Genomic DNA, 72,089 nt, shown 5'->3' on the forward strand with positions numbered 1-72,089 from the left:
TAACAGTCCAGGATGGTCGGTTGATGAACTACCAATGGAAGCTGGTAGGAGATGGTTTCCTGGTAGTTCTGGATCACTCTGTGTTTAATGAGATGTCCATCAGGGGGGTTGTTGGAGAAGGTGACAACCCTCTAATTGAGGGGAGAGAGCAGCCCTCTCTCTCTCTCTCTCTCTCTCTGTATATGTGCATGTGTAAGAGAGAGAGAGAGATTGTAGTTGACAGTTTTGAAGAGATACAAGCAAAGGAAGGAGAGAGTTTCTAGCTGGATGCATCTATCTATTATCTCTGTCTGTCTGTCTCTGTCTGTCTGTCTCTGCCTGCCTGCCTGTCTGTCTATCTTATCTGTGATACTTATTTGTAAGTATCTGTGATTATTATATTCAGCAGTATATAATAAAATCCCCAAGCACTTCACATACAAATATTAAAAGCACATGTAAGTACAGCATTAAAAAACAATTCCAATTACAATAATAATTGTAAGCCTGCTGCTCCATCTTACTCCAGCAGTAGGATGGAGCAGCACGCTTAATTGAATTACAAGCCAAGGAAAGCCTGGGTGAACAAGTGCATTTTCAAGAGGTGTTTGAAAAATGCCACATTTTCTGCCTCTGGAATGGCATGGGAGAGGTTTTTGCAAAGGGTGGGCGCCACTATGGAGAAGGCCTGCTGTCGAGGTATTATGTAGCATCATTCTCTTAATTTCGGAATGGCCAGCAAGGCCTCCTCTGATGACCTTAAAGGTCACCTGGGTATATATAAGGGAAGGCGGTCTGCTTGGTATCCTGGTCCGGAGTTGTTTAGGGCTTTGTAGGACAATAACATATCCTTGTACATGGCTCAGTAGCTAATAGACAGCCAGGGCAGTTCCTTGATGCAAATGTTATATGAGCACAGCTGGGTGAGCACCATAGCTGCTGCACTGAGTTGAAAGGCTATAGCTCAGTGGTAGAAGCAAAAGGTCCCAGGGTCCATCCATGACATCCCCAGGTAGAGCTAGGAAAGAATCCTGCCTGAAACCCTGGAGACCCACTGCTAGCCAGTGATGCTAGCCATTATACAAGGCTAAATGGACCAACGGTGTGACTCAATAGAAGGCAGCTTCCTAGGTTAGGTGAGTGGTGCAGTTTTCCGGGCCTGCTGAAATAGTGCTCTGGGAAATCTTGTTGTTGTTGGACTGGGTGTTTGCTTCTATTCATCTTCTGTTTGTGTAGTTGTAAATAACAGCAGTACTAAGCCTTGACCTGGATTACCGATTTTCTGTATTCCAGCTCTGAGTGAACTGGAATAGTGAATGTCTGTGAATGTCTGACGTAAAAATAAAATAAAATGTGAATGTCTGATGTAAAAATAAAATAAAATGTTGAGATGAAAGGAGTATCTGCAGATGTTCAGTGTTTGCTGAATGGTCCAACTTTACCACCTCGAATGTACATTTTCTAATTCTGTTTTGAATAGAAATTTTACCTCCACATTTGAAATCTGAGTGCTTTAGACTTAACTGGCAATGCCTCCCTTGACTGTTGTGGCAGGCATCCCATCTGAGATTTCATAAGCTGTCAATGCCATCGCATGGCAACAATCAAACATGGCCAATTGCGAACTGTCAGATACCAAATATTTGTGAGGAAGTACTGTACGATGTCAAATGCAGAAGAAATGAAATGTTTGGTAAGTAGTATTTGGAGGTATCTCCAAATATCTCCAGGTATTTGGAGATGGCCTGGAGAATGTTCGGCAATAACATTTACAGAGGAAATTTTTTGTGGGGAAAGACTGTATTAGGAACTCTGATGGATCAGACCACAGGTTCATCAGGTAAGTCAATCATCCTACTTTCAACAGTGAACAGTGAGTTTCTTGCAAAAAGCTCACAAATGGTGTATGGGGGTAAAATCCCTTGCTATGGGGTTGCTCCTCAGGAACTGGCATTCAGTGGCATGTGCAGATTCCATAGAGCCTTCATGGCTAATAGCCATTGATAGACCTATGCTATTCCTCTGTGAAATTGTCTAATTCCTTTTGAAAGCCATCTAAGCTGGCATGGCAGAGAATTTCATAAACACATTATGGGTTGCATGAAGAAGTACTTTGCTTTGTCTGTTCTGAATTGATTACACATCCGTTTCATTGGAAATTCAATTTCAGCTCTCAAATGCCAAGTTCTTGTTCTGGAGGAACCTCAATAGCTAAACCCTCTCCTTGACAACTTTTCACATAGGGATGGGGAACAAATGGACAGGATCCCTTCAGCTTGTTGTTGTTTATTCGTTCAGTCACTTCCGACCCTTCATGACTTCATGGACCAGCCCACGCCAGAGCTTCCTGTCGGCTGTCGCCACCCCCAGTTTCCCCAAGGTCAAGCCCGTCACCTCCAGAATATCATCCATCCACCTTGCTCTTGGTCGGCCCCTCTTCCTTTTGCCTTCCGCTTTCCCTAGCATCACCATCTTCTCCAGGGTATCCTGTCTCCTCATTATGTGGCCAAAGTACTTCAGTTTTGCCTTTAATATCATTCCCTTAAGTGAGCAGTCTGGCTTTATTTCCTGGAGTATGGACTGGTTTGATCTTCCTGCAGTCCAAGGCACTCTCCGAATTTTCCTCCAGCACCACAGTTCAACAGCATCTATCTTCCTTCGCTCAGCCTTCCTTATGGTCCAGCGAGATGGTTATGGTTTCCATGTGAGAGAAAAAGAATGAGCTCTGTTCTGCACCATGCTGTTTGGGGATGACGGGAGTTGTATTCCAACACAGCTGGATGGTGCCAGGCTGGGGAAGGCTGGGCTAAAGAGTTATTTAAAAAAGAAAGGAAGCTGAAATATTGTCCTGCTCTAGAGCAAATCTTGGCTGTTTGCAAGTGAGTACAGGGAGCAAGGCAATGGAGTAGTCGAGTTGGCAAACAACGGGTCAAGCACACAGGGTTCAGTCCAAGGTGTTTTAAGCTAAGACGGGAGTGGTCAACAATCCAGGCAGAGGTTAGGACGCCAGCAATCAGTCAGGCAGCAAGGAGCAGGCAGCAACAGGAGTAGTCAAGATAACAGGCAAGAGGTCAAACACAGTAAAGCAGTCCAGTACATTACACAGTCCAGAAGCAGGGTCACTGAGCAGCCCAAGAGGTCAGGAACATCAGACATGGGGCAATAAATCACCAGCTGATAACAGGGCTGTAAACCTGTCCAAGGCTGGGAAGCAAAAAAGCAGCATGTAGCAAGGGATGGTTTACCCAGGCAGTGAGTCCAAAGCGTTGAGGCGAAGAGGAGTCCGTTATCTGATCCGGGGTCCAAAACATACGAGGAAACACGAGCATGGCAGTGCACAAGGGCTGAGGCTGAGAACCGGTGTGTAACGCAACGTTGTTTCTTCAGCTATCTAGCCCCAGCTTGCCAACCCCTTTTAATGGCCACGACTTGAGGCAGCTGTATCGAATCAGTCCTCCTGCCTCTGTGAGCCTCTCTGTCTTAAATGGGCAGAGGCTCGCCTACGCTGCTCCCGGACATGCAGCTGCCTTTGCTCTGCGGGGGTTGGTGGCATTTTGCCCTCCAAATCCTCTGGGGAGACTGCAACTGGGCTTGGAACCTCCATAGTGGGTGAGGGGGCTCGGGCTCCTTCTGTGCTGGTCCCTTCCCCTGGGTCTGGAGCCTGCTCTTCCCCTTCATCCTCAGAGGAGTCTGAGCGGGGCATGACAAATATTAATGAATGGGGCTGGGATTGCCTTGAGGCGAGGCAGGTCTCCATGTCCCCCTGTGGGTCTCTTCCTGGCCCCATTCCACTCACCTTTCCTCATAACTAGCTGCTTTCCTAGCCTCCAGTCGTACGGGCATTTTTTGGTAAGTCTGTAACACCAGCAATGAAGAATCTGATGGAGTCATTTGATGGATTACGTTCTCCCAACCTTGTAGGCCTGACATGAGGCCCAGGCTTTACCCTGCCACAATTATATGAAGCAAGGCAATAAGTAAGACACTGAATCAAATAGGATTTTGGTTTGCATGCCAGAGTTTGTGCCAAGTCATCTTCCTGCATTCTGGGGATTGGGGATAGAGAGATCACTCTGGCTTTCCCCTTTTAATTAACTTGCTGTATGCACACAGTCATTTACTTTTCGTTCTGCTTTTGGCTTAATCTACTTTCGAATGGGAGGCAAACTAACAACAGGTGGTTAGTCGAATGGTTCAGGGGAAGTTGGCAAACATGACTTACCTGCAGAACAGCTATTAGCAAGTACAGCAACTCCTTAGCAAAAGAATGCTTCATGAAACTGGAAGGAGTACCTGGGGATCCCTCTTTTAGCACAATGTCCCATTTCTGGAAATCTGCTAGCTAGCAGGCTGGGGCCAGATTCCAGACAGGGTGACCAGTTATGCATTACCAAAGGAGATGAAATGTGTCACCCCAGAAGAGGACAAAAGAAGATACAGATTTGCAGAAAGTTTGCATGGGCTCATAAAGAACCCTAAGAAGAGGCCTTGAGGGCGCCCATCAACAGTTCACATCTAGACAGCAGACTGAGCAGACACCTGGCCACCTACCCCCTCCCCTCCCTAAATGATGGCCCTTATTTTACTCCTGTCAATCGCTGACTGACCCTTCTTGTTATCAGTTTGGATTTTATAATTATTTAAAACACACACACGACACTACACAAAAGTCCTTCCTTTGGTACAGCGGTAGCAGACACCTACCCAGTGTGGATAGAAATGGAGAAAGACTACATCGTGTTATATAGGAAGCCTCTAAGGGAGGCTCAGAGGGTGGCAACAGGGGACAGAGCCTTTTCGGTGGTGGCTCCCCATTTATGGAATAATCTCCCTGATGAGGCCAGCCTGGAGCCAACATTGTCATCTTTTTGGCACCAGGTTAAAACTGCCCTCTTCTTTCAGGCATTTGGCAGTGTATAATGAGTCTCTTGATTGTCTTTGGCTGATTGTTTTAAATTGTTTTAGTTGGTTGTTGTTGTTGTGTTGTTTTATGTCATTATGTGAATGGTTTTTATATTTTATATAATGTATTTTAATGGCTTTTAATTTTCATAAACCACCCAGAGAGCTTCGGCCATGGGGCAGTATAGAAATACAATCAATGAAATGAAATGAAAATCAAATATAGCTTATGAGTTTCACTCTCTTTCTTGGCAAAGATGCTGCAGTGGGTGCTCTTGTATTGTTCTTTAAAAGCGGTTGTTGGTTTTTATAGTTTTATAGAGCTTTTAAATCTCTGAGAATTTTGTACAAATGGGTTTGTTTTGTTCCCCCTTAACTTGCTTTTACGTGAAATTTTAACCATTTGCAAATGTGCTTCTTTTTGTTTTAAACACCACGTGTTATTTCTTTATTATTTCTATGTGGCACCTTCTTCTTTTTTTTCCTTAAAATGCTATATGTTTTTAAAGAAATAATATAATTACACAAAATGTAGGCACAGATGTAGTGGAAACTGGAAAGCGCAATGCACATATTGAAATTATTTACCCCCCTGCCCCAACTTGAACATTGTCATCTATTAAAACAGAAAGAAAATCAAATGGAAATTAAATCCTTTCAAAGAGATCTGTGCTGATTTGAGAAATAGTGTACTGAAGATGTGGCATTTTATTTACTATTACCTTGATCCAGAACACCCTTTCAAGCAGGGGAGATATAATGCACAGCTTTCCAAATTACAAGGGCATCTCCATTCATTATATTCCTGAGGATTGCTATGTAGATATGGCTGAGAATTTTGTTTCAGTTCCATTTTGACAAGAATCTACCAAAATTCACAAACTTGTCCATATTCAGGACAGAAAAAAATTGAGATTAAAAAAACAAAACAAAAGCCTATTGCGAGCGGAGATGGGTCAAAGAAGACGCAGACAACAAGCTTGGGTTGAAAATTGGGCCACATTTTATTGAAATATTTCAAAGGGGTAACTAGGACGGGCATCTAACTGTGTCAGTGGCTAGCTGACACTTCTTGGGTGAAAACACACCCAGCCTGAGGGGTGGCGGTGATCTCGCCATCCCTCCGGACTGCCCCTTCTGGGGGAGGTAGACCTTCCGGTGTCACCCCCAACCCGGTGCCGCACAACACCTGGGTGAGTGAGTAGGGTTGGTCTCCCAGGCAACCCTTATCCCCCCGCCGAGCTGCACAACCCATTTGGGGGGCCTCAGGCTTCATCTGTCACCATAAGGTGCCTCTGCATGCACACCATCCCTACTCCCTTTCCTGTTTTGCCCGTCCTAGCCGCCACAGGAGTCACAAGCCTATTGCTTATGAAACTCCCCCCACCTGCGCAGAAGAACTTCCCGCAGGCCCCTTTGCAGATCAGCCAAAAATAAGTCGTTCCCTATGTCTGACAGGTGGACGCCATCCTGCCTGTAAAGCTCCCTCGTAGTCCAATGGATTCCTTGGTGGTTGATGCAACCATCACCATGGTCTGACAACCCACGTGCCAGTTCTCTGTTCACCTTGTGCCGGGCCTGTTCCATGGCCGCATTGCTCTGTGCCCTCCACATGATTCTCGGGAGCACTGAGGACCATAATATGGTCACCCCCGGCCAGCGATGTCTGATCGTCCTCAGATCTGCCAATGCCTGCTCGATCAAGCCCTTTCCAGGCTTGTGCCCAGGTTGTTCCCCCCTAGGTGTAACACCAGGACCTGTGGAGGGAAACTGACCAAACCTCGTTGAAAGAGTGTGGGGAGAAGACCGTCCCATTGCATACCCTGTTGGCCGAGCCATTGTATCGCCACCTGCTGGGGAAACTGCAGCCGGGATCCGAAGGCCGACGTAGAAGCTCTGCGGGCAGCCCAAAAAACCATACTGTGCCCACAAATGAGCACCCATACCGGCGTCGGTTGAATCCCATCTAAATAAAACATTGGGGAAGGCGAAGAGAATCATCATGAAGCATCCGGCAACTTGTGAATGTAAGAGCGGAAGGCCCTGGAGCACCATCTCCCTACCGCCTTCACTTGCTTGGATGAAAAACCTATGGCAGCTGCCGTAGAGGCTGCCCCAATACGGAATGAGTGAGTCCCGAAACGATAATGCCCCAGACCCAGTGTGGTCAAGGCTAACTTAGTGACTGCCCCAAATTGGAACTTTGTCAGTGGTGAACCATCAACATGACAAAATAGGGGACCCTCCCTCGCCCCGCGGTGCTCAATGAAAGTCTGCAAGGCCCTGACAGGGCATAACTCGTCGGCCTGGGCCCGGTTAAGGGCCACCAATGCTCCCTTACCTGACTGGTCGGTTTTTGATCGTCGAATATGGAGGTGAATCAGGCTAGGATGGATCTGGATATCGGAGTACCTCAAGGCCCTCCCGGTGGTGTCGGATTTGGACGCCCAGACCAGTTCTGAAATCCTGACGGCCCCAAAAAAGGCTGTTAAAGCTGCAGCGTGAAAGAGGGAGGCTTCATATGGAGAACAGCAAATGGAGGGCCACAATGCCCGAAGCCCTACAAGAATAACTGGCAACAAAGGATGCCTGGAATCTGGCGGGGCGGGAGACATCCATGCCCAGCCTTGCACAGCCCTCCTAATTCAGAAATCTGAGGTGGAGTCCTCCACCCCTCGACAGTCCCTTGTTATGTAGATGTATGCAGAATTGTAACAAGTGGTCAACAGGTCAGGGCCACACATCCTGCAACTGAAGTCCGCACCTGAAGGCGCAAAACTCCCTACCTGCTCTCTTGTAGGCAGCTCTAGTGCTGGGGGCTATAGAGTTCAGGATAGCGTGTTCGACTTGAGAGCGCCAATCTCCCACAGTTCGTCTGGCATGGGGTCTGGCAGCGGACGTGCCCACAGAGCCAACGCACGGAACCTGTCGATCTGGTTTCGTGACAAAGCATTGGCTACAGGGTTCCCCAGACCCAGCACATGGCGGGCGCGGAACCATATGTTGTGGCGTAGGCATTGGAGGGTAAATGCTCTAACTAACTCCATGACCCTTTGGTTTCTGGAGGATAATGTATTAATGACGTGCACTACAGCCAAGTTGTAGCACCAAAAAAGGGCAACAGAGTTGGCCATCAAGTCTGCCCAAATATGTACAGCCATGTAAATGGGGAAGAATTCCAGGAAGGTGAGGTCCCGACAGATACAGCCGGCAGCTCAGGTCTCCAGCCACTGGCCCAGGCACCACCGGTCTCGCCAAATTAACCCAAAACCAAAGGTGCCAGCCGCGTCCGGATGGATCTGCATGTCGGCTCGTAGAAGTAACTCTCGCCTCCAAAAGGAGATGCCATTAAAGTCCCTCAGGAATTTAAGCCATACCCACAGGTCCATGCGCATAGCGGAGGTGACTCTGGTGCGATGATGCGGGAGTTGAAGACCCCGCATTGCCCAGCAGAGCCGTCGCAGGAATGCGCGGCCGGGGGTCCCCACCCTACAAGCGAAGTTCAAATGGCCAACAACTTCCTGGAGGGCTCTAAGGGAGACTTTACGAAGGTGCAAGATGGACTGGAGCTTATTTTTAAGTACCAGCAATTTATCGTGAGGGCGACGAGAACATTGTGCGAGGGTATCGAGCTCGATCCCTAAGACCGTCAAAGTAACAGCTGGGCCCTCTGTCTTCTTGTGTGCCAAAGGGACACCTAAATCTGAGGAAAGGGATATGAATGCCCTAACCAGGTCAGAGCATTGACTGCCGTCCCCGGGTCCAGCAAACAGGAAGTCATCCAAATAATGGACCACATCGCCGCAGCCCATCTTATCCCGTATGGCCCATTCCAGAAAGGTACTAAATGTTTCAAACATGGCACAAGAGATGGAGCATCCCATAGGGAGGGCACGGTCGATGTAAAATTTGTCCTGGAAGGAAAATCCCAGCAAATCAAAATCCAGAGGATTGATAGGCAAAATGCGAAAAGCAGATTTGATGTCACACTTGCCCATCAATGCCCAGCGACCCAAGGCTCTTATCATGGCTACCGCAGTGTCAAAGGATGTATAACGCACGGAACATAGGTAATCTGGGATTTCATCGTTAACCGACTGGCCCTTGGGGAAAGAGAGGTCATGAATTAACCTGAACTCACCGGGCGATTTCTTGGGGATAATTCCCAAAGGGGAAATCCTCAGGTTGGGTAGCAGGGGCGAGGAAAAGGGGGCCGATGATCCGACCTGACTGAACTTCTTTGTTAATTTTATCTTGCATCAAGCGCCGCATGCTAAGAACATGGTTACCGGTCAAATATGGCTTGCGCAGACCCTTAAAGGGGATCCTGAAACCCAGTGTAAAGCCGCGTTCCAAGTAGATTGCTGCCCGCCGATTTGGGTAACGCCCTAGAAGTTGAAGGAGCGGAAGAATCTTAACTGGGCTGGGGCCCTTTGGGAGGGGGAGGATGCCCACCGCCCTGTTTTCTGCCACCACGGCCATCCCTTGGGTGACTTCTCCAACCTCTGGCTCTCGGGCAAGAGGAGCAGGAGTGTTGACCACCACAAAGAGAGCACTCATGCTGGAAGCGGCATGGGTTATGGGAGCAGGAACCTTTGGAGCTGAACTCCTAGCACAGCCAGCGGTGTTGAACCCCTGGGCCCACAATAGGCCTGGCGGCTATTGCGGGCGACAGCTTGGCCAGGATGTGGCCGCTGTCGGACCTGTCGCCGAAGCCTGGCCTGGAAGGGGTCATGAATTGGAGCCAAAGGTCCTGGTCCTTCAGATCCCAGCGCTTTGGAAGGCCTCATTGTAGGCCAGCCATGCGCTCCCTTCATATTTGGAGTAAGCCCTGTATATTATGTCGAGGTACTTGGTGAGAGCCCAAGCCCTCTCAGGGAATCTCTGTTGGAGGATGCCAGCATAAATTAAAAAACCTGGCAACCAATTCGCCCAGGTGCGAGGCACCTTGCGAGCTTTGCTCCTTTCAGGATCCCGGTCACGGGTCCTATCTTTGTCACTGGGTTTGGGCTCACGAAAGAGCAGGGCAAAGACATCGATAAATTCACCCTGCAAAATCTTTTCTCTGGTGGCAATGGTTAAGTGAAAACCAATAGGGCAGGACGTAGCACCTGTGGGCATAGATCCTCGACTCAGGTTGGCGCATGGGTCAACCGAGGACAACTGTGGGGCTAGCAGGGGAGGAGGTAGGGAAGCTAGGGGGTCACGAACCGAACTGGTGGGCCCCTGCCAAACACTGGCGGAGGCGACGTTAAGTGGATGAGGCTGGACTAGTGGCAGGGAAGGAATGGTGGCATCTCCTGCCGGTAGTAGTAAGGCGAATGTGGTGCCAGGCCCCAATGAACTGGGTGGGCTGGCCACCGGAGCAGTTGAACTAGGAGTTGAGGCCGAGGCAACGGGCTGAGGAGTACTAACTGCAGGGGCTGAAGTAACTGAAGGAAGTGGAAGAGGGGGGGACTGGGCCGCCCTGAAGGGTAAACCACGGCGCCCAACCCCAGGGGTTGATTTGCCCCATGCCTGGCCAGGCGAATTGAGGTGCCAAAGCAGTCTCACCTGTATCAATCGTGGGCATGCTCTGATCCCCAGCTGGAAAAACCGATGTTGTTGCTTGTGCGCCCAGGGAAGATGAGGCTGCAGAAGGGAGGAGCTCCACAGAAGGCGGTGAGCCTTCTGGAAGAGCCGAGGAAGAGGAGGTGGATGCCTCAATAGTGTCCAGGCGAGCTGAAATAGAAAGGAGTAACAAGCGTTGGGTCTGCTGTCGCGTTCGCTTGGGCTGGACCACTGAGGGTTTTTTGGGCCTGGCCGGGGGAGGGGGAGGGATCCCCGAGGAACGCTCAGCAGCTTCCAGACGAGAAAGAATTGATGCCAGTACCGGGTCTGCGTCCTCATCAGACTCAGAATCGGGCCTTGGCAGCAGTTTTGACCTCCTTGCAGTCCAGGGGACTCATAAGAGTCTTCTCCAGCACCACAGTTCGAAAGCATCAATTCTTCGGCGCTCAGCCTTCCTTATAGTCCAGCTCTCACAGCCATACAAAGCTATGGGAAAACCATAGCTTTGATTAGACGGACCTTTGTCGGCAAGGTGATGTCTCTGCTTCTTACTATGCTGTCTAGGTTTGCCATAGCTTTCCTCCCAAGGAGCAAGCGTCTTTTAATTTCATGGCTACAGTCACCGTCTGCGGTGATCTTGGAGCCCAAGAAAGTAAAATCTGTCACTGCTTCCATTTCTTCCCCTTTGATATGCCAGGAAGTGATGGGGCCAGATGCCATGATCTTAGTTTTTTTAATGTTGAGTTTCAAACCAGCTTTTGCACTCTCCTCTTTCACCCTCAACAAAAGGCTCTATAGATCCTCTTCGCTTTCTGCCATTAGGGTGGTATCGTCTGCATATCGGAGGTTGTTGATAATTCTCCCGGCAATCTTAATTCTGACCTGTGATTCATCCAACCCGGCATCTCATGATGTACTCTGCATATAAGTTAAATAAGCAGGGTGACAATATGCAGCCTTGTCGTACGCCTTTCCCAGTTTTGAACCACTCGGTTGTTCCATGTCTGGTTCTTACTGTTGCTTCTTGACCCTTGTACAGGTTTCTCAGGAGACAGGTAAGGTGGTCTGGTACTCCCATCACTTTAAGAATTTGCCAGAGTTTGTTGTGATCCACACAATCAAAGGCTTTAGCGTAGTCAATGAAGCAGAAGTAGACGTTTTTCTGGAATTCTTTTGCTTTCTCCATGATGCAGCGAATGTTGGCGATTTGATCTCTAGTTCCTCTGCCTCTTCGAAACCCAGCTTGTACTTCTGGTAGTTCTGGGTTCACATACTGCTGAAGCCTAGCTTGTAAGATTTTGAGCATCACCTTGCTGGCATGTGAAATGAGCGCAATTGTGTGGTAGTTTGAACACTCTTTGGCGTTGCCCTTCTTTGGAATTGGAATGTAAACTGACCTTTTCCAGTCTTGCGGCCATTGTTGAGTGTTCCAAATTTGTTGGCGTATCGAATGCAGCACTTTAACAGCATCATCTTTTAGGATTTTAAATAGCTCAGCTGGAAGACTGTCATCTCCACTAGCTTTGTTGTTACTAATGCTTCCTAAGGCCCACTTGACTTCACTTTCGAGGATGTCCGGCTCAACTTCAGTCACCGCACTATCATGGCTATCAGGGACATTCAGATCTTTCCTGTAGAGTTCTTCTGTGTATTCCTGCCACCTCTTCTTAATCTCATCTGCTTCTGTTAGGTCCCTGCCTTCTTTGTCCTTTATCATGCCTGTCTTTGCACAAAACGTTCCCTTGAGATCTCCAATTTTCTTGAAGAGATCTCTAGTCTTTCCCATTCTGTTGTTTTCCTCGATTTCTTTGCATTGTTCATTTAAGAAGGCCTTCTTGTCTGTCCTTGCTATTCTCTGGAACTCTGCATTCAGGTGGATATATCTTCCCCTTTCTCCCTTGCTTTTCGCTTCCCTTCTTTCCTCAACTACTTGTAAAGCCTCATCAGACAGCCACTTTGCTTTCTTGCATTTCTTTTTCTTTGGGATGGATTGAGTTGCTGCCTCCTGAACAATGTTACGGACCTCCGTCCATAGTTCCTCAGGCACTCTATCAGGTCTAATCCCTTAAATCTATTCCTCACCTCCACTGTATATTCATAAGGGATATGATTTTGGTCATACCTGAATGGTTTAGTGGTTTTCCCTACGTTCTTCAATTCAAGCTGAAATTTTGCAACAAGAAGCTCATGATCTGAGCCACAATCAGCTCCAGGTCTTGTTTTTACTGACTGCATAGAGCTTCTCCATCTTTGACTGCAAAGGACATAATCAATCTGATTTTGATATTGACCATCTGGAGATGTCCATGTGTAGAGTCGTCTCTTGTGCTGTTGGAAAAGAGTGTTTGCTATGATCAGCATGTTCTCTTGGCAAAACTCTATTAGCTTTTGTCCTGCTTCATTTTGTACACCAAGGCCATGCCTGCCTGTTATCCTAGTGATTTCTTGACTTCCTACTTTAGCATTCCAATCCCCTATGATGAAGAGGACATCTTTTTTTGGTGTTAGTTCTAGAAGGTGTTGTAGGTCTTCATAGAACCGATCCACCTCAGCTTCTTCGGCCTCAGTGGTTGGGGCATAGACTTGAATTACTGTGATGTTGAATGGTTTGCCTTGGATTCGTACCGAGATCATTCTATCGTTTTTAAGATTGTACCCCAGTACTGCTTTTCCCACCCTTTTGTTGACTATGAGTGCTACTCCATTTCTTCTAAGGGATTCTTGCCCACAGTAGTAGATATGATGGTCACCTGAATTAAATTCGCCCATGCCTGTCCATTTTAGTTCGCTGATTCCCAAGATGTCGATGTTCAATCTTGCCATCTCATGTTTGATCACCTCCAGCTTACCTTGATTCATTGGTCTGACATTCCAGGTTCCTAAACAATATTGTTCTTTACAGCATCGGATTTTCTTTTCACCACCAGACACATCCACAGCTGAGTGTCCTTTCGGCTTTGGCCCAGCCGCTTCACTCTTTCTGGCACTACTTGGAAATTCCCTCTGCTCTTCCCCAGTAGTATATTGGACACCTTCCGACCTGAGGGGCTCATCTTCCGGCGTCATCTCTTTTAGCCTTGTGGTACGTTCCATGGGGTTTTCTTGGCAAGAATACTGGAGTGGGTTGCCATTTCCTTCTCCAGTGGACCACATTTTGTCAGAACTCTCTGCCATGACCTGTCCGTCTTGGGTGGCCCTGCACGGCATAGCTTATGGCTTCACTGAGTTATGCAAGCCCCTTCGCCACAACAAGGCAGTGATCCATGAAGGGGAATTAAGCTTAGCTGCTATCAAAGAATTAAGAAAGCCACTGGGCACCCCGGGCAACAGGCAGCCACCCCACCGTCTTCAAGATGTGTGGATACAAGTTCCAGACCAAGACAGAGAGGCCTGGAGATGAAGATGGGAGCGCCGCTACTACCATTTAGGTAGGAGATCAGAGTTCAAGGGGTGCAGCAAGGGACTGATGGAGCTGCGCTTGAGCGTGGGCGCCCCCAGCCGAGGGCGCCCTGGCTCAGGAGGCGCCAAACAGGCAGCCGCAGCTGTTTCACAATTTAATAAATTAAAGATTTATTTATTTATTTATTTATTTTGTGTGTGGGGGGGACGTCCCGAGCCCCTGGGAGGCAACCAATTGGCACTGGGGGTATAAACGCCCAGACTCTGGCTCAGCAGCCAGGCGCCCCTCCCGACCAGGCAGTCTCGGCTGTCGAGAGGGAGGCAGGCACGCCGCCGCTGCGAGTGCTGGCGCCAGCAAACACCGGCGCCACGCTCACTCGCACCGCCGACACTCTCCGCCGGTATTAATGCCTCCGAGGCCGCGGCGGCACAAGTGCACGGCCGCGTCCATTGGAGGTGAGCGGAAGGTGCGGTAAGGAAGAGGCCGGCGGTCAGATAGACAGGCCGGCTGGCAGGCGGGCCGAGAGCTGGCCAACTGGCTGGCCGGTGGGCCGGCAGGCAAACAGCGAGCGAGCGAGCGGGTGGGCTGGCGGGCGGGCGGGTAAGCGAGGGGAGAGGTGAGCGAGTGGACGGGTGAGCGAACGGGTGGGTGAGGTGAGTGGGGGGGTGAACGAGCGGGCAGGCGGGTGGGCGCATGCCACCCTGCCCGGACCCCGAGGAAGAAGACTAAAGGCGCCACACCCGGGCGCACACACCCAGAGCCGCAGCCGGCGCTCACACAGACAGTAAAAGGCCGGCTGCGGGGGAGGAGGAGTTTCACACACGAGCGCCAAGGCGGCACCACCGGCCAACCCGGGGCTGCGGCAGGCGCTCTGAGTGAGTGAGGAGAAAAGAGCCGGCGAGGGAGGCGGGCACGATATCACCAAGAACTCCGGAGCCCCAGAGGCAGCGAGCGCCGTCAGAGGCTGGCCCAGCGACACTCCCTCTAACGTCAGCAACGTTGGCTCTCCCGATGGCCGGCGCAACTCGATAGGCGTGTGTGAAGAGAAGCTTTTGGGTGTGCAGAAGCACGCTGGGTCCAGGTGGCTGGAACAACGATGAAGCCGATGAAGCCGGTCTCCAGCAGGCAGAAGTCCAGAATCCAGGCCTTTAGCTCTCTCTAGCTGCAATGCGCCAAAGAGCTGAGATTGGGAGGGGGAGCTGAGTTTAAGGCAGCTCAGCATGCCCCTCCCTGCATGGAGGTGCCACTGGGGTGCACCAATCAGAGGCCCCTACGTCTTGTCACCCCACCCGCCCGCAATGGCCCCCCCTTTTAGCCAGACAAGCTGGCGCCGGGTAGGGCATATGTGGGAGAAACCGAAACTGACAGATTTGTCCATCAAGGCAGAGGGCACTGAGAGCTTAGCTCTTAAAAGTATGCATTGAATCCCTGTATATTCAACCATATTATTCTTTAATTATAGTTGCCACCTTTTTTTCTGATAGGCTCCTTGTTTTTAACAGCAGGTACAGTGTGGTCCTCTCCATGTCAGGATAGTTGTACCTACCAAATTTGGCTGGTGTATTTGGGTGAGAAATTCATTTTTGGTTTGTTTGTGATAAGAATTTAGTATAATTCACAAAGTTCAGAGAAAGAACTTGAGATTTTAAAAATGCAAATAGAGGAGAAAGAGAAACATCCGTATCCATGTAATCAATCTTTTACTTTATTGAATAATTCCCTCTTGGCTGGTTGCTAGAATTTAAGGTTATGAAGCCAGAAGCAAATAAAATCCACCGTGACGTCGTCTCCTCCTCCTCCTCCTCCTCCTCCTCCTCCTCCTCCTTCTTCTTCTTCTTCTTCATGTGCATGCATGATTTGTGAACGGTTTGTGCTGTGACTGCACATACATGTGCTGTGCACTGTTCTATGCAGCTCTGTCTTTTAACAAGAGGGAAAAACAACTAAGAGGGAAGGACCTCCCTAATTATTGTTTTCCATGTTCACAATTAAGATCATATGGTTACCTGATGGGCCTCCGATTGACCAGTTACTTGTTTGACACTTGGAAAAATTGAACTGCTGTGTGTGTTTCATGAGAATTTTACCTAGGGAATTATTTAATTTTTGTTCATGTATTTTATTTATTATATTTATATCCTGCCTTTTTTCCTGCAAGGAACCCAAGGTGGTCGACATGATTCTCTTCCTCTCCATTTTATCCTCACAACAACCCTGTGAGGTAGGTTAGGCTGAGAGTCAGTGACTGGCCCAAAGTCACCCAGGGAGCTTCATGGATGAGTGGGAGACTTGAACCCAGGTCTCCCAAGTCCAAGTCCAACACATTAACCACTACACCGCACTGGATCTCATGGAATTAGCCATGGAATTGGGACCTATGTGCACTGGAGTATATGTTTGTACATTCTATTTCAGGGCTTGGGGACCTGTAACCTTCCAGATGTTGTTGGGCTGAAGCCAAGAAAGGTTACAATATTTTTCATTAAAAAAAAAGTGACCACGAAGGAGACATGATAAAGGTTTATGAAATGATGTATGGTGTGGACTAAGTGGCTACAGAGATGCTTTCTCCCTCTCTCATAATACTAGAAACTGGGCCCATCCCAAAACCTGAATTATGGGAAACTCAAACAAGAAAAAAGGGGGCACATAGTTCTTCATGAAGTTTAACTATGGATTTAATGGCCCCAGGTTGTGGTGGTGGCCACCAATTTAGATGGGTTTAAAGGGGTATTAGGGAAATTCATGGAGGAAGTCTCATCAATGGCTACTGGCCATAATAGCTAAATGAAACATCCATGTTCAGAGGCAGCACTGAATACCAATTGTCAGAGGGTGGCAATAAATGAAGGAGGGATGGATGAATCTTTCAATTTTGGTTTCTCTGAGTTTCTCATGTTTGAATCTTAAGTTCCGTTTGTCTCAAACTCTTGAGAATTGGTTCATCCCAAACTTTGGGACTTTTTTTAAAGGTTTGCATGAAAATTCATAAGCATTTTTGTGCTCATTTCACCAAATGCATGCATTTTTGTACATTTTGGAATGATATTTTCCCTAATATACACATTTTTGTAGACTTTTTTTTGATGGGAGAACTCTATTGCAAAATTCAGAGACGTGTGAATTGTGAAGAATAATGGAGTTTCAGTCTGCATAGTGGTTCAAAAGTGTGAAGTTGGGTAAGTGTGAACTGAATTAAAATGTGAACTGGACACATTTCTCCCTTCCCTAAGGAGAAAGCTGTTGCCCTCTTGTCCTGCTTCTGGGTTTCCTGCAGTTATCTGATTAGCTGCTGTGGGAAGCAAGATGCTAAACTAGATGGCGCTTTAGCCTGATCCAGTGGGGGTTCATTTTATGTTCTTGTAGATGTGCTCTGGTATCCTGTGTCATGAGCTACTTTCCAAGAGACTTTCCCCAGCAATACCCTCATATAGCAAAGAAATTCCCCGGTGTATTTCACACCAGGGGAGTCTTCCCTACATCACAGCACGACCTTCCACCTGCTTCCCTTACACTGCAGAGGCTTTGCTCCTCTTCTTATAAGTAGTTCCTTCAAAGCCTCAATAAAAAATGTAACTATTAAGTTCTCTTTTCCATTACTTTCCCCTCCTAGACTTTATGAGTCACAAAGAGCCAAAGCTGAGCATTACAGATGTGCAGCTACTAAAATAAATACTAGACATGTCAACCTTGACATTCAATTATCCAGCACTCCACTGTTTCTCTGGTTGCTCCATCCTTTCCCTCTTCTACTCCTATATCATCATTGTCTTCTCCTCTTAAGAGAAAGGAAGCTACAGTCTTCATGTAACATTTTTTTTTTGGAGTCAGCTGTCTGCACCAGCTAGAAAGATACCAGCAAAAAATTAAAATGAAGGGATGAGTTGTTCTCTTTTCTGCTGACCAAACTGAAACCATAAGAAGTGTCAGAGGGAAAGAGAGAAAATGGAAAAGGAGGGGGGGGGAGGGAGAGAGGGAGAGAAAAAAGGGAGAGGGAGAGAGCAGCATCACTCTGTGCTCCTTCTGACATTACGTTTTCACCCTTGTGTCTCCAGCAGTGCTGATGCATTTTCCTGCTGGGAAAAGGTAGAATAGTTTCCACTGGAACCGGGAAGGAGATCTGAACATACCACAGGTCCTTCTTGCCTGGTTTTGTCTACTCTGGCAGAAGCTCTCCAATGTTCTCAGGTATAGGTCCTCTTCCTAAAGGAAATCAACCCTGACTGCTCATTGGAAGGACAGATAATGAAGCTGAAGCTCCAATATTTTGGCCACCTGATGCGAAGAGAAAACTCCCTGGAAAAGACCCTGATGCTGGGAAAGACTGAAGGCAAAAGGAGAAGGGGACGGCAGAGGATGAGATGGCTAGATAGCATCACGGATGCAATGAATATGGACTTGAGCACGCTCCGGGAGAGAGTGCAGGACAGGAAGGCCTGGCGTGCTATGGTCCATGGGGTCACGAAGAGTCGGACACGACTGAACGACTGAACAACAACAATAGGTCCTCTCCTCAGCCCTAGTCCCCAAGATCCTTTAGCCAGAAAATAGGGATGGCAGAAAAAAATCTGCATTTTCAAACCAATATGCAAACTAAGGCTCAATTATCTTTTGAAATCCACATTCCTCTCCAAGTTTTCTGATTTCAGTCCTCCATTTTTTTAAAAATGCACATATTAGGGAACAGGGCACACAAAATTACGTATATTAGGAAAAATAATGTCAAACATACATTATATTGGAAAAAAATGCCTGCAGAATATGTACATTAGGAAAAATTGCACACAAAAATGCAAGCATTGGGAGAAACGTACACAAAAATATGTACATTTTTTCATGAAAACATTAAAAAAAAAATATCTCAAAGTTCAGGATGAACCTAATTTAAGACTGGAACAATTGGAAAGTGAGAGAACCCAAAATTGACAAATATGTGCATCCCTACCAGAGATAGAGCTGAGTCGATTTCCCTCAATGTATTCCTTTACTGTTTTGTGGAGGATGCAAATGGGGGCCAGACTGCCAGGACAGTCAGTGCTGTTGCCAGTTGCAGCAGCAGCATAAAAAACCCAAAATTTGTGAACAGCTCCAGTATCTGCAGGCTCAGGGAACCCCAAGGACTGAAGAATTACAAAAGCTCTCTAGAAAAAAACACCCTAAGGGGAGGACCCCCAAAACATCCCAAGGTGGGTGGAACATGCTCAATAACTACAGAATATGGACTAATCATTGTGGGTGAGAAATGGAAAACCAGGTTGGGGATGGAATGGAGTATCCTGAACGGGAGCACTCCATCCTACAACTTATTTGTGTAGGTCCCACTTCTTAGGGTACGGGCAGTTTGCTACAGATTTCAGTCCCTTTCCATTTGGTTGAGAATTCCCTCTCATATGTTATCAGCGCACACATGCATGTTGATAATCTTGATGTGATGGCATGATTGATTGTGTCTAGATGCTTTCTGTGCAGTGTTTTACTGATGGGCACATTTACTCCTGTCCCGTGCAGTGGTGAGGTACCATGCCAAAAGAATCTCAATATGCAATCAATCATGCAATCACATCAAGATTGCTCCTTTGCAGTGTTTTATCTGTGCACATGGATGATTTGCTTGGATGTGAGGGGTGAGTGAAAGAAAAGTGCATGCACAGTGCACTATTAAACATTTGTGTGTGTGTGTGTGTGTGTGTGTGTTTGTGGGGATGAACACTGGAAAATTCCTAATGCTTTGATTCCCTGTGGAAAACCAGACAGAGTAATTTTGAATTCCAGAATCTGGGGAGAAATTCAGGGAAACCCTTAGCTAGAGATGCCAGATATTCTACCTGGGGCTGTCAATAAGCAAAAGCACATGCTCTACTACAAAGCTACGCCCCCCCCCCCTTATCATCAAAGTGGGGAACTTAGGGACCCATTATTCAGAGTCACTACAGACATGCAGAGCTCTTACTTGGTCCACCAGGTCTATTTTTTGTAAAGGCATTTTGTTGCATGTAGAGGATCCCAGGACTAATTCTGACACCACTAGTCAAAAGGATCAGGCAGTGGATGAGAGGAAAGTCCCCAACAATGTGATGTGGCTGCAAAAAAGGCAAATGCTATTTTGGGCTGCATTAATAGAAACATAGCTTCCAAATCCTGGGAAGTACTAGTTCTCCTCTACTCAGCACTGGTTAGGCCCCAGCTTGAGTACTGTGTCCAGTTCTGGGCACTGCACTTTAAGAAGGATGCAGACAAACTGGAGAGGGTTCAGAGGAGGGCAACGAAGATGATCAGGGGACTGGAAACAAAGCCCTATGAAGAGAGACAGAAAGAACTGGGCCTGTTTAGCCTTGAGAAGTGAAGACTGAGGATAGCGCTGTTCAAGTACTTGCAAGGCTGTCCCAGAGAGGAAGGCCAGCATCTCTTCTCGATCATCCCAGAGTGCAGGACACGGAAGAATGGGCTCAAATGACAGGAAGACAGATCCCAGCTGAACATCAGGAAAACCTTCCTGATGGTCAGGGCAATACAACTGTGGAACCAATTCCCTAGGGAGGAGGTGGGCTCTCCCACACTGGAGGCCTTCAAGACGAGGCTGAGCAGCCATCTGTCAGGGATGCTTTGACTTGGATTCCTGCATTAAGCAGGGGGTTGGACCTGATGGTCTTACAGGCCCCTTCCAACCCCACTATTCTATGATTTTATGATTCGATGATTCTATGACTTCTACCTGAATAGAAGTCATATTGTTTATTATGATTTATAAGCTGCTATAAGTCATAGTAAACAATATGGAATAATGCTGGTTCCAGACTTTTCAGGGCCCTTGAGCAAAATATCCTCCATGGGGCCCTCCCTCAGTGAGCCTCCCTTCTCACCGCCATTGTCACCAGTCTGCTCTTGCTCCTCATCCTCTGTCTCATCATGGATCCCACTTGCTTGCTTGACAGGCAGAGAGCCAAGGAGCAAGCCGGCAGTGGCATCTGCTGCTGCTCCTTCTCACCACCACCGTCGTCTGGGCCAGAGCCCAGAGCAAGAGGCGGATGAACAATTAGGTTGCAAGGGTGAAGAAGGGGAGCATGCCCACAGGGCTGTTGTCAGTGGGACCTCGCTGGTGTGTGGGCCCTCAGCAGGTGCCCAACTAGACATACCCCTGATGGTGGCTCTGATGCTGGACTGAGTGGACAAAGAGCCAAATGTACTGTGATGCCACTTGTGCATGCTATCAATGCAGTCCTGCAAAGCAGAACAATGTATTTTTCTAGGATCTCTTTGGAGTTGTGAGAGCTGTAGATATATGGTATCATGAGGCCCCCAAGACATGGACCCTAGGACCCTAGATTGCCCATCTCGAACATGTCTAACATGCAGAGTGCTGTGTTTCCAATGTATACATCCATTTTGCAACCCATTCTACTTCCCCCCTTTCTATTCAGCTATCTTCTTTTTTACCACATGAAAGAGGAAAGGAAGAAACCGTTGGTGACCTGTGAGAATTGTCCGACAGGCACAGAATGTCAAAATCTTTCAGGTGAGGGAGAACTGACCTTTCCTCACCTTCCTTTTGCTGGAGGCCTGCATTTGGATGCCTCGCCTTGCTCAGCTTGACCTGCTGACACTCTACAAAAGTTGTAATCTTGTTTCTTGCTTGTTTGTTGGCAGAGTTGAAACAAGGGGAGAATCCACTCATATACACACTCATTTGCACTCATTCACACACTTATTTGCACTCATGCACACACTCACTTGCACTCATGCATTCATACACACTCACATGCCACAGCCTCTTCCCTGCCCCAGAGTGGAAAAGATCCAGTCTTCATGAGGTTTGTTTCAGCCTCCTTCCCACCCAAGCACACTGTCACAATTGCTGCTATACTGCCAGTAATAACAGTGTTAAGGCAGTGTTATGGGTGCTTTAGGTAGGGATGCATGGATTTTGCAAAATCCTTCCCATCTGCATTTTGTGGGCTGTCAGGCGCCTTTTGTCCTGTCGTCTCCTCCTTGATGGAATGGGATTTTTTCCAATTTCCAGAATTTGTGCAAATTTGCATTTGTGTAAATTTGCACTTGTGAAAATGTGCAGATCCCACCCAATGCAATAAATGTGCAACCCCCCCCCCCCGCCTGCACATTTCCATCCTTAAGCCTATAGGAGAAATGCACATTTTTGGCTAGAGTTTTTAAATTTTATTTTACATATTTTTCTACAACTAAATTTGTGTAAAATTCTGGGAGTTAAAAAAAAAAAAAAGTCCACAAGTCTGTGGAATCTGCGTGGCTTGGGAAAAACCCAGTTCACTGCAGAATCTGCAGATTGGATTCATTTCCATTGCAGCCTTCTCCAGCATCCCCAACTTCAGGGTCACAAGATGCCCTGTTGCTTTCCAGAGAGTACTTAGTGCCGCAGCAGAAGCTGCAGCATTTTTTGGCATCAGGTTTTCTAGCAGCAGGAACAGCAGAATCTGGGGGTATTGAGGGGCTGCACAGCAGGGCTTGGGGGGTGGGTGGGTCGTGCCATGTTCACCACTGTGCTAGAAGGTGGGTGCCACCACAGAGAAGGCCATGGCTGTGCTGCTGCCAGATGGAGCTGTGTAGGATGTGGCACAGAAACAAGGACTCTCCTGAAGATCATATGGATCATATGGATCTAATGGATCCATATAGAGAAATATGATCTTTCAGGAAAACTGGTCTTAAGTTGTTTAGGACTTTATATGTCTAATACCTTGAACCTGCCTCGATAGCAGATTGATAGCCAGTGCAGATCTTTCAAGGCAGGTGTCATATGTGAGTGACAAGGTACTCCACTTCATAACCTCTCTGCTCCACCATTCCAGTTCCACACTAGCGGCAGTTTCCAAACCAGTCTCAGGGGCAGCCCCTCATGGATTGCATTACGGTAGTCCAGTCTTGAGGTTAACAAAGCTTCGATGCAGTGGCTAAGCTATCCCTGTCCAGGATTGGGCACAGCTGGCCTAACAGCTGAAGCTGGTAAAACCATGAAGATCACACCACAGAGATCAAACAAAGCCCTATGAAGCCCTGGAAACAAAGCCCTGGGTGGGCTCTCCCACACTGGAGGCGTTCAAGACGAGGCTGGACAGCCATCTTTGGGATGCTTTGACTTAGATTCCTGCATTGAGCAGGGGGTTGGACTTGATGGTCTTGTAGGCCCCTTCCAACCCTACTATTCTATGATTCTATGATCACCTGGGCCTCCAATGAGAATGATGAATCTAAGAACACCTCAAACTGTGTACCTGTTCCTGTGTCAGAGCTTCAAATGGGGGCATGCTCGCATGTTTTGCGAGCAAAACAAAATCCTCATCCATCCCTACATATGCATAGCTTATGTAAATCTGTTTCTTCTTTTGCCCTCTTTTTGGGGCAATGCATGAGTGGGGCACCCTAACTGCTGGATATGGAGCAGAGCTGTTCCAAAGCTTTCAAAATCAAATTTGGGGTTAATTGGAGGTGCAAGAGAAAATGCTTCCAATCCCTGCCCCGTCCTCTGCTGCTTTTTCGATGGCCAACAAAAGTGTACAACTTTTCATAGTATAGTGTGAGTTTTACGATGGTTAATATGCCTAACAGGAAAGGCAGAGATAGCAGCATCTTCCATTATCTGTTTGTTTTTTAACAGAAAATTTCTCAACCGCTTGAAGCAGACAGGAGCAACTGCAGCCTGCAGAAAGCCAGGCAGCAATGTTTCCTCACAGTGCCATGTGGGAATGATGTTACATCACGACATAGCATTGTTCAGATCAGTGGAGGCTGGTAGCTCCCATGTCAGTGGGGCAATGAATCCACTCCAGGTTTCAGTCCAAACCAGCCAGAACTCTAAAGGATCTATCAAACGTGCAAAACACCTTGATGAGCTCCTTTAGAGTTCTGACTGGTTCGGACTGAAACTTGGAGCAGATCCACTACCCCATTGACATGCGGGCCACTAGCTTCCACTGGTTCAGATGCATTGTGTGGGTGAGGGGAGGAAGCAGCCCCCACTAGCAATTAGCAGAGGAGCAATTTGCTCAGGAAAGAACATGCACACAAAATTCACTTTCCCACAGCCACCAGTTCTCAAGATAAGCCCCTCCAGGGACTGGAAATTAGAAAGATCTGCTGCCTCTGAGAACTTTGCTGAAAATGTCACCCCACTTTTGCAGCGGCCTATGAATGGGGCTGCAACAGCTGAGTGGAGTTTTCCCACCCTGCTTTAAGTGAATCCTGGCAGGTTTGGGGTTGATGTTGTCAAGAGTGCTATTGGCCGAGGCTGGTGATATGTAGATGTAGCATAGAAAAAAGCAATATTTGCCCTGCAGCTTGTGCAAAATGTGGTGGCCAGATTGATAATGGGGATCAGAAGGTCTGAACATATAAGACCGACTCTGGCTTGCTTGCACTGGCTGCCTGTATGTTTCTGAGCCCAATTCAAGGTGCTGGTTTTAACCTATAAAGCCTTACACGGCTTGGGACCACAATACCTGATGGAGTGCCTCTCCCAACACGAACCTACCCATATACTACGTTCAACATCTAAGGCCCTCCTCCAGCTGCCTACACTGAGGGAAGCTCAGAAGATGGCGACAAAGGAGGGGCCCTTTTCAGTGGTGGCCCCCAAATTATGGAATGACCTCCCTAATGAGGCCCTCCTGGCACCAACATTGTTATCTTTTCGGCACTAGGTTAAGACCTTTCTCTTCTCCCAGGCATTTGGCTGTATATGATAAGTGTTTAATCGATCCTGGAATGTCTTATGGTTATGGTTGTTTATTTTTGAGATTGTTTGAAGTTGTTTTAGATATATGTTTCTTGTGTGTATATTGTCTGTTTATGTGTTTTTTATGTAAATAGTTTTTAATCTTGTATATTGTATTTTTAATGTTTTTAATCTTTGTAAACCACCCAGAGAGCTCCGGCTATTGGGCGGTACAGACATGTAAATAATAATAATAATAATAATAATAATAATAATAATAATAATAAGCAAAAGGTAAACACAGATCAGAGTTTAGAGCCTAGAGGCCCACCCGAGGGAGACTAATAAAACACAACATATAATGATGGTGATAATATATTAAAAATGTTCTATTGATTTTTAAGCGATGCTTTATAACTTCAGCATCACCGATGTTTTTATTCTTTTTATGGTGACCTGCTTCGTGGACTTCTTTGTCAATTCATGGATGGATGGATGGATACAGCTATTCCAAGCCAAAGTTGGTTTGGAACACATGCTATTACAGGTTAACTTTGTGCTAAATTTCCTTTGCTTTTGTCATGGAAAACAAAATTCTCTCTCTCTCTCTCTCTCTCTCTCTCTGTGTGTGTGTGTGTGTGTATGTGTGTGTGTATTTGCTAGCTAAATTGCAGGAATCCCCTAGCAATTTCCCCTTCCATTAGTGGGAATTAGGAAAGCTCTGCTGCTTAGCTAGTTATAAAAACCAAAGGTTGCTTCTGATCACTGTACTGTGCACCATGTGCTAAATTGGAGACATAATTGCGATCTGCCTTGCACGGGCAAAAGTGGGTGAGAAACGTTGGCAGCTCCTGACTAATTTATTTGCAAGGATGGAAGTAACTGGGGAGTGTTGCGAGGGTTAGCCCAAGGGCCTGTTGAACAGCTGCCAAGACGAGTGTTTGGTAATTGGGGCTGACTCTCTTAACTTTCCTCTCTGTGATAGTGTCTCGTTTTAATTGACTTAGCATTACTGAGGATGACCTGGAAGACCACCAATTCTGCCCCCTTGAGAAACGAGGCCAGGTCGCTGTTCCCCTCTTACTACTCACTCCCTCTCTGACATTGTCTTACAGAAGCAGTTGATGAGTTCAGGATTTTAAAAGCTAGGGCAATCCTATCCATGTCAACTATCCATTAGAATGGGACAGACTCCTAGGTAAATGAATATAGGAGCTCAAATTTATGAAGTCTGTGGGTTTGGCAAAAACCAATGAACACCCAACAGGATTCTTGGCTGCAGCTGCAAACTAGGGATGGACCAATCGTTTTGTTTTGCTTTTTCTCACATTCACATTTTTAAAATCTCAACTTCTTTCCATCCAGTTTATTAAGAAATCTGTTGATCTTGGGTCGTCACTTTTCAAAAATGGAACCAAATGAAATTTCCATCCATCTGCTCTGGCCAAATTCCACAGGTACATGTACACCCAGCATGGAAAGGACCACATTGTACCTCCTGGCCATGTAGTTGTTAAAGAAGAGGAGTCAGGAAAAAAAGTGGGCACCCCTAATTCAGCACCACAAACACAGTTGAATACACAGGAATTCAAACCCAGACTTTTAAGAGCTAAGCACACAAAAGCCCTCTGCCTGGATGGATGGATGTGTCCGTTTTGGTTTCTCCCACACTCACATTTTGTTTTTTTGTTTTTTTAAATCAAGTTATTTTCATCCCTTTTATGAAGACATTTGCATTCTGTTTTGCTAAGTTCTAATATGAAACAAACTGGATGAAATTCTCACCCATCTCTACTGCAAACATATCCTCACACAGGGGAGAATTTGTTCCATTCCATTTCTTTATCATTCCTCTTACTTGTTGTTCTTTGCATCAAACTCCTCTTTAACTCAGGTTTAATTTGGAAAATTTATACAATTAATTCCAGAACTGGACCATGTGCAGTTTGTTTCAGCCCCCCATCCCTCACCCCTGCATTACTGAAGACCACTTACGTATTGATTAAACACTGCAAGGAAGCAAGACTGTTGCATCATGAGCAAAGGGCTGGATGTGCCTGATCTTGTCTGATCTCAGAATCTAAGCAGGGTCAGCCCTGGTTAGTACTTGGATGGGATGGGAAACTGGGAATCAAACTTCCTGCACTGAGCAGCGGATTGGACCCGATGGTCTTGCAGGCCCCTTCCCACCCTATGATGCTATGATCAAGATACTTTTTTGTGCAGTGTTTTACTGATGTGCATATCCATTCCTGCGCAATGGTAACCCCCCCCCCAAAAAGAGTCATACAGTTGATCACATCAAGATTCTTGGTTACAGTGGCTTTGGTGGCAGTGACTGGAATGTAGCTTTGTCTGCCACTGCCATGCTTCCTCCCCAGAATGTCAAGGAATGATGTTAGCACCATAGTATACTCATTCCTGGGGCATTCTGAGGTGGAACTGATGCAGTCACAGCCAGAACCAGCATCTTTAAAATGGTTTCATACAAGAAAAAGAATAAGAAAAGAGGAAGCCTGCACCACAACAGTATGCAACTACCTCTCTCCTTCCTGAAACATAACTTGCACCCTGACATAAGTTGGGGAAATGAATTAATTCCTCAAAATGGCCTGTCAGCCAGTCCTATCTGGTAGAATTCACAAATGTCTCTTAAGTTAAACCTCTTTGTTTCCTCCTTCAAACACAGAAATAAACCGATTGGCGCTGACCTTTGGGATGTGATTCAAAGACTGCTCAACTCTCAATGATCTCTCTCCTGTAAATGGCAGGAATGGGACCTGTTCCAACAGTCTAGCGGTGGATTTAGTGAGTCATTGATCAAGTTTAAATTGGGAGTGCCGATGTTTGGCCAAGTAACTGCCTGATCCTTGCCCACTTGCTGGTAATGCACTCATGCCGTCACACGTGCCTTAACACTGTTATATATGTGTGAGGCTGGCATCCTCACCTCCTTAAATCTTAAAGGGAAGTGATCCATTCCCTGGAAACAGAGTGATTAGAACACTTTGCATTGGTCCTGATGAGAGTGAGTTGCTATTTGTCTGTATTTTTCTACTGTCCCACATTAGGGAGGTCAGTGAAAGACCTGAGGTGGTATGCCTATGTACACCAGTTGCTGGGGAACATGGGTAGGAGAGTGCTGTTGCGCTCATGTCCTGCTTGTGGTTTCCTGGTGGACAGCTGGTTGGCCACTGTGTGAACAGAATGCTGGCCTATATGGACCCTTGGTCTGATCCAGCAGGGCTCTTCTTATGTTCTTAGTAGTTACAGGTGGGATTGCAGCAAGAGGGGGTGCACAGAAGGAAGAATATACCCAAGCTAAAGCATGAATAGACTAGGGATGTTAGAGAATTCTGCCACAGATCCCAGGGAGGCTGAATTCCAGTGAATTTGCCCCCCCCCCGGAATCTGTGGTGGAACGGAGCAACCTGCCCCACCACCCTGTGAAAGCCCCGCAAAATGGAGCCTACCTGACTGCGGCTCCGGTGGCAGTGGTGGCTCCGGCGGTGGCTCCGGCGGAGGATGATGTGGCGGTGGCAGCGACAGCGGCGGCTCCGGCCACTGCTGGGCTTCTGCGGCTGCAAATGGCAGCCATCATAGTGGCCGCCATTTGTGTCCCTACGCCGAACACTCACTTGGAGCTATCCAAGGTCCTGCTTTCATTTGCCCTCTGCTTAAGACAGCTTCTGTCGTGACATTGCCCGCCATACCTTGACTGATCTCCCTTGACCAGACTATCTGATTAACTTAACTTCGTCTACTGTGTCTTGACTCTGCTCACTAGACTAGACTTTACCTGCCCTTGATCTGACTCCATCGGGTACTGCCGCCTTCCCCTGTGAGCCTTAAGTGACCCAGAATGAGACGCTCCTCTGTGCATTCAGTGAGCACATGGAGGAGTTCTTAGGGCCATACTGGCTAGCCTGGCTCACTGTCAGAAGCATGGTCCTCTCCCCTGACAAATGTCAGTCCAGTGGGTGTTCATTTATGTCTCATCTTGTTTCCTTTTTCAAGGAACCCAAGTGTCAGGGTGGACACTGAGCCCATAGAATCCCAGAGTAGTTCTGATTCTGAGGAAGAGCAGTCGCTCCTGGGAGAGGAGCGCGCGCCTCTTTCCCAGGGCCCACAGCTGACGGAGATTCCTCCCACCAGCATTCCTAGCTTAGATAGCAGTCCAGGGAGTGACAGAGCGCGGGAAGCAGACTTGATGGATGCGCGATGCTGACGCAGAGAGCGGCGCCAAATGGAGGGCACAGAGAGGAGGCGTAGTGCCTGATTGGCGCGCAAACAACAGCTGCGCCCAGAGGATCCAAGGGAAAAGGGGAGGGACTCTCCCTAGCCCTTACGTTCAGGGTCTGCCAGTGATTCCCGTTCAAACGGGGACCAACTGTTCCAACTTGGGGCATAGGGATGCTGCTGCTCATATCTAGTTGCAAACGGTAGAGTTGTTAAGTTGTAAAAGAGGAATAAAGCTTTGAAAAGAATCCCTTTGTCTGTGTCTGGACTTGGCTACTGGATTAGACTGAGAGAGGCCTCCAAGGAGCCCCTGACACCAAGGTGGTTCACAATTCACATGGTCCTCCTCATCTCCGTTTATTCATTTATTTATTTATCTATTTATGTATGTATGTATGTATTTATTTATTGACTTTATTTTATTTACAATATTTGTATACCGCTTCATATCTAAAACCTCACACCAACCCTGTGAGGTAGTTTAGGTTGAGACTCAGCAACTGGCCCAATGTCACCCAGTGAGCTTCATGGCTGAGTGGGGACTAGAACCTAGATCTCCCCAGTCCAGCACCCTACCCACTGCACCACACTGGCTCAGATGTATGCACAGATTGCTCATACTCTTGAGGAGGCAACCAGTTGGGATGAGGACATTCAAAGCCACACAGTCACAGCCTGAGAATCCCTGCACATGCAACAGAGGAACATAGGAAGCTGCCTCCATGCTCAAGGAGCAGCCCACAACTTACCCAGGCCTGTTAGTCTCTGTGCCGATCGCCATGTTAAAAAAAATGGCGATTGGCAGCACTTCCCCATAGAGTTATACACAAAATAGCTCTGTAAACTAGTCTATGGGCGATTCACAGTGCTTTCTGCAGAACATAGGAAGCTGCCTTATACTGAGTCAGACCCTGGGTCCATCTAGCCCAGTATTCAACACTGACTGGCAGCAATGGCTCTTGAGGGCTTCAGGCAGGATTCTTTCCTTGACCTACCTGGAGAAGCTGGGGATCGAACCTGACACCTTCTGCATGCAAAGCATGTGCTCTATCACACTGAGCTATGCCCCCCCCATTCCTTGAATGCATGGAGCGGTTTGTGTGAACCCACCCTAAAGAAAACCATCTGAAGCTGTTGGCTTTCTCCAGAGGTGGTCTATTGATTCTTTACTTGATATGCATTCTTTTGTATGTGCTCAGTCAGTGACCTAAGCTACAGTCCTAAATCCACTTACATTTGTGTAAGTCTCATTGAGCTTAATGGGGCTTACTTCTGAGTGGACTTGCATTGGACTGCACTGTAAGATTCATTTTAGGTTTATATTAATGCAATGTCAAAATGAGGTGTGGGAATTTTTGGTTTGTTTTCTTCCAACATTCCCCCCCATGGATTTTTGGCCATCCCCCCCCACACACAAACTTTACTTCCTATCATTTTAGAATGTATAAAAAACAAACACATAAGCAGCATAAGACAGCAGAGGAATACCTAATATATGTCAAAGGGTTAGCCAATAACAGCAATACTTTTAAGAGAAATATTTAGCAACAACAGATAATTCCCAAGATATCTTTTTAACTGAACAGATTAATTCATTTTTAATTACCCCCCCAAAAAACCCAAACCCAAACAACAACCCAGAAGTTTGCATATAGAGGGAAACTGCAAGACATGTAATTAGACTAATAACAAGAAAAATGGTGATTATAAAAATGGTCAGGGATTAGTAAACACAAAGGAGATGGTATCTGGATGGCTTAAACAACAAGTAAATCTCAGTTATGAGTTAAAAACTGGAATAAAACTCCAATAAAGAAGTTTAAAGAATTGCTTCCTCCCACCTGATTCTGGTTCTGCTCATTCACACTCATGACACTGAGAGAGTGCCACCATCAGAGGTTGGGTACAGAGCGTGGGCATACCAATGTGTGTGTGGGGAGAGGCCTTAGATATTTTCAGTGGGCCATTTGATTTGCATGTCCTTTAGAGTGAAGGTTCTGGGAATAGCAATCCTAAGGGGGCGGGGAGAGAAGCAAAGTGGAGGATTGTTCACCAAAGGCCTGCCAACTAGGGATGGGTGAATGCCCTGATGTCTGGTCCAGGGGGAGGGGTCCCACACAGGGAAATCCAGGCCACATGGGACTTACTGGAGTTCCCTGGAACTCTGGTGTGTCTGCTGGATTTTGCTGCACATCCTTCCAGCTTTAAACAAGGCAAGATGCTCTAATGGCAGCTGCCATTAGCCTATCACAGGAAAATTACAGCTGTAATTATGCCATTTGCAGCCGTAAAGCACTTACTTCTACATAAATAGGGGCCATAAACTGCTTACCTCTACATAAATTGGGGCTGTAAAGTGCTTAATTCTATGCAAATTGGGGCTGTAAAGTGCTTAAAAAGGTAAAGGTGTCCCCAACCAGTCGTGTCCAACTCTAGTGTGCGGTGCTTATCCCCGTTTCTAAGCCGAAGAGCCAGCGCTGTCCGAAGACGCTTCCATGGTCATGTGGCCAGCATGACTGAACACCGAGGTGCACGGAACGCTGTTACCTTTCCCGCCGAGGCGGTACCTATTTATCTACTTGCAATTTTTTGCTTTCGAACTGCTAGGTTGGCAGAAGTTGGGACTGAAGACGGGAGCTCACTCCGTCACGCAGCACTCGGGTCTCGAACTGCTGACCTGCCGACCTTCCAGTCTGCAGTTCAGCGTCTTAACCACTAAGCCACCATGGTCCCGGTGCTTACTTCTATGTAAATTGGGGCCATAACGATGCCCCACGTGAAATCTGGAGGATGCTCAGGTGAGTGGAGCTGGTCCTCTGCAGACTCTGCAAGTTAGATCCTTGGGACTCTGGCCTGACTGGAGTTCACAGTGGATTTCTCCAGCATCCGTTCTGCTAACTCATATTGGCCAGGGAGGGAGCTGGGGAATTACCAGGGTTCTTTTAGCCTGAAGGATCTTTATCTTTTAGAACTTCTACTAGTTCTAGTAGAAAACTAATTAAACCATTAAAATCCAATGGGGAGGAAATTAGCTATGCCAGCTCCCTCAGATCCACAGCCATTCCGTCCCACCCCCAGAATATCCCAGTATGGTGGGACAGGAGCTGCCAGTAGGAACACCGCCAGCAATAGTTCTATGCCCACATAACTTTCTGCAGGCATACATGGGGCCTCCGGGCTCTGGCGCCTTCCCACTGGCAGGTGTTCCTTTTCCCAGAGGAGATGTCCCTCCACTCTAGTCTTACTGCTTCCATCCAGTGGATCTGGGGGTAAGGATTGTGCTGTAAGACCTTTTGGAACTGAAGTAGGGATTTCAGAGAATTCCGCGACAGATCTCGGTGAGGCTGAATGCAAGTGCATTCGCCCCCCCGAAATCCATCGCGGAATGACGCCCCCGCCTCCCCCAACCCACGAACGTCGGGTGGGATGAAGCACCTAACCCCCCAACCCATGAAAATCGCATGAAATGGAGCACTTACCTGCTCCCGTCGGCGCCGACTTGCGAATGGCAGCCACCCTGCCGCCGCCATTCGCTTCTATTTCACGGCCGTGATAGGCTATGTAAATACATATGAAGCCTATCACAGCTAACGCAGGGATGCTTTTTGCGTCCTTGCGGAGGCCGTGATAGGCTATGTAAGTATTTACGTAGCCTATCACGGCAGGCTTAAAAAACAAACAAACCCGCGTACGCAAATGGCGGCGGCTACGGTGGCCGCCATTTGCATTCTGTATTTTTTGCCGTTTTAGCCTACGTAAATATTTACATAGGCTATTACAGCTAAAAAAAGGGGAACGCAAATGGCGCCCACTATGTCATTTGCGTTCCCGTTTATTTCGCCGTAATAGCCTACGTAAATATTTATGTAGGCTAAAACGGCAAAAAATACAGAACGCAAATGGCGGCCACCGTAGCCGCTGCCATTTGCGTATGCGTTTTTTTTTTTAAAGCCTGCTGTGATAGGCTACATAAATACTTACGTAGCCTATCACAGCTCACTACAGGAACACGAGTGGCGGCGGCTACGGCCGCCGCCATTTGCATCCCTGCTGCCCAGCGGCCGGATGTCTGGCTGCGGGCGGAGCCGGCCGGCGGCTCTGCGGAATCGCCACAGAGTGGAGCCGGCCGGGCAGGATTCCGGGGGGGGGGCGACCGGAGCACCTCTCCCCTGTTGAGGATTCCGGGGGGAGGGACGGAGAGCCTCCCCCCCCAACGGAACCCGATGGAGCCAGGTAAGCAGGGTTTCGTACACCCCTAAACTGAAGTTTCATTGGGGAGCAGGGAAACAATGGCATCTTTTTAAATACATGACTAGAGATAACAGCATCATTAGCATGCCAATATGGGTATGACACTTCTACCTTTTAAGTAAGCTGGCAGATCTTAAATGAATACATATATATTGCACTTTTTTAGATTTGTTTATTTGTTTATCAGAATTATTTCATTTGTTTTAATTTATTACTTTTCTATATTGCCCAATAGCCAAAGCTGTCTGGGAGGTTTATAAAGATTAAAACCCTTAAAAATACAGTACTTTGCAGAATATGAAAACAGTTTCGCTACAAATATATAAACTGAGCACACGCACACGTGCACGCACACACACACACACACACACTATCCCATGACCTCATTAGTCTGGGAGTAGAAGATGGTCTTAACCTGACACTGAAAAGATAACAATGTTGTCACCAGGTGGGCCTCGCTGGGGAATTTGTAATTGGGGGGCTACCACCAAGAAGGCCCTCTCCCTTGTTGCCACCTTCTGAACCTCCCTCGGAGGTGGCACCTGGACAAAGGTGTTAGATAATGAGCACAGTATATGGTAGGTTCATGCTGGGAGAGATACTCCATCAGGTATTGTGTCAGGTATCATTATAGGTGTCCTTGAGGGTGGTGGTGGTGGAGGAACCTTAACACCTCCAGCAAGTAACAAACAACAGGCTTTATTTTGGCATTGTTCTGTTACAGCGCAGGGTAAGAAAAGGAAACAAAGGCACACAAGGGGTTTCACTCCCCTTTCCAGGTAAGGAGGTAAAAGTATCTTCCTTACCAAATTCCTTACGGAATTTGTACCCAGACACAGGTAAGTATATTCCTTGAGTCCCTGTCAAAGGTCTGACTGAGCCGAGGCGAACTGCTTGGACTCAGGAACACATGGCCCTCAATTTCAGCCTCACCTCTCGAGGAGACCTGAGTCACAGGAAACTTCTCCTCGAAGGTTATTATTATCAAGGGATCTACTCAGTTTGCACCTTCTGGACAGAAGATGGACTTGGATGCAATCTGTAGTTGAAATCCATAAATTCTGGAGCTTGCAATGTGATTTGTGAACAAAAAAAGAGTGTTCAACCACATGCATACATTTGAAAAATGTGTATGAAAAAATGCGTACTTTTGAAAAATGCACACAAATGCACTTTAATCAATGGGAGAAGAATGCATACATTTCAAGGATGTGCACAATTGATGCGTGCATTTGGAAAAATACGGATGAAAATACGCATGATTTTTCATTTGAAAAGAAAAACACACACACACACACACACCAAAGTCCACAGTCTGATATGGACTTGATTGGAATGAGCTTCAGGATAGAATTCAGAGAATTGGCAAGCTTGAGTTTTTCTGATTCACACAGGGCTGGAAAAACCCCTGCCTGAAACTAGGGGTGGACGAAAGTCACTTACCTGTCCTCGAAGGACGTTCGCGGTGGGGGGGAGGCGCTTCGCTGGTCCCCCCGTGAAGTTCAGGCTGGGGGGGGAGGCTTCCCGCCTCGGCCCGGCCGAAATTCAGGCCGGGGGGGAGGCTTCCCGCCTCGCCTGGCCGCGAACGCGAAAGTTTAAAAAAAACAAACAAAACGCCCCCTGATAGGCTACGTGACGATTCACGTAGCCTATCACGGCTAGATCTGCAAAGTCAGCCGTGATAGGCTACGTCAATCGTCACGTAGCCTATCATGGGTAACTTAAAAAAAAAAAAAAAAGCGCGTATGCTAATGGCGGCCCCCATAGGGAGCCGCCATTCGCGTTCCTTATTTGGTCGCTGTAGTCTACGTAACTGTTTACGTAGACTACGGCGAAAATAAGGGCAATGCTATTTGTGTTGCCCTTATTTTCGCCGTAGTCTACGTAAATCTTTACGTAGACTACAGCGACCAAATAAGGAACGGGAATGGCGGCTCCCTATGGGGGCCGCCATTATCCGTACACACTTTTTTTTTTTTTTAAAGTCACCCATGATAGGCTACGTGACGATTGACGTAGCCTATCACGGCTGACTTTGCAAATCTAGCCGTGATAGGCTACGTGAATCGTCACGTAGCCTATCAGGGGGCGTTTTTTTTTTCTTTGATTGCAATGGCGGTGGCGGCAGCCGGTCGAAAGACCAGCTGCCACTCCCGCCCCGCTCGAACACCCGCCGAACCGCCGGCCGGACCCGCCGCCGGGAGGGACATTCGGCGAAGGTAAGTCCCGTCCCGGGGGGGGGGTGCGGGGGCGGGGGGGGTGCGGAGGATTTCTCCCCGAAACTTGTTTGGGGGGCCGAACATGTTGGCGCTCGGCCCCCCGAAGTTTCGGGGAGAAATTCTCCGCCAACCCTACCTGAAACCCTGGAGAGCCATTGCTGCCAGTCAGTGTCAACAATACTGCACTAGATGGACCCAGGGTCTGACTCAGTATAAGGCAGCTTCCTATGTTCTGCAGAAAGCACTGTGAATCGCCCATAGACTAGTTTACAGAGCTATTTTGTGTATAACTCTATGGGGAAGTGCTGCCAATCGCCATTTTTTTTAACATGGCGATCGGCACAGAGACTAACAGGCCTGGGTAAGTTGTGGGCTGCTCCTTGAGCATGGAGGGGGTTCTCGACTGCAGCCCAGAGGGCCAGCAAGCAGGGGGAAAGCTCAGGGGCACCCAGAGAATCTGAACTGGGATGTGTTCTCATATCCCTGTCTTAATGCCTCCATCGTGGGAGAACCCACCACCTCCCTAGGTGATTGGTTCTACTGTCGTATTGCTCTAACAGTCAGGAAGTTTTCCCTGATGTTCAGTTGGAATCTGGCTTTCTGTCACTTGAGCCCATTCTTCCATGTCCTGCACTCTGGTCTGATCGAGAAGAGATCCTGGCCTTCCTCTCTGTGACAACCTTTCAAGTACTTGAAGAGTGCTATCATATAGCACTCTTCATATAGCACCCCAGCATATATGATATGCTATATGATATAGCATATCATATAGCACCCCAGTCTTCTCTTCTCAAGGCTAAACATGCCCAGATGATGTAGGGGGGAATCCAACTGGAGCAGGCTCTGATGACTTCTAGGTTTGCCTGCCTCTCCCCCATGGAATCCTTCCTACAGAAGTTGGTGTGTGTGTGTATGATTTAGCATTTTTCATTCAGGATACATATGTGCAAATACAGTTTTTCACCAACACTTAATAAAACCAAAATGTATCAAGAGCCACCACAAATCTTACAGAGAGAGCATGCTTATCATTCGATGTCACCACAAACACAGACATTTTCCTAGGAAGATAATTCACACACTGAGTCACCCTATTCTTTCCCCACAATGCTGCAGAAACATACAATGTCCAGGGCATTTCGGGGTAGCGGGGTGGGAGGAAGAAAATGATAGCTGACCCTCTCAGAGGCCTTTGTTTCTGCCAGTGCCTGCAGAGGCAGCAAAATAAAGTTTAAAAAGGAAAGCTACAAAGAAGCTGCCATGAACATTGCTAAAGCTAAGCCCTCCTAGAAGCCTCGTGGTGAATTTCTCTCCACCAAAACAACTGAAAAAAACCCAGTGAAATGGTTCCCACTTTTGCCACTGCCAATTTTCCAATGAAATTTGGAAGCCATTTGAGTTCAGCCCTACTGTGAACTGGTCCCAATGGAAGCTTTATGCAACTTGAAGAATAATTCAATAAATATAGCACTCACTTGACAGCAGAGTGCCAAGGTAAGATTGAGCACCCTTCACTTCCGGAGCTTTATAAAAATAGGCTGGAGAAATGGCTGCCACCATGCCTTGGCACTTGCTGTTCATACTTCATATTCCATGCCACTCAAAGCACCTGGATAAACAGGTCTTGGGCTCACTCTTTCATGTGTTAATTACATGGAGCCACGCTCCATAGCCTAATCCCCTAAATTCCCCCTTCCTTCGATTGGTCAAGTGCAGAAGCTGGGTTGTAGGATTCTGCAAAGCACAGGACTGCCTGAGGGATCCTGCTGCCGCTTCTGTCCTCCAATTAGGGATGGACGAAAGGGACTTACCTCGTCCCGCGGCTTGCTTCGCGGTGGGGGGGAGGCGCTTCGCTTCTCCCCCCAAAGTTCAGGCGAGGGGGGGAGGTGCGCCGCCTCGCCCGGCCGAAATTCAGGCCAGGGGGGAGGTGCCCCATCCCTCGCCGGTGAAATTCAGGCCGGGGAGGAGCGCCCCGTCTCCCCAGCAGTGAAAAAAAAAAGTACAGAAAACTTTGTGTCAGGTATCATTATAGGTGTAATGATAGCCCACGTAGCCCACACACCCGTGATAGGCTACGTGACGATTTACGTAGCCTATCACGGCTAGATTTCCAAAGTCAGCCGTGATAGGCTACCTAAATCCTCACGTAGCCTATCACGGGTGACTTTGGAAAAAAAAAAAACAGCGTGTATGCAAATGGTGGCGCCCCATGGGTGCCGCCATTTGTGTTCCTTATTTGGACAGGGGTAGTCTATGTAAAGATTTACGTAGACTACAGCGAAAATAAGGGCAACGCAAATAGCGTGCCTTTATTTTTGCTGTAGTCTACGTAAATCTTTACGTAGACTACCCCTGTCCAAATAAGGAACGCAAATGGCGGCGCCCATGGGGCGCCGCCATTTGCGTACGCGCTTTTTTTTCCAAAGTCGCCCGTGATAGGCTACGTGACGATTTACGTAGCCTATCACGGCTGACTTTGCAAATCTAGCCGTGATAGGCTACGTAAATCGTCACGTAGCCTATCACGGGTGTGTGTGTTTTTAACTTTACTTTTTTATTTTGTAATGGCGGCGGCGGCAGCCGGTCAGGACACCGGCCGCTGCCCCTGCCCCCAACGAACCGCAGCCGAACCGCCGCTGGGACCCGCCGCCGAGGGGGACATTCGCCTAAGGTAAGTCCCATCCTGGGGGGGGGCGGGGGGCCAGCGGAGAATTTCCACAACACTTTCGGGGGGCCAAATGCGTCGGCACTCGGCCTCCCGAAGATTCGTGGAGAAATTCTCCGCCATCCCTGTTCTCCATCTCCTTTAAAACCCGCCTCTCCTTTTGATCTTGCTGCTGTCTATGCTTTGCTTGCCTGAACTAAAGCCCTGTCAGCACATCAGCCTAAATAAAAGTATCAGTGTGGAAGATTATGCAGCAGCAGTACTCTGTGTGTCTGTGTTTTTGTCTGTGTGTGTGCATACGATACACAGACACACACACATGCTACAACTGTATAGCATACTCCAACAGGGTATCCCTGTTTTCTGGTACCTGTCCCGGTACACTGTCACTACTTTCTCTCTCTTTTTTGTCTTTGGAGGAGCCTTTAAAAATGCTAGCATGAAATTGATGCTAGATTGGTCATTCATCAAGGTTCCGCTCCGTTCTCCAGATCTCTGGAAGATCCTGTGCTGACAGATGCTTGCTTGCTTGCCTGCTTGCTTGCTTTATTTATTTATTTATTTATCATATATATTCCACCTTTCTTCTACTGTGGAGCTCAAGGTGGCTACGTGCGATTCCCTGGTGGTCTCTTTTATATTAGAGAAGGGCCATAACTCTGTAATAGAACACATGCATTGAATGCAGGAGGTCCTAGGTTTACTCCCTGGCATCTCCAGACAGATACAGCTGGAAAAGAGCCCTGTATGAAACCCTGGAGATCCACTGGCAACTGGTTTGGACAATCCTGAATTAGATGGACCAATGGTCTGACTTGTTACATGACAACTTCCTGTGTTGCTATATCTCTGAGTGCATTTTCTTTCTAGCTTGTGCACACACATCAATGCATGCAGTGCTAGCCACAGCTTTTGTAGGGCCCTTGGGCAAGACACCCCCAATGGGCCCCTCCCTCAGTGAGTTTACCTTTTTACTGCCATAGTCACCACCTGCTACTGTTCCTCATCCTCTTTCTTATTTATTACTACCACTTCTTTGCTTGACAGAGAGCCAGGGAGCAAGTAGGACATGGCATCTCCTGCTCCTCCTTCTCACCACCATCATTGCCTGGGCCAGAGTGAAAGGTAGGTGAACAAGCAGGTTGCAATGGTGAAGAGCATGAGCAAGTCCACAGGGCTCTTGTCAGTGGGCTGCTGCTGGGGGTTGGGCTCTTGGCAGTAGCCCAACAATTCCAACCCTTGTAGATGACCCTGAATGCATGCCCATGAACACCAAAGCACTCTGCAGTGCACAGACTTCTATGTCAAAGACAGAGAAGTAGGGATGTTAGAGAATTGTGCCATGGACACCAGTGAGGCTGGATTCTTTAGAATCCGGCCCCCCAGAGTCCGTGGAGGAAAGGAGCAATCCCTCCCGCCACCCTGTGAAATTTCCCTGGGACAGACCCTACCTTTTGTCGGCCGTCCACTGCTATCATCTGTGGCTGCGAATGGCTGCCCCAGTCTGCGGCTGCCATTTCCCTCCCTACTTTAGCCGTGACAGGCTACTTAAGTAATTACATAGCCTATCACGGCAAAGAGCAGGGATGCAAATAGCAGCTGCTATGCCATTTGTGTGCCTGCCTTTTGCCATGATAGGCTATGTAAATATATACGTAGCCTATCACAGGTAACGCAGAGACGCAAATGGCGGCCGCTATGGCGGCCACCATTTGCTGCCGCAGCCTGGCAGCGGATGGCGGTCCAGCTGCAGGCAGCCCTGGCTGGTGGCTCCATGGGCTTGCCATGGAGCGGAACTGGCCAGGGAGGGTTCCAGGGGGAGGGATGGATCGCCTCCCCCCACTGCAAAAGCCCCGGACCGGAATGGGGTGAGTAATCTGTACACCCCTACAGAGAAGAACATAAGAAGAGCCATGCTGGATCAAGGGTCCATCTAGTCTGGCACTCTGTTCACACGGCATCCAACCAGCTGCCGTCCTACATACATTGTTTAGAAGTTTTGTAAGTGAGAAGGAGTGCAGCACGACTTGGATGGAACCAGCATAGATGCTTTGTATCTCAAAGGAGGATTGACTCAAGGCTCAAGTTTCAGACAGGTATAGCCATAAGAACCAAGTTGTTCAATCATATCATAAGAAAATAAGAACATAAGAAGAGCCATGCTGGATCAGATCAAGGGTCTGTCTAGTCCAGCATTCCATTCACACAGTGGCCAACCAGCTGCCCAAAGGAACCCCACCAGCAGGACATGAGTGCAACAGCACCATCCTGCCCATGTTCCCCAGCAACTGGTCTACTTAGATCTTAAAAGCCCCCCTAGCCACCAGAGTGGCTGGGTGACCAGCCAGATGGGCGATTAATAAAAATAATAATAATAATAATAATAATAATAATAATAATAATAATAATAATATCCCTCATGATAGGGTACCAATCCAGATCAGGGGCCCTACACCTACTCTAATGTCCCCCCCCCAAAAAAAAGACCATGCTGCTAGACACACATATAAAGTAATGTCTGTTTTGGCCCTAAATCTTGCAACCTGTCTTCAAAGGCAGCCCAACACAGACAGAGCACATTCAGTAATCTAGTCTTGAGTTTACTTTTGCATAGATAACCAAGGCCAGGTTCTTGTCATCTAAATGAGAATGTGGTTGGCAAACCAGCTGAAGCTGTTAAAAGATGCTCCAACTTACTGAAATAGGAGCATCTTTTGCTTCTAAAGGCAATGATAGTCCAAGGAGCACCCCCAAATTGCACACCTGTTCCTTCAAGGGGAGTGCAACCCCAGGAATGTAACATTGTATGTCTCTACTCTGCCTGCCTGCCATTTTCTGAAGGTACAAAGGTAGAGATTTAGGTTCATGTCCCTTGCTAGAAGATTCCAATGCATATTAATTTTTTCACCACATGTTTTAGTTGAGGGTGGGGAGTGGATAGAGATTGGCGTTCCCTGATTTCAAAGAACGAGAGACTAATGACACTTGAATCTTCTTGCAGATCTCAAAGGAACTGCAGCTTAAACTTGACTTTTTGTATGAGGAAAAGAACAGATTGGCCCCCATTGAGTGCAGCGGAATGTCAAAATATCCCAGCGAGAAGGCAAAGCATTGTGGGTAACACCATGCTTTATTGCTGTCGCAGGCTCGGAAAAGTGACAGAATAATTGCTCGAGTCTTTCTTTCTTTTTTTTAATTTCCCAGACTCTTATCTCAGGTTTATGATGCAAAACATTCTAAAAGAGCGATTCATTAAAAGAGTAATAATAATGAAAAAGAACTCCGTCAAAACGATGGTGAAACTTAACTAATTGGGTCCTGAGTTGAGCAGCGCTGAGGGGATACTGCTGGGATCTTGGGGTGGTGATGGTGGGGAGAACAGCGAGGCTGAGTAGAGAGAGACGGGAGCCTGTCAGAAAGATACGGTGCTGTGCAGCTTGGCAGGATACTGGAGACAATTAGATTGTTCTCTTTCTCTGGAAGAGCCCAGAAATGTTGCATGTGCTGAACTGGTGGTCTCATGGGGCAGAATCCGTTTGCCATTTGTTGATGCATGGGTGTGTTTCTTTTGGCCAGCTCCAATTGCTCTGTAAATAACCCTTGAATTCAAGCCTGATGGATGTCTGCTTGCTGCCAGCTTGTCTCCAGATATATATATATATATATAATCCCCTTTCCCACGGCTCAGCTGCTAATCTAAAAGTAAATCATGGTGGAGCTGAATCTTTCATGCCACTCGCCATATCTTCTGGGGTTATGCCCTAGGCCAACCGTCTTCACTATTTTTCAAGCAGGAGCCACTTTGGCTCCAGGCATCAGCACTGAAGCCACTTGGGAGGCCTTTCCTGATTCACTGGGTGGGTCTCCCCTCTTGCCCCTGGTCAAGTGGTGATGCTGTGTCCCAGACTTAGTTGGAGGCCTTTGGGGGCCTCTCCTCCACATCCCACTCCACGTCATCCAATGCCTCATCAGTCAACAAGCCACCAGGCAGGTAAATGCTGACAGGTTCCCTTGGTCTTTGGATTGGGATGGAGCTTTTCCTTATCTCTTATAGAGTGCTCTGATCTACTTAGTGCTGAAAATTCTCCCAGGCTATGTCTGCATTGCTCTCTCTCTCTCTCTCTCTCTCTTTCTCTCATGCACTCAATATCTCCCCCACCTCCAGGGCCTGTGTTGTGAACCACTTCAGCTATGTTCCTCTTAGCATCTTGGGCTCCTTCCCCATGACACCTAATTGGCTGATTGCTCCTGTTTCCTCTCCCCACCCACCTCCTGCCCAGCCACCTTACAGCTGATGAGTGGCAGGTTTCCTAACTCCATATCCCTGAAATCTCCTCCAGTAGCCCAGAGCAGAGCAGCTGGCCCACTGATAAAGCAAACAACAAGGCAAAGCTAGAGGGAGAGGGTCTCTGCTGAGAGTGAGCAGCTACTAAAGAAAGAGAGAGGAAGATAATGAGTGCATGGGGGAGACAGAGAGAGAGAGAGAGGTGGAGACCCACACTTGAGGTGATTGGGAGCTTGCAGTGAAGAACAGTAGAAGGGGACTAAAGAAACTTCACATGGTCATGAAAGTGACAACCTTGTATTCTCCATCCCCCTCCACAAGTTGCCATCTGGGCTAGAATATACCACTCTTTGCCCAACTACCCCACTTGATGAACCACCAAGGCAACATGGTGGATGATTCCCTTAGGCACTAAAGGGCTCCAGGGGAGTGGAGTAGTAGCTCTGTTCACCCAGGCTCCTCATTGGCTGTCCTCAACAGGAAGGGCTATAAGGGTGTCCTGTTTGATCTGGGACCTTTGCCTTGGTTGCCATACTTTCTCCTGGCTGGGCAAGGCACTGAGATACTTTCACTCATCACAGATGAGCTGTAGGGTACCATGGACAGTAAACACTGGATGTGTCCTCCCAAGGGTGCTTGCTGTTGTACATTGTCAGGAGCGCCTTGGCGGCCTCTCTCAGTAGATTCTAATAGCCAACTCAAGACACAGACGAAGGGATTTCTTTTCAAAGCTTTAATCCTTTTACAACTTAATGACTCTTTCAGATGCTAATCACCAGTGATTAAAGCAAGGAACAGCAGAGTGGCCTAAGCTTCAAGTAGGCAGTTGATCCCCGTTTGAAGGAGAGTCACTTGAAGACCCAGAACTTATGGGCTAGGGCAAGATCCTCCCTCTTTCCCTTGGGTCCTCGGGAGGCAGCTGTTGCTTGCGCACCAAACAAGCGCTACACCTCCTTTCCATGCCCTCCATCACTCGTCGCTCTCTGCGTCTGCGTCGAGCATCTAAGGAGCCCCCCTCCTGCACTCCCTCACTGCCAGGGTCACTACCTATCTCAGGAATGCCGGCAGGAGGAATCTCTGCCAGATGCTGAGCCTGTGAGGGATGAGCTGGCCCCTCTCCTACTAATTGTTGTTCCTCCTCAGAATCAGAACTGCTCTGGGGCTTTCTAGGCTCAGTTTCCACCCTGACATACATTACTCGAGTTGAGCGATAAGCAGCAGCTAATGCTAGTCATGCAGTAGCCTGAGGTCAAGAAGCCAAGAGTATCAGTCCAAAGCCAAGGAAAACAAAACAGAGATAGGGACACATGGAAGAAGAGTCAGAGTTGTTCTGGGTTCGAGAATAACCAGAGCTGGGCCCAGGAGCTGGCAGGAACGTTTTCTGCTATGGATGAGCATCAGCCATAGCTTCCAGCACCTGAACTGGGTTTGCGGCTTGTCTTTTATACAGGGGCTGATTGATAAGTGAGGCCAGTTGGGTCGAGCTATAGCTGTCTTCTGCCTGCCCATGTGCTGGGCCCCTCCCCAGGCATACTCAGACAGAAACGTTCTGTGTCCTCTTCCATCCTAAACAGAGGCGCAACACTGGCATCCTTGCCCCTACCAGACCATGCCCAAAGCTCCTCTGTGCCTGAAAACATGGAGGGGGTCTGAGTTTCTATCCTGTGCCCCCTAGATGGGTGCCCCACTGTGAGTGAAATGAGCATGCTCACTCCAATTCCTCTGTGTTATCATTCTCCCTCCCAGATAGTTTCCCAGGAGACCTTGGATTCAAATGCTCTTTCATGGCTGCCTGTCTTATGGAGTATTGAGGAACTATATCATAAGGTTGTGTCATTTTCCTAGCTAGGGTTGTAAAAACACTCAGAAATAACTAACATGTCAAGGCTAATTCTTCCCACCCACCTATCCACCCTGCCAGGCTTCATAAAAAGTTGTAATCTTTGCTTCCTGGGGATGATGGAAGGTTTACTCCAAGACATCTGGAGGCCACCAGGCTGGGGAAGGCTGGCTTAGAGAATAGTGGGCTAGATGGGTTAACCTTGTTTGGTTAACCATGTCTCCAGAGGAGGCTGCTGTCAGTGGGGCAGAGAATCCCCTCCAGGTTTCAGTCCGAACCAGTCAGAATTCTAAAGGAGCTATCCAAGGTGCTTCATAGAGTTCTGACTAAAACCCAGAGCAGATCCACCGCCCCACTGACATCAGAGACACCCGCCTCCACTGCATTTCTCTCTGGGAAATACTTGCCCAGGTTTTCCTTGATGTAAAAATCCTGCATTTGAAACCCCCTGATTTAGATTATAGAATACAGTTGTTCTATCCCCACTGCCCCAAGTCCCCCCATCTGTATTTCTTTAAATACAAAAGCTTACTAAATCAGTCTCATCCTTCATTGCTGCTGCTCCGCATGTATTTATGTGCAGCAGGAGACCATGGAGAGTAATAAGGGACGCTCCTTTCCAAAAATCAATAAGTAATTTTGCTCTTGGGGGCTAAGGGAGCAGGAGGGGTGGGGTGGGCTAGTCATGAAACTCTGTAGTTAACAGAACAGCAACAATGGCCACACCTCAAATAGCAAGAGAGGGGAGTCAAAGCTGCTATGGATCCAGCAGATGCAGTCTGATCTTCTGCATGCTTACTTAGATGTAAGCCGCACTGTGATAATAAGGCTTACTCCCAGCTAATTGTGCACAGGATTGCAGCCTTAGGGCCAAACAAAACCTTCTTCTAATCACACATAGTGTAGCCACGCAAGCTAGGTTTCCTTATTTTTGTGTATGCATGCGGCCCCAATTTGGATCAGGACCATGGTGCTCCAAGATGTGTGTGTGTGTGAAACCTTTTCTGCACCCATTTTACACTCAAATTGAACACCCTCTTTGCGGTGTGTGGGGGGAGGAAGTCTCCATGGGGGTGGCAGTTTGGAAAAAATGGGGGGTGGGAGGTTTAACTGCCCCTCACAGAGCACCATGGTCCCAATCTGAAACAGGGCCATCCTGCTTACACAACAGCAAGGGGGACAATCACACCAGTATACTATGTGTGATTAGCAGATGGTTTAGTTTGGCCCTTAGTTTCTGAACAGAGGCATCTGGAAGAAGTCATGTCCTGGTTTTCTGGCCATCTGAGTAGATCACTGGAGTGTTCCTTAATTCTGAATTAGCTGCTGTTGGTGGTAAGCTGTGTGTTCCTGGTACACAAGGAATAGTACTCACCAGATGCTCATGGAGGACATGGTTATTAATTACTATATATTATTACCTCCAGTATCAGAGCCAGCAGAAGTTATACCAAATGTTGGGCAACATGTGCAGGAGGGTGGTATTGTGCACACAAGTCCCACTTGTGGGCTTCCATTCCGAGGGGCACTTATGGGAACAGAATGCTGGACTAGATAGGCATTTGGTGAGATCCAGTAGGGCTCTTCTTATGTTCTTAGCATAAGACTAGCCTTGTAGGATCAGATCTATATCAGCTTGGTTCTACTCTGGGCCCCTGATGAAGACCTATGCCCAAAATACATTCGGCATTCATCACAAAAAACAAATTCCTACTTTCCAGCACCAGCTTGTGTCCTGCCTTTTTATTCACTCCATATCTCGGACATCCTCACTGCCAAATACTGTGAACCTTACTACAGACCTTGAGCATTAGGAGAGGGGGGCAGTGTGTGTGTGTGTGTGTGTGTGTATGTGGAAATATACTTCGAGATCCAAGACCATGTTTCTCTGCAAGGGCAGAAATGGGACATGTCTGTTGCACACGCTCATTCCTTTTGTCCCACTATTCTTGCTGGTGGCCAAAACAGTTCCACATAGTTTTGAAATACCATTCAGACCTGCACAATCTCTTTGCCAGAGGTGACGGTGGGATGCACGTGCATGCCGCAAACAATGAGGCCGGTCTTGTACAACCTTTAACACCGAAAACCCTCATCGTCTGCCGCCAGCATCAGGAACAAAATTAGCCCCAGCAGAGCCAAGAAGGCCAGGCCAGTGCCTCTAATAAGCAAATACATTGAGCTGACTGAGCAAAGCAAATGCCACTTCTGAAATGAAGTAGCTTCATTAGCTTGCTTGCCAGACGGGCTCCTTTCCCAATCCAGCCTGATATTCTAAAACAGTCTTATCCAGGAGAAATCTTACTTCAATCATTATTTATACGGGTATCTCATTGGAGCGAATACTGAAGGGATGTAACTGTGTGTATGTGTGTGTATCCTAAAATCAGATAGTAGTGGAAGAGCCTGATAAATCTGACAGTGACAAGGCAAGAGAACAGGTGGACAAATTTAATTACTCTTTATCTTTTCTGAAGGAAGCAGGGAGGGGCAGGGAAGAAGAGAGATCACATCAGCTTAGCTGGTACACTAGTTCCCATTATGGCCCTGGCTAGAGATGGAGAGGGGGGAAATGAGGCCATTCCACCAGCCCAGCTGAAGACCTCCCTCATGAAGGCTCCACCTCCCTCAACTGTTGCTGCAAGCAGCCATTCCAGCAGGCTTTACAGTGGTCCAGCTGAACATCTGACTTTCCTCTTGCTCTTTCCTTCCCCATTGCTTTGTCTCTGTGCTTTTAGATTGTAAGTCTACAAGCAGGAACTGTCTCGAATTACTGACTAGAGCTGTGCGCAAATGGCCTCTTGAAATTCTCCACCTTACTTGTGGGCAGAGAAATTTGGGAGACAATTTCACCAAATTTCTCTAAGAGGAGGAGAAATTCTTCACCATTTCTCCCAGGTTGGGCTTCCCATTGGCAGGGCTTGTAGCACAGCTTCTTTCTTTCTTTCTTTCTTTCTTTCTTTCTTTCTTTCTTTCTTTCTTTCTTTCTTTCTTTCCTAAGGGTTTTGGGGGTTTTCAGGCTGCAACAGCATCAAGTTTCTTGGCAGGCTGACTCCCAATTTGCATCCACTGCAATGCAGGTGGGGGTAGTGTTGTGTCCAGCTCCAGGGATGAGGTAGAGCTGGTGCTCTGCCAAAATCTGTCCTCCAATTTCCTGAAAGTTCTCTCCACCCATGAAAGAGGTTTCCATTGTTCTGCCTCATTCAGGATGTTTTATACTGTATTTTTGTGGTGTTCTTGAGCTTACCTGATCTGATCCCAGCGAGCCTCCCAGGCTGCCTGCATGTCCTGATCTGAAAAAGCCCCATGGGAGGAATTACCTCATGGTGCCTTAAACTTGGGTTTAATCAAAGTGAAGGAAGCTACAGGCAGCCAGAGAGGCAATTGTACAATGAAAAACAAGACACTCGTGCTCAATCCTTGGCCACCTCCTAAATGAGGTATGGATACCATGGTCAATGGTATCAAAAGCTGCTGAGAGGTCGAGGAGAACAAGGAAGGAGCATTTGCCCCTATCCAAAGCCCTCCTTATATCATCCACCAAGGTGACCAAGGCCATTTCTGTCCCATGCCCAGGCCTGAAGCCCAACTGAAATGCATCTAGATAATTGGCTTCTTCCAAGTGTGCCTTCAACTGCATTGCCACCACCTGCTCAATCACATTGGCCCAAAATGGCAGATTCGAAACTGGGCGAAAGTTGTTCAGAACTTGGGGATCCAAGGATCCAAGTTGTTCAGAACTTAGGGATCCAAGGAGGGCTTTTAAAAAAATGATCTTATCACTGCCTCCTTGAGAGCTGATGGCATCACTCCCTCCTCAAGGGAGGTGTTCACCACCACCCTGATCCCCTCACCCAGCCTCTTTCTGCAGCTTATAATGAGCCAAGATAGGCAAGGATCAAGTAAGCAGGTGGACGGCCTTACAGATGAAAGCACCTTGCCTACTTCTTCAGAAGGAAGAAGCTGGAACTGATCCCACAAAACCAGTTTGCCACAGACCGCCTCTTGCTCACTAACTGTATCCACAGCACATGGAATAACACTCCTAATCCAATCAATTTTATCCGCAAAGTGCTTTGCCAAGGCCTCACAGGAGGGCTTAGAATGCTCCAGAGGTTCCGGAGCAACTGGACTGACCACCAGGCTCCAGACAACTTGGAACAGCCTCCTGGGACAGCACTCTGCAGACGTGATAGAGGCAACATAATATTCTTTTTTTGCTGCCTTCACCGCCATGTGATAGGCTGAAGATACAGCTCTAGCCTGTGTCTGATCATCTTTGGAGTGAGACTTCCGTCACCAGCGCTCTAGCTGTCCCACCTTCTGTTTCCGATCTAGGGATGTCAGAGAATTCCGCCATGGATCTCAGTGAGGCCGAATGCCAGTGCATTCGGCCCCCTGAAATCTGTGGTGGAATGGCCTGCCCCTCCGCCCCCCCGTGGATCCCCCCCGGGACGAGACTCACCTGGGGTGGATGTTCCGGGCAGTGGCGGTGGCGGCAACTTCGGCAGCGGTGGCTGCAGCGGCTGGTCTTCCGACCGGCTGCCGCCACCGCTATTTGCAGTCTGGAGGTTTTTAATTTTTTTTTTTACAGAGACGTGATAGGCTACGTAAAGATTTACATAGCCTATCATGGCTGGGTTAAAAAAAAACGAACGCGTACACAAATGGTGGTGGCTACAGCCGCCGCCATTTGCGTTCCTTATTTTTGGCCGTCTTAGTCTACGTAAATCTTTACGTAGACTATTACGGCGAAAATAAAGGGGAACGCAAATAGTGTAGCGGGCGCTATTTGCGTTCCCCTTTATTTTCGCCATAATAGTCTACGTAAATATTTACGTAGACTAAGACGGCCAAAAATAAGGAACACAAATGGTGGTGGCTGTAGCCGCCGCCATTTGCATATGCAGTGTTTTTTTTTTTTACCCAGAGCCCTCTGCGGCCGGAAATCCGGCTGCGGACGGCTCTGGCCTTGGCCTGGCCAGCTGCTCCATGGAGCCGCCGCGGAGCACAGCCAGCCGTTCGAGGATTCCGAGGGGGGAGGAATGGATTACCTCCCCCCCGTCAAGGATTCCGCAGGGAGGGACGGAACGCCGCCCCGCCCCATAAACATAATCCGTGGAAAGGTAAGTGACTTTCGTACATCCCTATTCCGATCCCTCCTCTGTAGGGGTGGACAAAAATCACTTACCTGTCCTCGAAGCTTGTTCGCGGTGGGGGGAAGCGCTTCGCTGCTCCCCCCGCGAAGTTCAGCCTGGGGGGGAGGCTTCCCGCCTCGCCCGGCCGAATTCAGGCTGGGGAGGAGGCGCCTCGCCCGGCCGCGAACTCCAAAGTTTTTTTTTTTTTTTTAAAAAACGCCCCCGTGATAGGCTACGTGACGATTAACGTAGCCTATCATGGCTGACTTTGCAGATCTAGCCGTGATAGGCTACGTTAATCGTCACGTAGCCTATCACGGGGGCGTTTTTTTTTCTTTTATTGGAATGGCGGGGGCGGCAGCCGGTCGAAAGACCGGCTGCCGCTCCCGCCCCAGACGAACACCCGTCGAACCGCCGGCCGAACCCGCCGCTGGGAGGGACATTCGGCAAAGGTAAGTCCCGTCCCGGGGCGGGTGCGGGTGGTGGGGGGGTGCGGAGAATTTATCCCCGAAACTTGTTCGGGGGGCCGAACACGTTGGCGCTCGGCCCCCCGAAGTTTCGGGGAGAAATTCTCCGCCATCCCTACTCCTCTGACACCAGACACCCAAATCAGTGAGATTTCTTTATTGCAGGAAATCCCACTGCAAAAGCTTAATGGTTACACTCTTCAGAAATTATATAGCTGATGGTCAGTAGCTATAGGCTCTATGTAATTCCAAAACAGTCCAAAGTTAAACACTACTACTGTGACTGAGATCCTCATCAACATGGTTTCCCTGCTGTCATTCTCCACTGTTCTGAACACAATGGAAAGGACTCTGGATTCCTGTGTACCTAACCCACACCATTCTTTCATGGGGTTCCAACTCTGGACATGGAAAGGGAATGACTCCTGGAATGAACCCATCAGGCAATCAAGGGATAACTTCTTGAAGGGCCTAACAAACCACAGCCATAGAGTCCAACTTTGAATCTTTTGTTGATAACTTCAGGCTACATGGTCAAGGCCTATCAAAATCAAAGGAAGCATAAACCCAGACATGCAGGGAGTTCCATGCCACCACTTTCACATTGGTAACTCCACACTGCATGTGTCCAGGCAGAGGAAAGTCCAAAAGTGGTAGATCAAACCCAGCCTGCCAGTGCGCTGAGCTGATGACAAACACAGACAATCCATAGTAGGGATGTCACAGAATTCCACCACGGACCTCGGGGAGGCCGAATGCCAGTGCATTTGGCCCCCCGAAATCAGTGGAGGAATGGTCTGCCCCCCCGCCCCCCCGGGACGGGACTTACCTTGGGCGGAGCTTCCTGGCGGTGGTGGCTCCGGCAGTGGCTCCGGCGGCGGTTTGGCAGCGGTGGCAGCGGTGGCTGCGGTGGCTGCGGCGGCTGGTTTTCCGACCGGCTGCTGCCGCCGCCATTTCCAGTAAAACAAAAACAAAAACAAAAAAAGTGATAGGCTACGTAAAGATTTACGTAGCCTATCATGGCTAGATTTTAAAAAAACACCGTGATAGGCTACATAAATGTTTACTTAGCCTATCAAAGCTGATTTAAAAAAAAAACAAAAAAAAACGCGCATACGCAAATGGCGGCGCCCATGGGCACTGCCATTTGCGTTCCCCTTATTTTCGCCATCTTAGTCTACGTAAACATTTACGTAGACTAAGACGGCGAAAATAAGGGGAATGCAAATAGTGTAGCATCTACATTTGAGTACGCGCGGTTTTTTTTCCTTTTAAATCAGCCGTGATAGGCTACGTAAACATTTACGTAGCCTATCACGGCTGACTGCAGGGACGCAAACGGTGGCAGCTACGGCCGCCGCCATTTGCGTCCCTACTAGCCAGCAGCCGGATGTCTGGCCGCTGGCGGAGCCGGCCGGCGGCTCTGCAGAATCCCTGCGGAGCGGAGCCGGCTGACCAGGATTACGGGGGGAGGGGGAGGGACGGAACGCCTCCCCCCCAACCATTAGCATAATCTCCGAAAGGTAAATGATTTTCGTACATCCCTAATCCACAGCAACGAGAGTTCAAGTCTATGAAAAGCCTCATAGTACTTTTCATGGCAAGTCCTTAACAATCCAAAGTTCCAGTCCATGTGCAGAGTGCCTCCAAAAGCCCAGATGATGATAGATCCAAACAGAGAAGGTTTCAAGCAATAAAGACGAGAAGTTCCTAGCAAAGGCTCTTTGCCTTTGCCTCAGCTTAAAAGGGAAGGCATGACCGCAAGACACCCCCTCTGAATCCCTTGATAGACAAGGGCCTTTAGCCTTTCAGCAAAGTCCCTGTCTGAACAGGGCGTCACTGCTCAGCCCTCCAGCAGTGACGCTTCAACCTGGGCGACCCTTCTCCAAACCCCACCCCACCTCTGTTAGGTTCTCTTGGACCGCTTCCAGCCTCCCTGCCTGCCAAGGCCAGACCAACAGGTGGACAGGGAGTTGGGTGACTCCCCCCTGGCTCCGCTCTGAGAACACTGACAGAGATAAGCTCAGACAGATTCTGGCATTGCAGAGGCTGAATAGGCCCAGGCCCTTCCAGGCTACTTCTTATCAAATCCTGGCTATAACCTACAAGGTGTAACCCCCTCTCCTCCATTCTCTCCCACCAGGTGATAAAACACCTGGTTTTATCTCCTCTCATGACAAGGAATTGAGCAATGGGGGGAGGACTCTTCCAGACATCTCATTTCAGGTTGCAGAAAAAATCACCAAGTTTTGAATGTTAAGAATGCAAAGAGATTCATGCCCACAGTTACCAGGAGCTGGATGTAGAAGGAAAAGAAATAGCCTTCCGTCTGTTTCCTGCTAAAATGCTTTTCGATCCATCACAATCCAGATGGCTAAGTTGGTTTCAAGATGGAAAATGTATACGTATCTATCCTTAGGAATATGAAGTCAATATAAATCAGATAAACTGGGCTCTTGTTGCCTACCACAAGGCTATAAAGGCCTGTCATCGATTAGGAACTACTGTGCATTCTTACACCAGGCTTTGGAGAAATATGTTCAAGTTTATTCTCTAGCATTTATCTTGGTGTCTGTTCTGAGTGGTTTGGAATCAGGGAAAGCATTCTTCTTCAAAGTTCAGGCCTGGTATGAAAGCAATTTCTGAAAAGGAAGTTTTCTGAGGCACCAGCCAATAACATCTATGGTGAAATGTTAGTGTTGATAATGATTACATTGCTAAAGATAGGTGAAGATAAGTCTAATGTTATTGGTGCCCATACAGAGGTTAGGACTCCTCCCTCTTCCCCTCTTTATTAATCCTCTGCTTTGCTTTCATTCATCCCCTGCATCCCACTCCTTCTGAATTCTCATTTAAGTAGAAGAACTTCTAAAATTAATTCCGACATTAACTCATGTTCAGTTTGCTACAACTTCCTATTCCTTTGGTTCATTTGCATCTCCAACACTCTATCTCTATATTATCAAAGCACATGTATGCATTGATAAAAGACTGCAGATGGATCCCACAAAAAATGGGGGAGGATTTTGGTCCACCATTAGTAAGAACAAATTGAAGTATCACTGCAAATGCAACCTTGATGTGTTCTTATTAGTGGTGGGCTGAAATCCTCTCCTATTTTTATGGGACCATTCACCCCTCTGCAGAAGAAGGGTGATTCTTGGTTGCTTTCAGGGAGGGGCTCACACATTTCTAAAACATTTTCAAGGGGAACTGATGTTATCTTACAAAGGAGGTGACTGAGCCCCCCCCCCCATTCTTACACTTTTAAAAATGCCTCACTGCAGATATATTTTAAAGTGCAAGAATGGGATGGAGCAGGGACCTCAGCCACCTCATCTGTAAAGGAAGTCCCCCCCCACATACACACTTACTTTTTTTTCCCCCTTAGAACCTTCTTCTGCCCTGGCCCAATTCTCAGTAGGGATGGGCAAACAATTGATGTTTGCTGTCACTCAGATTCTCCTAACATCAGTTTGAAACTCATCTCTCCTCGTTTCCCACATTTGTTTGTGCTCAGTTCATTTCACTTGAATGGGAAAAGTGTGCACATTCTCTTGCTCGCGTTCAAATTTGGGGTTGCAAACAGGACATTTCTCATACATCCCTAATTCTCAGAGGCATTTTCTTTTCACCTCTGCCTCCATGCAAAAGAAGAAGCTCAGACCAGCTCTAGTTCTTATGTCTGATTGCATCAAGATTCCTTTTGTGCAGTTTTTCTGATGTGCGTGTGCATTTGGGTGTACTGATAAAACACCTTAAAAAAGCAATCTCGATGTGACTGTATGAATGATTGCATGAAGATACTGTCATGTTCACATTCACTTTTGTACATCACTAAACACACACACGATCAACAACAACAATAACAGAACCCTGTTACGACCATATGTAAAATCACATGAAGTAGCTTTTTGTAGTGTGTAATCAATGCACACATGCACACTAGTAAAGTGTATCAGAAGATATAAAGGAACTGAAAGCTCTGCCATACTGTGCATTCACAGTGCTTGATGCATTTCCCTTTAAAAAAAAATCCCCACAACAGAACAATGGAGAATCCATTGGTTCTACTCTGTAGAAAAAAACAGAATCCCTTCCATACATTCAGCGATATGTACATATGGGAAGGGGGACGGTGGGAGACTGGTCCAACTGCTGACTAGTGATGATGGGCGAACTTGCCCTGGGTGAATTCTTTATTTAATCAGAAATAAGGATGCCAAAGAAATCTGTTTGGGGTGTACGGCTCGGTGGGTTTTTCACCAGCTTGCCCCCCCCCCCCGGGCTTTAGCTTGTGCATCCCCAAGCTGGCCTGACTAATCATACTATGAGTCAGGCCAGCTCACAGTTTTCTGCTTTTTTTGTTTGCGCAAATCATGGTTGTAAATACTTATGGAAATCAAGATTTGTGCAAAAATGTGGGCAGAAATAGCATGATTTGTGCAAAATTGTGGGTGCAAATGGTTGCATTAGACCATTTATGCCTGCAATTTTGTGCAAATTAAGTATATATGGCTGCACAAATGATTTCTGTAAATAGTTACACATGTGATTTTGTGCAAATTGCAACTCCCAGATTAGAAAAAGGACAGCAAAGTTGCTGAGTTTCAGGAACTGGCCCACCACTTGGCTTGCAAATGTGCACCATGTTGGGGGTGCCTCAGGGATCTGTCAAGCCATGAACTAACCGGATTTCCCACCGACAGACAACACTATTCAGAAAGTAATAAATTTATTCATGCAAACTCAAACAAGAGTTCTCCCTTAATACAAAATCTTGTTTTGCTTGTTTTGTTTATGAGTTTTTATACATGTGCAGTATCAAGGTGCACCTTGGGAACTGTAGTTTGGAATCATGTAGTGTGGCATGAAGTCATGCGTCATCACATTAGGTGCTCCCTTTCTGATTGGTTGTTTCTGATTGGCTTGCCTGTGTGATGATGTCATGTGCAGTTTACTTTCCATTGCCAATCGCTGGTATGAAGATGGACCCCACAGAGTGAGTCCTCTTTCTTCTTGTGGAGCCAGAATTGTGGTGATGGCAGCAACAACAAGGGAGGCAGCTAATGAGACTGCTTCAAGGAAGGGGGTTTGTTTTTGTTGTCTAGGTCATAGGATGACTGAACATTTTGGGAGAGGGAATCTGTGTCCTATTGAACTGCACATGCTCCAAACCTTGCAATCAACTGCCAACTTAGTATTAGGGCTGTGCACCACTTTGACCCAAACCCCAAATCCCAAAGTGGATCGGGGTGATTTGGGTCAAAGCAGTCTGGTTCCAGAATGGGTTGGGAGCTGCCCGAAGTGGCTCGAAGTAGGTTGGACCACTCCCGAGTCCTGAAGTGCTTTGGGCCACTCTGGGCAGCCACCAGCCCAGCTGCATGAGCCCCCTGCTCTTTATCTAGACCTGTGGGGAGTCTCCGCACCTGTCCTCATCTTGGGGGGAGTCTGCATGGTGACCTTTCTTCTTCAGGTAAGTAAACGGTGTGTAGATTGCAGCCATAAAGGGGCCATCTACACAATACTACAGGTGTAAATTGGCCATTTACCCTTGCATTATTGCGTAGATGGCTCCCTTATGGCCACAGTCTATGCACCATTTATTTACCGGAAGAAGAGTCACCATTTAAAAAGAAAATGGAGACTCCCTGCAAGATGGCAGTGGCTGCAGGTGTTCCCCACAGGTTCAGGTAAGGAGAAGCAGGGGGCTTGTGTGGCTGTGCAGGGGGTAGATGCAGGGCTCGTGGGGCCGGTGAAGGGAGGGGGCGCTTTGGCTGTCTGGATCATGCTTCAGATCCAGAGCTTGAAGCGGGTTGGCCTGGCCTCTGGAGTGGGTTGGGGGGTCCCTGCACAGCTCTACTTAATAGCAAATTGGTAATACATTGATCAAGGCTTGCTGCAGAGGTAATTATGAAACCTGGCAGCATCAGCTACTGCTGACACTGAGTCCTCACATTATGTGTGTTCAGGTGTGGAAGAACCTATGTGCATGCAGATTGTATTAATGTAGGGTTTGACTTTGTGATTGTGGATCCTTGAATAGGCAGGGTTCATGATCATAGGGTCTTCCACACAGAGAGTCAGTGACTGGCCCAAATTCACCCACTGAGCCTCATGGAAGAGTGAAGACTAGAACCCAGGTCTCCCTAGTCCAACACCTAGTTCTAACCACTACACCACACTGGCTCTTCTATTTCCCTAAGATCTAGTCTCTGAGTTCTCCTGTCCTCTGCTCTGTGGCTTATGGAAGTGCCCCCGTCACACTGCACCATCCTGCTTATTGTTAACTTACTAATTACCATTGCTAATGAATGTGCTTCGGCTTAAATTGAAGAATGTATTGAAGAACGTAGGGAAAACCACTAAACCATTCAGGTATGACCTAAATCATATCCCTTATGAATATACAGTGGAGGTGAGGAATAGATTTCAGGGATTAGACCTGATAGACAGAGTGCCTGAGGAACTATGGATGGAGGTCCATAACATTGTTCAGGAGGCAGCAACTCAATCCATCCCAAAGAAAAAGAAATGCAAGAAAGCCAAGCGGCTGTCTGATGAGGCTTTACAAGTAGCTGAAGAAAGAAGGGAAGCGAAAAGCAAGGGAGAAAGGGGAAGATATATCCAAATGAATGCAGAGTTCCAGAGAATAGCAAGGACAGACAAGAAGGCCTTCTTAAATGAACAATGCAAAGAAATCGAGGAAAACAACAGAATGGGAAAGACTAGAGATCTCTTCAAGAAAATTGGAGATCTCAAGGGAACGTTTTGTGCAAAGACGGGCATGATAAAGGACAAAGAAGGCAGGGACCTAACAGAAGCAGATGAGATTAAGAAGAGGTGGAAAGGATACACAGAAGAACTATACAGGAAAGATCTGAATGTCCCTGATAGCCATGATAGTGCGGTCACTGAACCTGAGCCGGACATCCTCGAGAGTGAAGTCAAGTGGGCCTTAGGAAGCATTAGTAACAACAAAGCTAGCGGAGATGACAGTATTCCAGCTGAGCTATTTAAAATCCTAAAAGATGATGCTGTTAAAGTGCTGCATTCAATATGCCAACAAATTTGGAACACTCAACAATGGCTGCAAGACTGGAAAAAGTCAGTTTACATTCCAATTCCAAAGAAAGGCAATGCCAGAGAGTGTTCAAACTACCGCACAATTGCACTCATTTCACATGCCAGCAAGGTGATGCTCAAAATCCTACAAGCTAGGCTTCAGTAGTATGCGAACCGAGAACTACCAGAAGTACAAGCTGGGTTTTGAAGAGGCAGAGGAACTAGAGATCAAATTGCCAACTTTCGCTGCATCATGGAGAAAGCAAGAGAATTCCAGAAAAACGTCTATTTCTGCTTCATTGACTACGCTAAAGCCTTTGATTGTGTGGATCACAACAAACTGTGGCAAATTCTTAAAGTGATGGGAGTACCAGACCACCTTACCCGTCTCCTGAGAAACCTGTACGAGGGTCAAGAAGCAACAGTAAGAACCGGACATGGAACAACCGAGTGGTTCCAAATTGGGAAAGGAGTACGACAAGGCTGCATATTGTCACCCTGCTTATTTAAATTATATGCAGAGTACATCATGAGAAATGCCGGGTTGGATGAATCAGAGGTCGGAATTAAGATTGCTGGGAGAATTATCAACAATCTCCGATATGCAGACGATACCACCCTAATGGCAGAAAGTGAAGAGGTTCTAAAGAGCCTCTTGTTGAGGGTGAAAGAGGAGAGTGCAAAAGCTGGTTTGAAACTCAACATTAAAAAAATGAAGATCATGGCACCTGGCCCTATCACTTCCTGGCATATAGAAGGGCAAGAAATGGAAGCAGTGACAGATTTTACTTTCTTGGGCTCCAAGATCACCGCAGACGGTGACTGTAGCCATGAAATTAAAAGACGCTTGCTCCTTGGGAGGAAAGCTATGGCCAACCTAGACAGCATAGTAAGAAGCAGAGACATCACCTTGCCGACAAAGGTCCATCAAATCAAAGCTATGGTTTTCCCAGTAGTAATGTATGGCTGTGAGAGCTGGACTATAAGGAAGGCTTAGCACCGAAGAATTGATGCTTTCGAACTGTGGTGCTGGAGAAGACTCTTACGAGTCCCCTGGACTGCAAGGAGGTCAAATCAGTCCATCCTAAAGGAAAGCAACCCTGAGTGCTCATTGGAAGGACAGATACTGAAGCTCCAATATTTTGGCCACCTAATGCGAAGAGAAAACTCTCTGGAAAAGACCCTGATGCTGGGAAAGACTGAAGGCAAAAGGAGAAGGGGACGGCAGAGGATGAGATGGCTAGATAGCATCACCGATGCAATGAATATGAACTTGAGCACACTCTGGGAGAGAGCGGAGGACAGGAAGGCCTGGCATGCTATGGTCCATGGGGTCACGAAGAGTCGGACATGACTTAACGACTGAACAACAATGACTATGCTGTGTGTCTCAGTGTTATGGTCTCCTATTTTAAGGGTCCTCATGTAGATTTTTCTTTTGTCTTTGCATGTGCGTATTGTGTCTGAACGGCGGGGTTTATCTATAATATCAGGTATAGGGTGGCAATTGGCAAGAGACAGTGATGGATCAGATCTGCTAGAGGTCTCAACAAGGCAACACATTTCTGAAATATCAAGCACTTCTGGTTTTGACACCAGCCGACATGAATTGGAAAATCATCTATAAGGCACTCGTGGAGGTCGGACCCTGGAATGAAACTCAAAACTGTGAGGCTTACAACAAATTGAAAATTGGCTGAACGGTAGACACTTCATTCATTCCAGATTGCTTTGGCTAGCTGGAGCTCATAGACAGATCTTTTGTCTTTAAACGAGGCATTTTCTAATGATAACACAGATATTGCATTGAGATACACTTGCTGCTCTTGAGCTTTCTGTCTCCAGGACTTGCTCATATCGTATTGCTCCCTTGACCCCAGAAGCAGACAGGAGTTTGGAGGCATCTGCAAATCAGTGTGTGTGTGTGTGTGCGTGTGTGTGTGTGTGTGTTGACACCATCTGTGGTGTCTGCAGAATCATGCCTGACATAGGGCAAGGATAGAGATAGCAGAGGACATGGGGATATGTACAACTTGAGGTCTCCCTGGAGCACTTTGCCAATGTACCATGAGGAGGAGATTTACTTCGACATTCTCAGGTGCAGCTTCATTTGCCTGTTTTCAAAGAATAAGTTACCTGTACTTACTTCTAGGTGCGCTCAGCCTGTCTTTCCTTCATGATACTTGGGGGTCTTGACAGAGCCTGCAGATACAAACTGGAGATTTGCACATGGAAAATGCACGTCAGAGCTGAGCCATAGGAGCAAGGAGGTAAGAAACTGCTAAAGACTACTCTGGCAAAGTCCCAGCCTGAACAAGAAGCCTTCAAAGCAGCTTCTCACAACCTGGTGCTCTCCAGATATTTTGGATCCCCATCATCCCTGACCATTGGTCATAGTGTCTGAGGCTGATGGGAGATATATTCCAAAACATCTGGAAGGCACCATGTTGGGGAAGGCTGCTTTAAAGCCCTTCCTGTGGAGGACAGGCAGTGGCTGGTTTGGGTGGATGGGACATAGCTCAGTGGTAGAGCAGCTCTGTTGCATCATATACCTTGACATCATATACCTCAACTTCAGCAAAGCTTTTGACAAAGTGCCCCATGATATCCTGATGAGCAAACTAGCTCAAAGTGGGCTAGATGAAACAACGATCCGGTGGATCCGCTACAGAATCGGACTCAAAGAGTGCTTCTCAATGGGAACTTCTCAAACTGGGGAGAGGTAATGAGTGGGGTACCGCAGGGCTCAGTCCTGGGCCCAGTGCTCTTCAACATTTTTATGAATGACTTGGAGGAGGAGGTGCAGGGAATGCTGATCAAATTTTGCAGATGACACAAAATTGGGTGGGATAGCTAATACTTTGGAAGACAGAAACACAATTTAAAGTGATCTGGATAGACTGGAGCGCTGGGCAGAAAACAACAGAATGACATTTAATAGGGATAAATGCCAAGTTCTGCGCCTAGGAAAAAGAAACCAATGCACAGTTACAAGATGGGGAATACATGGCCCAATAACACTACAAGTGAGAAAGATCTTGGAATTGTTGTCGATCACAAGCTGAATATGAGCCAACAATGTGATGTGGCTGCAAAAAAGGCAAAAGCTATTTTGGGCTGCATTAATAGAAGCATAGCTTCCAAATCATGTGAAGTACTAGTTCCGCTCTACTCAGCACTGGTTAGGCTTCATCTGGAGTACTGTGTCCAGTTCTGGGCACCACACTTTAAGAAGGGTGCAGACAAACTGGAGAGGGTTCAGAGGAGGGCAACAAAGATGATCAGGGGACTGGAAACAAAGCCCTATGAAGAGAGACAGAAAGAACTGGGCATGTTTAGCCTTGAGAAGAGAAGACTGAGGGGAGATATGATAGCACTCTTCAAGTACTTGAAAGGTTGTCACAGAGAAGAAGGCCAGGATCTCTTCTTGATCATCCCAGAGTGCAGGACACGGAATGATGGGCTCAAGTGACAGGAAGCCAGATTCCAGCTGAACATCAGGAAAAACGTCCTGACTGTTAGAGCAATACGAGAATGGAACCAATTACCTGGGGAGGTGGTGGGCTCTCCCACACTGGAGGTGTTCAAGACAAGGCTGGACAGCCATCTGTCAGGGATGCTCTGACTTGGATTCCTGCATTGAGCAGGGGGTTGGACTCGATGGCCTTGTAGGCCCCTTCCAACCCTACTATTCTATGATTCTATGATTCTATAAGGTCCCAGGTTCAATCCCTGGCTTCTCCAGGTAGGGATAGGAAAGAATCTTGCCTGAAATCCTGCAGTATTGACCATACTGGGCTAGCTGGACCAAGGCTCTGACTCAGTATAAAGCCATTCCCTATGTTCCTAACCCTTTCTGATCCTAAAAGATAGTCTAGACCAGGGTTGGGCAACATGGTGCCTAGGGGCACCAATGTGCCCCCAGACACCTTTCTTTGCACCCACCATCCTCCACTGGGAAATCCGTTCCTTTTTCAGATCGATGGAGTTCTGTGGCATGTATGACTCACTTTGCATCTGCGAGCTAAGTTGGCATAATTTGCAGAACCTCCTCCCCTCACAAAATGCACAAGATTTTTGGAAAATCCATGAACTGGCCCAATTTGCTTCAGATTGAATTAGGCACCGCAGTGGGAACCTGTGGTTTCCTGGTTCTGGTCCCTGCATCTACCAATTCATGATCATTCTCTCCTGGCTGTTGATCTCCCATCCACAACTGTAATTAGAACTATATTAGCTATGGAAAGGAAAGGTTCCTCCTGTGCAAGCACTGAGTCATTGCTGACTCCTAGAGGGACACTGCTTTCGCTGGCGTTTTCATGGCAGACTGTGGCGGGGTGGTTTTCCATTGCCTTCCGCAGTCGTGACTACCTTTCCCCCAGCAAGCTGGGTACTCATTTTACCGACCTCGGAAGGATGGAAGGCTGAGTCGACCTGAGCCGGCTACCTGGCTGGGACCCAGCTTCCACGGGGATTGAACTCAGCTCGTGGGGAGAGTTTCAGCTGCAATACTGCCACCTACCACTCTGCGCCACACGAGGCTCTTATATTAGCTATACTAGTGCTTAAATGTGGGTAATTAGATGAAATGCAGAACAACTGTGCTAAGCTGAATGGCCATTTCCACTTTAGAGCTGAAATGAAATAGAAAATTTTGACTGATTTTCTGCCCTGGCAATCTGTTAATTAGAATTTATGCAAATGACCATGAATCCTGCAAAACCCCAGTATATAAGGCCCAAAGCTCAGCATTTGACTTGACAAGTTGTGACTTTGTCCTCTTGCTAGCAAAACCAGAAGCCCGCCATGAAATGTATATTTCATGTGTCCCAAACCTGCAAAGTGATTTTTGAGAACTTCCTTGTCATATCTGAATTCAACAGTATCTCTTCCTGTCTGCTGGGTGGCAAAATTAGGATTTCAGCTAAACAAGAGGGCTGTTTCAATAGGACAAGATGGGGTGCCATGCAGAATACTTTGTATCTTCGTACCTAGGATCCTCAGACTGAATGCATTCATTCATCAAAATATGTGATGTTTCAGATTAAAGCCTAAATTCTCAAACTATGGGGTAGCACCAATAGCTGTGTAGGAGACAATCACTCCACTACCCACCATCCCAACCATATTTGAGAAGAAGAGGACTCAGGAAGAGCTCCTGATTTGCCCCAATTACATGTCTGAGGGGACACTGCTCAGTTTGTAGAACACCCACCTTGCCTACAGACTGTCCCATGTTCGATCCACATCCCCACCTATTAAAAGAATCTTGAGTCAAAGTGCCCCATGATATTCTGATGAGCAAACTAGCTCAAAGTGGGCTAGATGAAACAACGATCCGGTGGATCCACAGTTGGCTACAGAATCGGACTCAAAGAGTGCTTCTCAATGGGAACTTCTCAAACTGGGGAGAGGTAATGAGTGGGGTACCGCAGGGCTCAGTCCTTGGCCCAGTGCTCTTCAACATTTTTATGAATGACTTGGAGGAGGAGGTGCAGGGAATGCTGATCAAACTTGCAGATGACACAAAATTGGGCGGGATAGCTAATACTTTGGAAGACAGAAACACAATTCAAATTGATCTGTATAGACTGGAGCGCTGGGCAGAAAACAACAGAATGGCATTTAATAGGGATAAATGCCAAGTTCTGCAGCTAGGAAAAAGAAACCAGATGCACAGTTACAAGATGGGGAATACATGGCCCAACAACACTACAAGCGAGAAGGATCTTGGAATTGCTGTCGATCATAAGCTGAATATGAGCCAACAATATGAAGTGGCTGCAAAAAAGGCAAAAGCTATTTTGGGCTGCATTAATAGAAGCATAGCTTCCAAATCCTGGGAAGTACTAGTTCCCCTCTACTCAGCACTGGTTAGGCCTCATCTGGAGTACTGTGTCCAGTTCTGGGCACCACACTTTAAGAAGGATGCAGACAAACTGGAGGGGATCCAGAGGAGGGCAACAAGATGTCAGGGTTAGATCAGAGCCCAGAGAGCCCCAAAGCAGTACTGATTCTGAGGAAGAGATAGAAACCATGGGAGAGGAACCCACACGCTGTTCAGAGGTGCAGCCAGGGGGAGAGCCCCTCCCAGTACACATTCCTGAGAGTGATACTGACCCTGGCAGGGAGAGGGAGGTGCAACAGCAGTTTCTGGACACTAGGTGCCGGCGCAGCATCAAGCGGGCCCTGAGAGGAGGTGCTCAGCCCGCTTGGCATGACGGCAACAGTGGTGCCCCGATACCCCACCGGAAAGGGGTGGACTGTCCTCCTAGCCCATAAGTTCAGAGGTTTCCCGCCTGACCCTCCAAATGGAGATCAACTGATTCCTAAGGCTAGAACCCCCAAGTAGGCAGCTCTCTTAAGTCTCACTCGTAGGAGCAAGCAATTAGCATCTGTAAGCATCATTAGGTTGAATGGAAATAAAGCCTTGGAAAAGAGCCCTATTGCCTGTGTGTTGGTTCTGGCTACCTGAGGATTTCAGAAGGCAGCAGGGGCGACGTCCTGACACAAAGGTGATCAGGGGACTGGAAACAAAGCCCTATGAAGAGGGACTGAAAGAACTGGGCATGTTTAGCCTTGAGAAGAGAAGACTGAGGGGAGATGCGATAGCCCTCTTCAAGTACTTGAAATGTTGTCACAGAGAGGAAGGCCAGGATCTCTTCTGCATCATTCCAGAGTGCAGGACAAAGAATAATGGGCTCAAGTGAACATCAGGAACATTTTCCTGATGTTCAGGTTCTGGCTGAACATCAGGAAAAACTTCCTGACTGTTAGAGCAATAGACAATGGAACCAAAGACCTAGGGAGGTGGTGGGCTCTCCCACACTGGAGGCATTCAAGACAAGGCTGGACAGCCATCTGTTGGGGATGCTCTGACTTGGATTCCTGCACTGAGCAGGGGGTTGGACTCGATGGCCTTGTAGGCCCCTTCCAACCCTACTATTCTATGATTCTATGATTCTATAAGGTCCCAGGTTCAATCCCTGGCTTCTCCAGGTAGGGATAGGAAAGAATCTTGCCTGAAATCCTGCAGTATTGACCATACTGGGCTAGCTGGACCAAGGCTCTGACTCAGTATAAAGCCATTCCCTATGTTCCTAACCCTTTCTGATCCTAAAAGATAGTCTAGACCAGGGTTGGGCAACATGGTGCCTAGGGGCACCAATGTGCCCCCAGACACCTTTCTTTGCACCCACCATCCTCCACTGGGAAATCCGTTCCTTTTTCAGATCGATGGAGTTCTGTGGCATGTATGACTCACTTTGCATCTGCGAGCTAAGTTGGCATAATTTGCAGAACCTCCTCCCCTCACAAAATGCACAAGATTTTTGGAAAATCCATGAACTGGCCCAATTTGCTTCAGATTGAATTAGGCACCGCAGTGGGAACCTGTGGTTTCCTGGTTCTGGTCCCTGCATCTACCAATTCATGATCATTCTCTCCTGGCTGTTGATCTCCCATCCACAACTGTAATTAGAACTATATTAGCTATGGAAAGGAAAGGTTCCTCCTGTGCAAGCACTGAGTCATTGCTGACTCCTAGAGGGACACTGCTTTCGCTGGCGTTTTCATGGCAGACTGTGGCGGGGTGGTTTTCCATTGCCTTCCGCAGTCGTGACTACCTTTCCCCCAGCAAGCTGGGTACTCATTTTACCGACCTCGGAAGGATGGAAGGCTGAGTCGACCTGAGCCGGCTACCTGGCTGGGACCCAGCTTCCACGGGGATTGAACTCAGCTCGTGGGGAGAGTTTCAGCTGCAATACTGCCACCTACCACTCTGCGCCACACGAGGCTCTTATATTAGCTATACTAGTGCTTAAATGTGGGTAATTAGATGAAATGCAGAACAACTGTGCTAAGCTGAATGGCCATTTCCACTTTAGAGCTGAAATGAAATAGAAAATTTTGACTGATTTTCTGCCCTGGCAATCTGTTAATTAGAATTTATGCAAATGACCATGAATCCTGCAAAACCCCAGTATATAAGGCCCAAAGCTCAGCATTTGACTTGACAAGTTGTGACTTTGTCCTCTTGCTAGCAAAACCAGAAGCCCGCCATGAAATGTATATTTCATGTGTCCCAAACCTGCAAAGTGATTTTTGAGAACTTCCTTGTCATATCTGAATTCAACAGTATCTCTTCCTGTCTGCTGGGTGGCAAAATTAGGATTTCAGCTAAACAAGAGGGCTGTTTCAATAGGACAAGATGGGGTGCCATGCAGAATACTTTGTATCTTCGTACCTAGGATCCTCAGACTGAATGCATTCATTCATCAAAATATGTGATGTTTCAGATTAAAGCCTAAATTCTCAAACTATGGGGTAGCACCAATAGCTGTGTAGGAGACAATCACTCCACTACCCACCATCCCAACCATATTTGAGAAGAAGAGGACTCAGGAAGAGCTCCTGATTTGCCCCAATTACATGTCTGAGGGGACACTGCTCAGTTTGTAGAACACCCACCTTGCCTACAGACTGTCCCATGTTCGATCCACATCCCCACCTATTAAAAGAATCTTGAGTCAAAGTGCCCCATGATATTCTGATGAGCAAACTAGCTCAAAGTGGGCTAGATGAAACAACGATCCGGTGGATCCACAGTTGGCTACAGAATCGGACTCAAAGAGTGCTTCTCAATGGGAACTTCTCAAACTGGGGAGAGGTAATGAGTGGGGTACCGCAGGGCTCAGTCCTTGGCCCAGTGCTCTTCAACATTTTTATGAATGACTTGGAGGAGGAGGTGCAGGGAATGCTGATCAAACTTGCAGATGACACAAAATTGGGCGGGATAGCTAATACTTTGGAAGACAGAAACACAATTCAAATTGATCTGTATAGACTGGAGCGCTGGGCAGAAAACAACAGAATGGCATTTAATAGGGATAAATGCCAAGTTCTGCAGCTAGGAAAAAGAAACCAGATGCACAGTTACAAGATGGGGAATACATGGCCCAACAACACTACAAGCGAGAAGGATCTTGGAATTGCTGTCGATCATAAGCTGAATATGAGCCAACAATATGAAGTGGCTGCAAAAAAGGCAAAAGCTATTTTGGGCTGCATTAATAGAAGCATAGCTTCCAAATCCTGGGAAGTACTAGTTCCCCTCTACTCAGCACTGGTTAGGCCTCATCTGGAGTACTGTGTCCAGTTCTGGGCACCACACTTTAAGAAGGATGCAGACAAACTGGAGGGGATCCAGAGGAGGGCAACAAGATGTCAGGGTTAGATCAGAGCCCAGAGAGCCCCAAAGCAGTACTGATTCTGAGGAAGAGATAGAAACCATGGGAGAGGAACCCACACGCTGTTCAGAGGTGCAGCCAGGGGGAGAGCCCCTCCCAGTACACATTCCTGAGAGTGATACTGACCCTGGCAGGGAGAGGGAGGTGCAACAGCAGTTTCTGGACACTAGGTGCCGGCGCAGCATCAAGCGGGCCCTGAGAGGAGGTGCTCAGCCCGCTTGGCATGACGGCAACAGTGGTGCCCCGATACCCCACCGGAAAGGGGTGGACTGTCCTCCTAGCCCATAAGTTCAGAGGTTTCCCGCCTGACCCTCCAAATGGAGATCAACTGATTCCTAAGGCTAGAACCCCCAAGTAGGCAGCTCTCTTAAGTCTCACTCGTAGGAGCAAGCAATTAGCATCTGTAAGCATCATTAGGTTGAATGGAAATAAAGCCTTGGAAAAGAGCCCTATTGCCTGTGTGTTGGTTCTGGCTACCTGAGGATTTCAGAAGGCAGCAGGGGCGACGTCCTGACACAAAGGTGATCAGGGGACTGGAAACAAAGCCCTATGAAGAGGGACTGAAAGAACTGGGCATGTTTAGCCTTGAGAAGAGAAGACTGAGGGGAGATGCGATAGCCCTCTTCAAGTACTTGAAATGTTGTCACAGAGAGGAAGGCCAGGATCTCTTCTGCATCATTCCAGAGTGCAGGACAAAGAATAATGGGCTCAAGTGAACATCAGGAACATTTTCCTGATGTTCAGGTTCTGGCTGAACATCAGGAAAAACTTCCTGACTGTTAGAGCAATAGACAATGGAACCAAAGACCTAGGGAGGTGGTGGGCTCTCCCACACTGGAGGCATTCAAGACAAGGCTGGACAGCCATCTGTTGGGGATGCTCTGACTTGGATTCCTGCACTGAGCAGGGGGTTGGACTCGATGGCCTTGTAGGCCCCTTCCAACCCTACTATTCTATGATTCTATGATTCTATAAGGTCCCAGGTTCAATCCCTGGCTTCTCCAGGTAGGGATAGGAAAGAATCTTGCCTGAAATCCTGCAGTATTGACCATACTGGGCTAGCTGGACCAAGGCTCTGACTCAGTATAAAGCCATTCCCTATGTTCCTAACCCTTTCTGATCCTAAAAGATAGTCTAGACCAGGGTTGGGCAACATGGTGCCTAGGGGCACCAATGTGCCCCCAGACACCTTTCTTTGCACCCACCATCCTCCACTGGGAAATCCGTTCCTTTTTCAGATCGATGGAGTTCTGTGGCATGTATGACTCACTTTGCATCTGCGAGCTAAGTTGGCATAATTTGCAGAACCTCCTCCCCTCACAAAATGCACAAGATTTTTGGAAAATCCATGAACTGGCCCAATTTGCTTCAGATTGAATTAGGCACCGCAGTGGGAACCTGTGGTTTCCTGGTTCTGGTCCCTGCATCTACCAATTCATGATCATTCTCTCCTGGCTGTTGATCTCCCATCCACAACTGTAATTAGAACTATATTAGCTATGGAAAGGAAAGGTTCCTCCTGTGCAAGCACTGAGTCATTGCTGACTCCTAGAGGGACACTGCTTTCGCTGGCGTTTTCATGGCAGACTGTGGCGGGGTGGTTTTCCATTGCCTTCCGCAGTCGTGACTACCTTTCCCCCAGCAAGCTGGGTACTCATTTTACCGACCTCGGAAGGATGGAAGGCTGAAGGTCCCAGGTTCAATCCCTGGCATCTCTAGGTAGGGTTTGGAAAGACCCCTGCTCAGAACCCTGGAGACTTCCAGTCAATGTAGACAATACTGAGCCAGATGGGCCTATAGCACACTCTGGATTCATTTTCCCTGCTGATTCTTGTGTAAAGGCAAGGACAGAAGAGGAGCTAACAGTGGAGGATATTCTAGCCACTGAACAAAAGGATGCTGTAACACAGGGCTAGGCAACCTGGTGCTCTCCAAATGTTGTAGAACACAACTCCCATCAGGCCCAGCCAGTATGGCCAATGGTCAGGGATTATGGACATGGCAGTCCAAAACATCTGGGGGACACTAGGTTGCCTTTTCCTACTGTAATGGGATGGCAGGAGACACTCTCAGCAAATCAATCCAGGCTTCACTGGACAAAGCAGCTGGGTTGTTTTCCGGTATCTGGGAAACACCCAGATAGGGATGAACGTCCCTTGTTGTAACCAGGGTTATACTGCCTTGGAATATGGAGGTCCCATTTGGGTTGTCATGATTAATAACCTTTGGTAAACTGACTTCCCATGGGATTTTGATCCTTTGCTAACTTGGGATGGCTGCATTTGTCTGTTTTGTTTTCTTTCACATTCATTAAAAAAAATCTCAGAACTGATGAAGAAATTTCTGTGTCTTGGTAAGTTCTTATCAAACAAGAAAACCAATGGAAATTTCATCTATCTGCACTGGCCAGATTCAATAGGTACAGCTATTCCCAGCATAGAGAGGGCCGTGTTGCACTTTCCTGCCTTATAACTTTTACACACGAGGAGTCTGCCAGAAAAAAAGAGAGATGACAACCCTAATTCAGAACCACAAACATGGCAGGGATTGAAACCCAGACTTTTATGAGCTAAGCACTCAAATCCCTGGGCCTGGATGGATGAGTCTGTCAGTTTCATCCCCCCAACCCGCCCCACACATTCATATATATATATATATAAAATCTCCATCCCATTTATGAAGAAATTTGTGAATTTTAGTATGCTTTTTAAAATGCACATAGGAAATTCTCTCACCCATCTCTATTTCTAATTTGTTTCTGATTTTCCGTTTAATTTTTCTCCACTTTTCCCATTTCTGTTTCTATGCAATTTGCTTTAAAATATTTCAAGCTGTCTGCTTTCTCATTTTTTCCTTTTGCATTTCCCTTGCACCCCTAAATTTCTCTCTCTCTCTCTCTCCCCCCCCCCCTCTCTCTCTCTCCACTGTTCTTTTGTGGGACTCAGTCAACCTTCATCTTCACCAACAAGGCCCTCCCTCCCTCCTTATCTCCCCCTCTTCCCCTTCCTCCACCAAGCCACATCCCGTCAGTCATTGGCAGTGGATTTATTTATGTGCTGGTATTAATCAGTTTTGTGGCTTGGGTGGCATTTTTAGTGCTGTGTATATAAAGGATGCCATCAGTGTAAAGCACCAATTATTTTTCTATAAATAAGACATCAGTGCTGCCAGGCACCTCTGGGTGCCCCCCCCTCCTGGAATCTCTTCCACATTTCCCCCATTCTTTTTCTCTTCAGCCTGAATGGGGAGAAGAACCTTCAGTTCTGACTATATGTATATGAGTCTTTGGACTTACGTTAGCCACTGGAAAAAGAGAAGACAACAGTATTCAGGGTGGGGGGCAGTGGCTGGCTTTTAAAACCCAGTCCTCTGCAAACATCTTTATTAATCCATTCTGTTTAGCTTTCTAATGTGACCTTCCTTAGTGTACAGCACAAATCAGTAAATGAATGTAACTCAAGATAGACTTAAAATTAGATGAAATGAAACATAAAGGCTTCAATCCTGGCTGCCCAAACTAGCAAGATTAAACAGAAAACTCTTGTGTGGCTTCACACAAAGGACACTTCCCCCCTTTCCTTTCCTTTCCTTTCCTTTCCTTTCCTTTCCTTTCCTTTCCTTTCCTTTCCTTTCCTTTCCTTTCTGTTTATTTTCTTGTCAGCAGAGGCTATTGTGTTTTTAACAGCTGCATGATGGGCAGGAATCAACAAGTCTGACCACATGTTTAGACAGAATCCCACAAAACTCTTTGCCTGTCAATTCCTTATATTTCTATTTGATTTAATCTGTGTTGCTGTGCTTTGTAAATTGCTATTTAACTCTCTATGTATTCTACCCTTTTAAATTGTTTTAGTATTTACTGAAAGGTTGACTGTATGATTTGATTATGTTTTATTGGCATTGTGCCTTGCTTTGGGATTATTTTATAACAAAAAGCAGGTAATAAATTTTATAAATAAATAAATAAATGGAGTGTCAGCCCTCCCTTCAGAAGCAGCTACAGCCCCTTCCAAGCATTCATGAATATATATTTTTATTGCAAGGAATTTAAGAAGATGAAATTCCTTAGAGCAGGGAAAAGCAACCTTTTTTGGACCATGGCCACATTTGGCAATTTGATAAACTGTCCTGGGGGCCACCACAAAATGGCTGCCATGGGAGTCATGACAATGGACAATAACCTGCCTAAAAGACTCAGTAAATGGCAGAGGTGGGGTCTGAGCCCCCAAACACTAAGCAACTCCCTTGGGTCCACACTTTTCAGCACCAACAGAAACCTATTTCATAGCAATTCTAGCTGCCGTAAGAAAATGTGTTGTTGTTGTTGTTGTTGTTGTTGTTAATGTGTGAGGGGTAGGACCCCTTGGTAGGCACCCAGAAAGGTGTCCAGGGGCACATGGGTGCCAAGGACACCATGTTGTCTCCCTCTGCCTTTGAGTAATGGGCCTGACAGCTATACCACACTCTTTTTGTGCTGGTGGATGATAAGATAGAGACACCATTCTGGTAACATATGAGTTTGGTTTAAGATGAAGTCCCATAGATTGCAGTAAGCTGTGATCCCTCTGTCTCTACTGTGGTTTCAAATGTTGAGGGGTGGGGCGATAGTCAGGGTAAATGATGGAGAACTGACTATACACTTGAGGCTGCAGGATGGGGAAGGGGAAGAATAAAAGAGTTGAGATAGAGCCGTTGCTCTCACTGAAGTGGCACAGCCGAGTTTGGACCATGCCACTTCCAACTGGAGGATGGGGTAGGGGCTTATATGACTGAATGTTCTTCAGTGTCCTTCTCACAGAAAATGGGTTTTCTTTGAGAATATATCTAGCCCAACTTTCTCACTGACATGCTGGTTTCTATGTCGAGAGAGTTGTCGTGGTGGTGGTGATATTGGACACATTCAGTCATGTAAACTCCCAGCTACAGTCTGATGTGGCCAAGCCCAAGAACACTTTTATTACCTCAGTAAATACTGGGCCCCAGATATCGTGAATAGAACAGCCTTCCCTAACCTGGTGCTCTCCAGATGTGTTAGACTACAACCCTCATGCCCCAGCCAGGGGGATTCTGGAAGTTGTAGTCCAGGGTATCTGGAGGGCACCAGGTTGGGGAAGATTGTGAGGGAACATTACTGCAAGTCCTAGCCTGGATTTTCCAGGTGTTGCTGAGCTCATTGCTTGCATATTCCAAGCAGGAATATTCCAATCCAGCTGTGTTCACTGCCCACAGTTTTGCAGGGATAATAACAATGTAATGTTGCATGCCTCACCTGAATCCATTCTGTGCATGCAGGTGGTTTCCATAGAGATGTGGCAGAGAGGTGAAGGCTCTGCCCTCTGCAGCCTCCTCTGAGGCCTACTCCTAAGTACGTCATATGTGAAGTTATTTTCTGACCTGAATCTCCTTTAGCCACCATTCCTACATTTTATTGCCTTGCTTTCCCTGCCGTTGTCATGGAAACCCCTCTCCAGCCATCCCTTGTCCTACTGTAACTAAGAGTGACACCAGCCGATTCCCCTTAGGGAACGGCATACGGACTCAATTTGGGCCTTTTCACGGCTCTAACTGGGCCATGTCATTTCTTCTAGCCTCGTATTCTTTTAAAGCGCTGAATGGAATATTATTAAAAAGTGAAGAGGACTGAGAAGGGGGGAGGCAATGAAATAAATTAACAACGGGCCATTTCATCTGTTCTCTTCAACCTCTTTTGCACTGAAATTCTCAGCAGCCATAACCTTCTCCTGAGGTGTGAATTTCATCCAGTCAGGAACCAGCTCATTTGTGATCATATGGAGAGACAATGACAGAACAATGAGAGACAATGAAATTAAAACAGGTATCGGGATGGAGAACAAAAAGGCAGGGATCCCTTTCTGTTTGGATTCTCTTCAGCTCTGAAATTCTCACAGAGTTGTATGATTCTAACCAGGTATTTTCAGGAGAAAAAGCCTTCTCAAGTTTAAATGCTGTGGTTTTCATTAGTTTCTTTAAAACTTAGTCCCTTACTCATGAAATGTGTTTGTGGTCAGTTTTGCTAGAAAACAAGAATCTCAACATGTGATACTCCTGGAGAAGTAGGACTTCTCTAACACCATAATCTTGTGCTTAGCTACTCAGAAGCAAATGCAATTGAAGTAGGTGAAACTTGCTCACAGGA

This window comes from Heloderma suspectum, chromosome 11 (assembly GCF_057233095.1).
Source record: "Heloderma suspectum isolate Gila_16-S chromosome 11, 16-S_ref, whole genome shotgun sequence".
Lineage (NCBI taxonomy): Eukaryota > Metazoa > Chordata > Lepidosauria > Squamata > Helodermatidae > Heloderma > Heloderma suspectum.